This window comes from Lolium rigidum, chromosome 4 (genome assembly GCF_022539505.1).
Source record: "Lolium rigidum isolate FL_2022 chromosome 4, APGP_CSIRO_Lrig_0.1, whole genome shotgun sequence".
NCBI classification, from domain to species: Eukaryota; Viridiplantae; Streptophyta; class Magnoliopsida; order Poales; family Poaceae; genus Lolium; species Lolium rigidum.
The window spans coordinates 180,901,549-180,973,637 of record NC_061511.1 but is presented as its reverse complement, the minus strand read 5'-3'; positions in this window follow the sequence as shown (position 1 = coordinate 180,973,637).

Here is a 72,089-nt window from a genome sequence, read left to right as displayed (position 1 = left end):
TTCCTGTCGCAATATCACGCTTTGTTGGGACGACCAGCATATGCCAGGTTTATGGCGGTACCACATTACACGTATCTGCTATGGAGGTTACCTGGACCTAAGGGACTGATACGTCTCCGACGTATCGATAATTTCTTATGTTCCATGCCACATTATTGATGATATCTACATGTTTTATACACATTATATGTCGTATTTATGCATTTTCCGGCACTAACCTATTAATGAGATGCCGAAGAGCCGATTCTTGTTTTACTGCTGTTTTTGGTTTCGAAATCCTACAAAGGAAATATTCTCGGAATTGGACGAAATCAACGCCCGGGGTCCTATGTTTGCACGAAGCTTCCCGGAAGACCGAGGGGAAAGGAAGTGGGGCCACGAGGCGCCGCCACAACGGGCGGCGCGGCCCGAGTCTTGGCCGCGCGGCCACGGCGTGTGGGGCCCTCGTGTGGCCCCCGCGTTGCCCTTCCGCCTACTTAAAGCCTTCGTCGCGAAACCCCCGAGTACCGAGAGCCACGATACGGAAAACCTTGCGAGACGCCGCCGCCGCCAATCCCATCTCGGGGGATTACGGAGATCACCTCCGGCACCCTGCCGGAGAGGGAATCATCTCCCGGAGGACTCTTCACCGCCATGGTCGCCTCCGGAGTGATGAGTGAGTAGTTCACCCCTGGACTATGGGTCCATAGCAGTAGCTAGATGGTCGTCTTCTCCTTATGTGCTTCATTGTCGGATCTTGTGAGCTGCCTAACATGATCAAGATCATCTATCTGTAATGCTATATGTTGTGTTTGTCGGGATCCGATGGGTAGATAATACTATGTTATGTTGATTATCAATCTATTACCTATGTGTTGTTTATGATCTTGCATGCTCTCCGTTATTAGTAGAGGCTCTGGCCAAGTTTTTGCTCTTAACTCCAAGAGGGAGTATTTATGCTCGATAGTGGGTTCATGCCTCCATTAAATGCAGGACGAGTGACGAAAGTTCTAAGGTTGTGGATGTCTTGTTGCCACTAGGGATAAAACATTGATGCTATGTCCGAGGATGTAGTTATTGATTACATTACGCACCATACTTAATGCAATTGTACTGTTGTTTTGCAACTTAATACTTGGAAGGGGTTCGGATGATAACTCTGAAGGTGGACTTTTTAGGCATAGATGCATGCTTGGATAGCGGTCTATGTACTTTGTCGTAATGCCCAATTAAATCTCACAATATTCATCATATCATGTATGTGCATTGTCATGCTCTCTTTATTTGTCAATTGCCCGACTGTAATTTGTTCACCCAACATGCTATTTATCTTATGGGAGAGACACCTCTAGTGAACTGTGGATCCCGGTCCATTCTTTACATCTGAAATACAAATCTACTGCAATACTTGTTCTTTACTGTTCTTTGCAAACAATCATCATCCACACTATACATCTAATCCTTTGTTACAGCAAGCCGGTGATATTGACAACCTCGCTGTTTCGTTGGGGCAAAGTACTTTGGTTGTGTTGTGCAGGTTCCACGTTGGCGCCGGAATCCCTGGTGTTGCGCCGCACTACATCCCGCCGCCATCAACCTTCAACGTGCTTCTTGGCTCCTCCTGGTTCGATAAACCTTGGTTTCTTTCTGAGGGAAAACTTGCCGTTGTACGCATCACACCTTCCTCTTGGGGTTCCCAACGGACGCGTGCTGTACGCGTATCAAGCTCTTTTTCTGGCGCCGTTGCCGGGGAGATCAAGACACGCTGCAAGGGGAGTCTCACCAATCCAATCTCTCTACTTTGTTTTTGTCTTGCTTTATTTTATTTACATACTTTGTTTGCTGCATTATATCAAAATACAAAAAAAATTAGTTGCTAGTTTTACTTTATTTACTGTCTTGCACTCTATATCAAAAACACAAAAAAATTAGTTACTTGCATTTATTTTATCTAGTTTCCTTTTTTACTACTGCTAAAATGGCCACTCCTGAAAATAATAAGTTGTGTGACTTCACAACCACAAATAATAATGATTTCTTATGCACACCTATTGCTCCACCTGCTATTACAGCAGAATTCTTTGAAATTAAACCTGCTTTACTGAATCTTGTTATGCGAGAGCAATTTTACAGTGTTGTTCGATGCTTGCTGCTGCCCATCTCAATAATTTTGTTGAACTGTGTGAAATGCAAAAGTATAAAGATGTAGATGGTGACATTATAAAATTAAAATTGTTTCCTTTCTCATTAAGGGGAAGAGCTAAAGATTGGTTGCTATCTCTGCCTAAGAATAGTATTGATTCATGGACTAAATGCAAGGATGCTTTCATTGGTAGATATTATCCCCCTGCTAAAATTATATCTTTGAGGAGTAGAATAATGAATTTTAAACAATTGGATAATGAGCATGTTGCACAAGCTTGGTAAAGAATGAAATCTTTGGTTAAAAATTGCCCAACCCATGGACTGACTACTTGGATGATCATCCAAACCTTTTATGCGGAGCTGAACTTTTCTTCACGGAACCTATTGGATTCAGCTGCTGGAGGTACCTTTATGTCCATCACTCTTGGTGAAGCAACAAAGCTCCTTGATAATATGATTATTAATTACTCTGAATGGCACACGGAAAGAGCTCCACAAGGTAAGAAGGTAAATTATGTCGAAGAAACCTCTTCCTTGAGTAATAAGATTGATGCTATTATGTCTATGCTTGTGAATGATAGGACTAATGTTGATCCTAATAATGTTCCGTTAGCTTCATTGGTTGCCCAAGAAGAACATGTTGATGTGAACTTCATTAAAAATAATAATTTCAACAACAATGCTTATCGGAACAATTCTAGTAATAACTATAGGCCATATCCTTATAATAATGGTAACGGTTATGCTAATTCTTATGGGAATTCTTACAACAATAATAGGAACACACCCCCTGGACTTGAAGCTATGCTTAAAGAATTTATTAGTACACAAAGCTGCTTTTAACAAATCTGTTGAGGAAAAGCTCAATAAAATTGATATTCTCGCTTCTAAGGTTGATAGTCTTGCCTCGATGTTGATCTTTTGAAATCAAAAGTTATGCCTAATAAGGATATTGAAAATAAAATTGTTACTACAGCAAATGCCATCCAAGTTAGAATTAATGAGAATATAAGATTGATGGCCGAATTGCATGCTAGGTGGGAAAGAGAAGAAAATGAAAAACTAGCTAAAGAGAATAATGTAGCTAAAGTTTGGACTATTACCACCACTAGTAATGTTAATGATTCACATGTTGCTGCACCTCCTATCAATGGTAAAATAATTAGTGTTGGCAATGCTTCCACTTCTAATGCAAAGCCTGCAAAACTGCCGGAAACTGCTAAAGCTACTTGAAAGCGCTTGTGATAAAACTGCTGAAATTTTTTCCAACATTGGGGATGATGATCCCATTGCTTTAGATTGTAACGGTTTGGATTTTGATGATTGCCACATCTCTGAAGTTATAAAGTTCTTACAAAAACTTTCTAAGAGTCCCAATGCTAGTGCTATAAACTTGGCTTTCACAAAACATATTACAAATGCTCTCATAAAAGCTAGAGAAGAGAAACTAAAACTTGAAACTTCTATTCCTAGAAAGCTAGAGGATGGTTGGGAGCCCATCATTAAGATGAAGGTCAATAACTTTGATTGTAATGCTTTATGTGATCTTGGTGCAAGTATTTCCGTTATGCCTAAGAAAATCTATAATATGCTTGACTTGCCACCATTGAAGAATTGTTATTTGGATGTTAATCTTGTTGATAATGCTATAAAGAAACCTTTGGGGAGAGTTGATAATGTTCGCATTACTGTTAACAATAACCTTGTCCCCGTTGATTTTGTTGTCTTGGATATTGAATGCAATGCATCTTGTCCCATTATATTGGGAAGACCTTTTCTTCGAACTGTTGGAGCCATCATTGATATGAAGGAAGGTAATATTAAATATCAATTTCCTCTCAAGAAAGGTATGGAACACTTCCCTAGAAAGAGAATGAAGTTAACTTTTGATTCTATTATTAGAACAAGTTATGATGTTGATGCTTCATCTCTCGATAATACTTGATATACACTTTCTGCGCCTAGCTGAAAGGCGTTAAAGAAAAGCGCTTATGGGAGACAACCCATGTTTTACTACAGTATTTTGTTTTATATTTGAGTCTTGGAAGTTGTTTACTACTGTAGCAACCTCTCCTTATCTTAGTTTTGTGCTTTGTTGTGCCAAGTAAAGTCTTTGATAGTAAGGTTCATACTAGATTTGGATTACTGCGCAGAAACAGATTTCTTTGCTGGTCACGAATTTCGACCTGCCTCTCTGTAGGTAGCTCAGAAAAATATGCCAATTTACGTGCGTGATCCTCAGATATGTACGCAACTTTCATTCAATTTGGGCATTTTCATTTGAGCAAGTCTGGTGCCTCAATAAAATCCATCTTTACGGAATGTTCTGTTTTGACAGATTCTGCCTTTTTATTTCGCATTGCCTCTTTTGCTATGGTGGATGAATTTCTTTGTTCCATTAATGTCCAGTAGCTTTATGCAATGTCCATAAGTGTTAAGAATGATTGTGTCACCTCTGAACATATTAATTTTTATTATGCACTAACCCTCTAATGAGTTGTTTCGAGTTTGGTGTGGAGGAAGTTTTCAAGGATCAAGAGAGGAGGATGATACAATATGATCAAGGAGAGTGAAAGCTCTAAGATTGGGGATTCCCCGGTGGTTCACCCCTGCATATTCTAAGAAGACTCAAGCGTCTAAGCTTGGGGATGCCCAAGGCATCCCCTTCTTTATCGACAACATTATCAGGTTCCTCCCCTGAAACTATATTTTTATTCCGTCACATCTTATGTGCTTTGCTTGGAGCGTCGGTTTGTTTTTGTTTTTGTTTTGTTTGAATAAAATGGTTCCTAGCATTCATTGTGTGGGAGAGAGACACGCTCCGTCTGTTGCATATGGACAAATATGTCCTTAGGCTTTACTCATAGTATTCATGGCGAAGGTTGAATCTTCTTCGTTAAATTGTTATATGGTTGGAATTGGGAAATGCTACATGTAGTAATTCTAAAATGTCTTGAATAATTTTATACTTGGCAATTGTTTTGCTCATGTTTAAGCTCTTGTATCATATACTTTGCGCCTATTAATGAAGAAATACATAGAGCTTGTTAAAATTTGGTTTGCATATTTGGTCTCTCTAAAGTCTAGATAATTTCTAGTATTGAGTTTTGAACAACAAGGAAGACGGTGTAGAGTCTTATAATGTTTACAATATGTCTTTTATGTGAGTTTTTCTGCACCGGTTCATCCTTGTGTTTGTTTCAAATAACCTTGCTAGCCTAAACCTTGTATCGAGAGGGAATACTTCTCATGCATCCAAAATCCTTGAGCCAACCACTATGCCATTTGTGTCCACCATACCTACCTACTACATGGTATTTCTCCGCCATTCCAAAGTAAATTGCTTAAAAACTATTGTGGTATTGAATATGTACTTATGCACTTTATCTCTTATTAAGTTGCTTGTTGTGCGATAACCATGATTTCTGGGGACGCCATCAACTACTCTTTGTTGAATATCATGTGAGTTGCTATGCATGTCCGTCTTGTACGAAGTAAGGGAGATCTACCACTTTAATGGTTAGAGCATGCATATTGTTAGAGAAGAACATTGGGCCGCTAACTAAAGCCATGAATCATGGTGGAAGTTTCAGTTTTGGACATATATCCTCAATCTCATATGAGAACACTAATTGTTGCTACATGCTTATGCATTAAGGAGGAGTCCATTATCTGTTGTCTATGTTGTCCCGGTATGGATGTCTAAGTTGAGAATTATCAAAAGCGAGAAATCCAAAATGCGAGCTTTCTCCTTAGACCTTTGTACAGGTGGCATAGAGGTACCCCTTTGTGACACTTGGTTAAAACATGTGTATTGCGATGATCCCGGTAGTCCAAGCTAATTAGGACAAGGTGCGGGCACTATTAGTATACTATGCATGAGGCTTGCAACTTGTAAGATATAATTTACATGATACATGTGCTTTATTACTACCGTTGACAAAATTGTTTCTTGTTTTCAAAACCAAAGCTCTAGCACAAATATAGCAATCGATGCTTTCCTCTTTGAAGGACCTTTCTTTTACTTTTAATGTTGAGTCGGTTCACCTATTTCTCTCCACCTCAAGAAGCAAACACTTGTGTGAACTGTGCATTGATTCCTACATACTTGCATATTGCACTTGTTATATTACTCTATGTTGACAATATCCATGAGATATACATGTTACAAGTTGAAAGCAACCGCTGAAACTTAATCTTCTTTTGTGTTGCTTCAATACCTTTACTTTGATTTATTGCTTTATGAGTTAACTCTTATGCAAGACTTATTGATGCTTGTCTTGAAAGTACTATTCATGAAAAGTCTTTGCTTTATGATTCAGTTGTTTACTCATGTCATTACCATTGTTTTGATCGCTGCATTCATTACATATGTTTACAATAGTATGATCAAGGTTATGATGGCATGTCACTCCGAGAAATTATCTTTGTTATCGTTTACTGCTCGGGACGAGCAGGAACTAAGCTTGGGGATGCTGATACGTCTCCGACGTATCGATAATTTCTTATGTTCCATTCCACATTATTGATGATATCTACATGTTTTATACACATTATATGTCGTATTTACGCATTTTCCGACACTAACCTATTAAAGAGATGCCGAAGAGCCAGTTGTTGTTTTCTGCTGTTTTTGGTTTCAGAAATCCTACAAAGGAAATATTCTCGGAATTGGACGAAATCAACGCCCAGGGTCCTATTTTTGCACGAAGCTTCCAGAAGACCGAGGGGAAAGGAAGTGGGGCCACGAGGCGCCGCCACAACAGGGCGGCGCGGCCCAGGTCTTGGCCGCGCGGCCTCGGCGTGTGGGGCCCTCGTGTGGCCCCCGCGTTGCCCTTCCGCCTACTTAAAGCCTTCGTCGCGAAACCCCCGATGCACGGGAGCCACGATACGGAAAACCTTACCGAGATGCCGCCGCCGCCAATCCCATCTCGGGGATTCTGAGATCACCTCCGGCACCCTGCCGGAGAGGGGAATCATCTCCCGGAGGACTCTTCACCGCCATGGTCGCCTCCGGAGTGATGAGTGAGTAGTTCACCCCTGGACTATGGGTCCATAGCAGTAGCTAGATGGTCGTCTTCTCCTTATGTGCTTCATTGTCGGATCTTGTGAGCTGCCTAACATGATCAAGATCATCTATCCGTAATGCTATATGTTGTGTTTGTCGGGATCCGATGGATAGAGAATACTATGTTATGTTGATTATCAATCTATTACCTATGTGTTGTTTATGATCTTGCATGCTCTCCGTTATTAGTAGAGGCTCGGCCAAGTTTTTGCTCTTAACTCCAAGAGGGAGTATTTATGCTCGATAGTGGGTTCATGCCTCCATTAAATCTGGGACAGTGACGAGAAGTTCTAAGGTTGTGGATGTGCTCGTTGCCACTAGGGATAAAACATTGATGCTATGTCCGAGGATGTAGTTATTGATTACATTACGCACCATACTTAATGCAATTGTCTCGTTGTTTTGCAACTTAATACTCGGAAGGGGTTCGGATGATAACCTCGAAGGTGGACTTTTTAGGCATAGATGCATGCTGGATAGCGGTCTATGTACTTTGTCGTAATGCCCAATTAAATCTCACAATATTCATCATATCATGTATGTGCATTGTCATGCTCTCTTTATTTGTCAATTGCCCGACTGTAATTTGTTCACCCAACATGCTATTTATCTTATGGGAGAGACACCTCTAGTGAACTGTGGACCCCGGTCCATTCTTTACATCTGAAATACAAATCTACTGCAATACTTGTTCTTTACTGTTCTTTGCAAACAATCATCATCCACACTATACATCTAATCCTTTGTTACAGCAAGCCGGTGAGATTGACAACCTCGATGTTTCGTTGGGGCAAAGTACTTTGGTTGTGTTGTGCAGGTTCCACGTTGGCGCCGGAATCCCTGGTGTTGCGCCGCACTACATCCCGCCGCCATCAACCTTCAACGTGCTTCTTGGCTCCTCCTGGTTCGATAAACCTTGGTTTCTTTCTGAGGGAAAACTTGCCGCTGTACGCATCACACCTTCCACCTGGGGTTCCCAACGGACGCGTGCTGTACGCGTATCAGGGACCAATCACAGTCAAAGGCAGTTTCGCGTTAGCCGATAAATGCGACAAGGATTTTGATCGACTGTCAGAAACTTTCGGGATGCAAGCGGAGTATATGGCGTCAAGGCGTACAACTGATTATGATGTGTTGCCAGATGTAGGAAGGCCTCTCAGAGAACCAACCTTCAACACGACAAAAGATTCTAAGGAGGTGCAGATTCACCCGACAGATCCGAAGAAAACGACGTCCATTGCGACAGACATGGACCTCGCATAGGAAAGCGCGCTCGTCGAGTTCCTCCGTGAGCACCTGGAAAATCTTCGCATGGTGTCCAGCTGACATGCCAGGAGTACCCAGGGAACTTGCCGAGCACCACCTAAACTTGGATCCAATCGCGAGACCAATCAAGCAACCTCTGAGGCGTTTTTCGGAGCCAAACCGCAAGACTATGCTGTCAGAAATTGATCGACTAAGAGAAGCTGGTTTCATTAAGGAGCTACATACAGAGGCCACATGGGTAGCAAACCCAGTGCTGGTCCCGAAGAAAAACACTAAAGTCCTTCGTATGTGTGTCGACTTTACGTGTCTCAACAAACACTGTCCAAAGGATCACTTTCCCCTCCCAAGGATCGATCAAATTATCGACTCCACGGCAGGATGTGAACGTCTTTCCTTCCTGGATGCATACTCTGGTTATAACCAGATCAGATTGAAAGAAGAGGACGAGGTCAAAACAGCGTTCATTACACCTTACAGCGTGTTTTGTTATAGAACAATGCCCTTTGGTTTAAAAAACGTGGGAGCAACATATCAGCGGATGATGCAGAAGTGCTTAGCAACACAGATCGGGAAAAACGTACAAGTGTACATTGACGACGTCGTCATAACATCAAAAAAGGGGGACACGCTAATCGAGGACTTGAAGGAAACTTTTGACAATCTCGACAAGTTTTGTCTCAAGCTGAACCCGACGAAGTGTTCTTTCGGCGTTCCTGCAGGAGAACTTCTCGGGTTCTTACGTTCAGCAAGAGGGATTGAAGCTAATCCCGAAAAAATCCAAGCTATCGTAACAATGAGGAAGCCAACGAAGTTGAAAGAAATACAGCAGCTAACTGGGCGAGTCGCAGCTTTAAGCAGATTCGTCGCCAGGTTGGGAGAAAAGGCGTTACCATTTTACGCCTTAATCAAACAAGGAGAGAAGTTCCAGTGGAATGAAGAGGCAGATAGAGCCTTCGAGGATCTTAAACGCACAATCTCGACAACACCAATCTTGGTGGCACCAAAAGAGAAGGAACCCCCTCTACATTGCGGCTACACCCCAGGTGGTCAGCACGGCGCTAGTTGTCGAAAGAGAAGAAGAAGGAAAACTCCATGGAGTGCAGAGACCGGTATACTTCATCAGTGAAGTTTTATCGCCTTCAAAACAGCGGTACCCGCAGTACCAGAAACTAGCATACGGAGTGTTTACAACCGCAAGAAAATTGCGGCACTATTTTTCGGCGCATCCGATAATAGTGGTCAACGAGGTGCCTTTATCCAATATACTAAACAATCCTGAAGCTACAGGACGTGTCTCCCTTTGGGGAATATAACTTTCTCCTCGGGACATCATGTATGAAAAAAGAAAAGCAATAAAATCACAAATTCTGCCAGATTTTATCGCAGAGTGGATGGAGCTGCAAAATACAGGACCCCCGGATCTATCGAGAACCTGGACTATGAACTTTGACGGGTCCAAGAGGTTAGAGGGAGCTGGAGCATGCGTGATACTCATATCACCTGAAGGCGACAAATTAAAGTATGTCTTACGGATGACATTCCCAAACGCGTCTAACAATGAGGCGGAATATGAAGCTCTTATACACGGGATGAAGATGGCGAAAGCTTGTGGCGCAACTCGACTAAAAATCTTTGGAGACTCACAATTGGTGGCTCAGCAAGTCATGAACCAATGTGATGCAGTCAATGATAGCATGGTGGCATACAAAGAAGTGTACAACGAGCTCGAGAAATTATTTGATGGATGCGAGGTAAATCATATCAGCAGACTGAGCAACGATGAAGCCGATGTTCTTGCAAATATCGGGTCGCAGTGCCTCGCAATTCCACCAGGTGTGTTCTGGGAGGAAATAACAGAGAGATCTACAAAGCCGAAGAAATCAAAGAAGAAGGAGAAAGAGGAGAAATCCTCGGGGCCTGCGAAAGAAACACTAGAAGAAGAAGAGGAACAGGATCTAGTATTGATGGTGCAAATCCCATGGATGCAGACATACATATCATACATCCTAAGGAAAACAATACCCGGCGACCCAGTTGAAGCAAGGCGAGTTATTAGACGATCCAAAGCTTTCACGGTGGTCAAAGGGGAGTTGTACAAGCGAAGTATTTCGGGCGTGTTACAAAGGTGCGTTACACCCGAAGAAGGAAGGATAATCCTGAAGGACGTGCACGAAGGAATATGTGGTCATCACGCGAGCAGTCGAGCTATTGCAGCCAAGGTTTTCCGAGCTGGATTTTATTGGTTGACAGCAATTGAGGACGCGAAGGAGATAGTACGAACTTGTGACGCGTGCCAGAGATTTGCCGCAAAGCCTCACTCTCCGGCAGCGGAGTTGATACCAATACCTTTATCTTGGCCCTTTGCTCGGTGGGGTCTCGATATGGTGGGAAAGTTGCACAAAGCTTCGCCAGGAGGATACGAGTACATGCTCGTCGCTGTCGACAAATTCACCAAGTGGATAGAAGCAAAGCCGATAAATTCACCAGACGCAGCATCAGCAATAAAGTTCGTGAAAAGCATTGTTTTTCGATTTGGAGTACCTCACAGCATCGTCACGGACAATGGCAGTAACTTTACATCCAAGGAATTCAAGGCATACTGTGCAGAGGTAGGCATCAAATTGCACTTTGCGTCAGTTGCACACCCGCAGACCAACGACCAAGTCGAGAAAGCCAATGGCATCATCTGCAATGGTATCAAGAAGCGCTTGTTAGGACCATTGGAAAAAGCTCGACATACCTGGCCAGAGGAGCTGCCAAGTGTGTTGTGGAGTATTCGAACAACACCAAATACGGCGACACAAGAAACACAGTTTTTTCTGGTCCATGGAGCTGAGGCAGTATTGCCAATAGAGATAGAGCATAATTCTCCAAGAGTCACGGAGTATGATGAAGAAGCTTCTAGAAAGGCATTGGAAGACGATGTCGATGCACTGGACGAAGCCAGAGACGAAGTATTGTCGCGGGTCACTAAGTACCAGCAAGACTTGAAAAATTATCATAGTCGACGCTTGCGACCAAGGTCCTTTCAAGTTGGAGATCTAGTTCTACGACTCAATCAACAGAGTACTGAAAAACTCGAGTCACCATGGCTTGGCCCTTACATCGTCACGGAAGTCATCGAAGGAGGAGCATACAGGATCAAGGATAAGAAGACAGGGGTTCCCGAGAAAACCCCTGGAACGTGGCACAACTAAGGCGTTTCTACGCTTAGTGTCGAAATATAGTCCTCCTTGTAAAAATACAATGTACTGAAACGCCCGCGAGTTTTCAGACGCACTCTTTTCCTTTTTCGGGGCACCGAGTGGGGCCGGAAGAGGTTTTTAATGAGGCGGGCTCGCGGTGCTACAATATAATAAAGATAGTCGCGATATATATCTTTTTCTTCGACAGGATCGAGGGCTTATGCCCAAGAGTTGCAATATATATTACCGACAAATATTTCGCTTTGGTGCACAACACCTCGCAAAATAAACAAAGATACAAAATAGCGATCAGCAAAAACACTCGGGGGCTCGTACCCGCAAATATAGTATATTCAATATAATTTAGTTGCCTTGGTTTAAAACCTCACATACACAATAAAGAAATTCACCACCGAAACACTCTGGGGCTTGATGAGGAAAAATCGAAATACTTACTGACTTTACAATATAGAATATGTTTACAACAAACAAGATGCAATTCCTGAGAAAACTCAACGAGCTAAAAGAAAAAGAAAGTGAATTGCTGCCCAGTATATTATCTATGGTCATCCGTTCAGTATTTACAGTACGAGTACTGTGTTCAACATAGCTGCCCTTCACGAAGAACTCAGCGTCCATCCGAAGAAGTTCATCCATCATATCTTCTGCTATAGGGGTCACATGATCATCAATTTTGCCAACATCCCTTTTCCTTTTTGCCATCTTGGCCAAGCACTTGGTAACAATTTGACTCATGTCAAACTTGGGATAGCAGATTTTGATCATCATCATGGCAAACCTGGCGACATGAGGCATTAAAGTATTGAGCCTACAACCAAGCACTAGTCCTTGGCTGTAGCCTCGGGGGCTACTCCCATCGGGAACGCTGTTCGCGTGCCCGATGAAATTATAAAAAAAAGAGAAGAAGAGAGAGAGGAAAAAGAAAGAAAGAAGAAATGAGTATATTTCGAGTTATACAAACAACTCTACATATACTCCCATCGGGAAAGCAAAATAAGTTATTCGTTGACTCAAGAAAATATGCTATTCCAGCAGCCGAAAAAGCACTCGGCAATATATTCTCAGAGCGCCAAAAGTTGCGAATAATCTCTGAATGCCGCATAATTTGCGAAGGTAAGACCCCAGATCCGTTCTGAGCGGTGTAGCGCCGTCTCTGACGTCGGTTTGCTACTTTTTTCCGTATCAACAGATGCGAAGAAAAATCCTAACGGACGCGTTAGGTACCCGATAAAATATGACCGGGACTCGACTGTAATGGTAAGACCTTAAGCGGCACTCGTCGAAGTTTACACCAGTATCCCGAGATCATGTCCAGGGACGTGATCTTGAAGTAGGTTTTTGCGGATTGCCACTAGAGCAGTTAACTAGTACCTGATCCGTCAGATGAACTAGCAACAACTACCATCATCCTTGTACAATGTATAATTGCATGTCAAAGGATATGTGATAAATTCAACAGAATTATTGAATGATTAAAGCTGGAGAATTGCCTTGATTCTTCGATTCAAGTAAAATCTCGGGGGCTACTGACATAGGCATCCCCAATGGGCCTGCCGAAGATGGTACCCGGGGTTTATTGAAGGCCCATAACCCGAAGAGCAAGATGATTCGGAAGCCCAAGATACTATTAAGGAAAGCTAGAGTTGTAATAGGAAGCATTATTTGTAATCTTGCGGGACGGGTTAGAAACCCTCCCGGACTCTGTAAACTTGTGTATCACGAATCCCTCGGCTATGCCTCCTATATAAGGGGGAGTCGAGGGACAAAGAAAGAATCGAATCATTGTCTAACAAACCCTAGTTTTCATACCGTCGAGTACTTTTCGGCTGAAACCTTCGAGATCTACTTGCCCTCTACATCCAACGAAACCCTAGTCTACAACTCGTAGGCATTGACAAGTTAATACCTTGTCACCCGGACAGATCTCTTGAGACCTGGCCTTCTATATAAAGGCCAGGAGAGGGGCTGCCGAGGGACACAATCAATCATAGCAACTTTAGCCACCAGAAGTCTAGAGCTAGGTCGCCGCAGCACTTAGCCTCTCGATGAGATCACAACCGAACCCTTCGGCACCCCATTGTAACCCAATATTTTCATAATCAAGATCAGACAGGCAGGACGTAAGGGTTCTAGCTCATCGAGGGCCCCGAACCTGGGTAAATTGCTCTCCCGCTTGTATGTGAACCGATGTCTCGTGTCAGCCTACAGGATTCCGTCAACCCTAAGCCCCAACCGGAGGGCATTGTCGAGGAGCACCCTCGTCAATTGGCGCCATCTGTGGGAAGTCTGTCGGCACAAGGCAGGTCATCGGCAGTACCAGTCACATCTGCGGCGTTCGTACTAGAGTCACCGACGCCGTCGGATCCAGAAGATTCAGTTCGTTCCGGGTCCTTCGAGTTCGTGCCGCATACTGAAGTGTCGCGTCCGATCTCCGCAGAATCACGCGGCAACATGGATACTATTTTCGGTGGTGTTCACTTCATCATCGATTCCAGAGGGTTTCTTCGCCTCCCTAGTTCAAACGCATCAAGCCTAAGAACTTCGGTTCCGGAAGACATCACGCCAGCAGCAGCTTTGGCAGTCCTAATCAAAAGGTCAGGAGAAGGAAGCCGAGGTAGCCTCGACACCATAGAGGAGCAAAGGAAACGACGGAGGGACTCACGTCGTGAAGAGGAAGAACGAATCGCAACTCACCCCCGGCAGTACGAACGAGGATGCCACAACGCGCAGTCAACTAGGAATCGTTTTCGCACACCTTGCCTGTCGGCCACGGAGCAACTTGAAGCACCATGTTACCTGCACTCGTACATCGATCCAAAAGATGGCCGTGAAAAATCCAGTCACTTGCTTAGAAATTGTCAGCATTTCCTTGAGATTCGGCAGTTCTGCGACGATCTTAGGGCAGAGGCCACGGCAAGAGTTCACACAATGGAGAGAAGGGTGGCATCGTACAACTACCCTCCAGAACCATATATACCGGAGCCATACGCACCGGCAGGAGCAGAAAAATACGCGCCAGCCGAGGTGTTTCCGGAATCTCGCGGACAGGTCAGCATGATCCATAAAACCAGCTTTTCGAAGAGATAAGTTAAGAAGTTTTCGCGGGAAGTAAAGTACGCAGAAGTGGCCATGGTCGACATGCCCGAGTATATTGATTGGTCAGATCAAAATATAAATTTTGGCAAGCAAGATCACCCGAAGGCCGTCCCAAGGCCCGGCCATGCAGCCCTAGTCCTTGAAGCACAGATTGGGGGATACAACATGAGCAAAGTGTTCATGGACGGAGGAAGCGGCCTGAACCTGCTGTTCGCCAGCACGATGAAAGCAATGGGCCTAACAGTCGACATGCTACGGGAGTCCGATACAGGATTCCACGGCATCATACCGACTCAACCCGCTTATTCCCTGGGCAAGATATCACTGGACGTAGTTTTCGGCACACCCAGCAACTTCAGGAAGGAGAAAATCGAGTTTGAAGTAGTCGACTGGGAATCCCAGTACCACGCCATCCTCGGCAGACCTGCATTCGCAAAATTCATGGCGGTCCCCCACTGCGCGTACCTAAAGCTGAAGATGCCAGGCAACAACGGGACAGCAATAACCATACATGGAAGCTTCTCCCGCTCGGACAGCTGTGACAGAGATTTCCAGAAGATCGCCTCAAAGTTTGGGGCTAAGGAAGAACTTAACGCGATCGATGCTTTGACAGACCACACGAAGCCACTGGCTGACAACCGAAACGTGAGGTCCGATGAGTTTGACGTCGCAAAGGAAGCAAAGAAGCTGCAGGTGCATCCCTCTGACCCGAAGAAGATGGTCAATGTCTCGTCAGACCTCACTGTCGCATAGGAAGGCGCGCTCATCGAGTTCCTCCGTGAGCACTGGGAAATATTTGCATGGGAACCATCCCAGGGAACTCGCTGAGCACGCCCTCAATGTTGACCCGAAGGCTAAACCAATACAGCAGTCCATGCGCCGGTTTTCAGAACCAAAGAGAAAAGCAATCGGAGGGGTGTGATCGCCTCTCCTTCCTCGATGCATACTCCGGCTACAACCAGATCAAGCTCAAGGAGGAAGATCAAGAGCTGACCGCGTTCATTACTCCACATGGCGTTTTTTTGCTACAACGTCATGACCTTCGGACTGAAAAATGCGGGAGCAACATATCAGCGATGTATGCAAGCTTGCCTTGGAGAACAGATTGGAAGGAGCATTGAGGTTTACATTGATGATATCGTGGTAAAAAAAAGCACGCCGCCACCCTCATCGACGATTTGCGGGAAACCTTCAACAACCTCGACAGGTATAAAATCAAGCTGAATCCGAAGAAATGCTTCTTCGGGGTGCCAGGAGGACAAGTACTCGGGTACTTCATTTCAGCCAGGGGGATAGAGGCTAACCCCATAAAAATCAAAGCGATTCTCGACATGGAGCCGCCAAAGAATCTGCACCAAGTGCAGCAATTGGCCGGACGTTTGGCAGCACTCAGCAGGTTCATTGCCAAGTTGGGAGAAAAAGCTTTACCATTTTACAGTCTAATGAAGAAGTCAGAAAAGTTCGAGTGGACGGATGAGGTGCAGGAATCTTTTGACAATCTGAAGAAGATCTTATCAACGTCCCCAGTACTCGTAACCCCACATGAAAAGGAAACACTTCTCATGTACATAGCAGCAACAGTACAAGTCTTCAGCAGCGTCCTAGTCGTTGACCGTGCGGAGGCAGGAAAAGTCCACGGTGTGCAAAGGCCCGTCTATTACCTCAGCGAAGTACTTACACCAGCGAAGCAAAGGTATCCCCACCACCAGAAGCTAGCATACGCAGTATGGAGAACGGCTCGCAAGTTGCGCCACTACTTCACTGAGCATCCGATCATCGTCGTAAGCGAGGCACCACTGAAGAATATACTCACTAACCCTGTTATCACCAGATTTTAGACAAATCCAGAGGTGGGCCGGGCTTGGAAGATTACATGTGGAAGATTTCTAAAGCGGCCTGGCACGAATGGTTTTGGGCTGAATTGCCCGTGTATCTTTATTTAGTAGTTTATTATTTTAGATAAGAGATAGAATCTTACTCGTGCACGGTTTAGTGCACGCCCTCATTAGAAAGTCCCCTGGACTATAAATATGTACCTAGGGTTTATGGAATAAACAACAACTCACGTTCAACCCCAAAACAAACCAATCTCGGCGCATCGCCAACTCCTTCGTCTCGAGGGTTTCTATCGGGTAAGCGACATGCTGCCTAGATCGCATCTTGCGATCTAGGCAGCACAAGCCCACGTTGTTCCATGCGTTGCTCGTCTTGAAGCGCTTTTGATGGCGAGCAACGTAGTTATCATTAGATATGTTAGGGTTAGCATTGTTCTTCGTTTAAGCATGCTTACGTAGTGCAACCCTTGCATATCTAGCCGTCCTCACGCCTGTCTCGGGTGTGGGGGCGGCACCCGCTTGATCATTATTTAGTAGATCTGATCCGTTACGATTGCTCCTTGTTCTACAAGGATTAGTTTAATATCTGCAATAGTTAGGCCTTACAAAGGGGGAGGATCCGGTGGCACGTAGGGTGGCGTTCGCAAGTCCTAAACGGGATGTTCCTAGGATCAACTTCATGTTGGTTTTTTGGCCTTGTTTAGGATCGGCTTACGAGCACCGTGCGTGGCCGCAAGGCCCAACCTGGAGTAGGATGATCCGATTATGCGGTGAAAACCCTAAATCGTCGTAGATCTCATTAGCTTCATCTTGATCAAGCAGGACCACCAAGTATTCGTGCACCCCGTACGGATCATGGGTGGATCGGCTCTTTGAGCCGATTCACAAGATAACCTGAGAGCCGATCGAGGCTCGTATTTAACGTTTACATGTATGCCCTGCAGGAAACTAAGCGAGGCATCCTCATCACCTTCCCGACCGGGTATAGGTCAGGTGGCACGCCCTTGCACTTCGCAGCGCCGCGTGTGACCAGAAGAGCATTGCGGGCCGTCGCTCGGAGGGGTCTCAGCCAGCCGCAGCTCTAGGCTCTTCCCGGCTCTACGGTGTTGACAAGGCCGCTGCCCGCCGGTGGGTTTTGGCAGTCAACACATTCTGGCACGCCCGGTGGGACCATCGTCTACATCAACCACATCGCCATCTACATCTGAGATGGCGGACGGCACGCCAGTCACCTACGGGGATCTGCCTGACGACCTCAAGAAGCAATACAACGAGATCAAGGCTACCCTCGAAGCCGACCTCATCGGCTCTTTTCAGAGAACCCGTTCCGGTGGCATCAGATGGAAGGGGTTCTCACCGCAAGGTGCGCTTGATGGGATAGACCTCTCTACCCCGTCGGAGGAACGCACCGAGGGTCGCGGCGAGGAGATCAACTACCTGGTGGCTCACTCACTACACCGCCACTCTGAGAACTTGGTCAACGTGTTGGAGCGTGTCGCTCGCGCGTGATCCAGGAGATCATGAGCCACCGTACTCGCCGTCGGGACCAGCTCTCGGGACTCATCAAGGAGAGTTGCCATTCCGAGCCTCCGTCCACCGCTGCCATATGCGTTGGCAGCACCTGGCTGAAGTGCCGACTACACCGGCATTCCTCGTCTACGGGATTGGTGGCGACCCTAGTGACTACCAGTTCTTAGTGGAGGCGCCTAAGGAGATCCCTCATGGATACGCGTGCATGTACGTGCCGGATTGTGGTGGCCGGGCACTCACAAACCAGGCCACAACATCGGGGACTCCGGCGAAGACAAGAGGAACGTCGGCGACAGAGCAGACGTGGCTAACTAAATACGCCACGCCGACGAAACTCCCGAGCCCAGCTCCTGCAGATGGCTCAGAGCTGGAAAAGCAAACATGGCAGGCCAAGTACCCCACCCCGACGAATCTTCAGAGTGCAACTCCTACGGCCAGCACAGCGGATCGGATCGGTACCATGCCGAGAGACCAGTTCGGCATGATGCCGAAAAGAAGAGCGATCGGCTATTCCAAGCCGTACCCCGACGATTACGAGATGATCCCGCTGCCACCTAAATATCGGCTCACGACTTCTCCAAATTCGGTGGATCGGATGGCGCCGGCTCCATCGAGCACGTCGGCCGATATTTGGCTCAACTAGGACCGGCTTCGGTGTCGGACCAGCTACGCGTGAGGCTCTTTTCACGAGTCCCTCACGGGATCGGCTTTTGGATGGTACACCTCTTTGCCAGCAAACTCCATCCGAGTCTTGGAAGCAATTGGAAGAACGAGTTCCATATGCAATACCATTCGAAGGCTTCCGAGTCCGGCATTGCCGATCTAGCACAACTACGTCGAAGCGCGGGGAAACGGTGACGAGAATACATCCAGCGCTTCGGGAATCTTAGGAACCGATGTTATTCGGTTCGTATAACCGAAAAGAAGCGATCGAGTTGGCGGTAGCGGGCCTCGCAACACAGCTCAAGGACATGGCCTCCCAAGCAGATTATCCCTCGCCGGCGCACATGGTTCAGAAACTATCGGCATATGAACAGCGCCACCCCGACCCGTACCAAGACAAGTTCAAGCGTGCGTAGTTATGGTCGATACGGAGGAAGATGAAGTGCCTGCGGGAGGCCAAGAGATAGCGAGTGGCTGAGTGGACTCGAGGGGAACCCCGTGGCCCGCAAATGGGTAAAGCCACCGGGGCCGCCCGAGGGATTTGATTTTGACGTAACCAAGACTCGAACAGATCTTCGACCTCCTGCTCAAGGAGAAACAGTTGACGGTTCTCGAAGGTCTCAAGTTCCCCACGGCGAAAGAGCTAAACGGAAAGCCGTACTTGCAAATTCCACAACTCGCTTTCCCATGCCACCAACGACTGCCGGGTGTGGCGTCAGCACATCCAAGCGGCGATAGAGAAGGGGCGGCTAATTTTCAACCAGTACGCCATGAAGGTCGACACCCAACCCTTCCCCGCCGTTAACATGGTAGAAATCATCTACCCTGAAGGTTGCCAGCCGGGTCCCTCGTTCAGCATCAACATGGTAGGACCTGGAAACCACTCTGGCAAAGATGGAGATGAGGGCAGCTGCTCTCATAGCAAGGATACAGAGGAGGCCGCTCCACGCGATCGGCTCCGTCATGATGGCAAGCGCTATGTCACAGAGGGAGAGGTGAAGAATATAGGATATCAGCGACCCCTCTCTGATCACCTCCTCAACAAATATGTGAGTCAGTATGACCAACGCCGGCGGTCCAATTATGATGACAGAGGAGATCGTCTGGCTAGAGAAGCCAGAAGATATCGTCGGCAGAATCGCGATGAGGAGGAGCACGAGCGCTGTGCCACGGAAGCATCAAGGGAGCAAGATGACAACGCCAGACATTGGGACTGTCCCTTCTTCGATCACTCGCTGGGATTCAGGAATGAGCCGATTACCCACAATCGGCAATTGCCCATAATGCAATCGAAAAAGAAGGAGGCAGCCAATGTGTCCGTGTTCGAGCGCCTAGGGCCTCTCCCGCCACAAAGCAAACGCGGCTGAGTCACCTCGTTGGGCAGATCTTGAGGATTCAGAAGACGAGGGAGAAGTGGAAGAAGATAGGTACCACCGGCCAAGGTGGTGCCTCGACGGACTCAGCCGTTCCCAAAAGCGCGAGGGTTCAGCGATTGCGCGGCCCGGAGGAAGCCGAAAGGTTGTACCTGCATACGCTAAGGAAGGCACGGCCTGATCCGGCTGCAAAAGTTCAGCGAACCCTGGATGAAGAGGGTCGTCCACGGAAAATGGAGTGGCGCCCCAAACGAGAGGAAAGCCGATGATGAGACATCGGCCGGCACAAACATGGTACTCGTCTTGCCGACAGCAGGCTTAGCGCTCCACGACTCTACGGAGCACTCAAGGTGGACGACGAGCAAGCGCATCAAGTCAGAGGTTGGGTTGGTTTTATCCAGCCTGACCAAGTAGCAAGATCAAACCAATGAGCAAACCAGGAGAGGCTGATCCTTGTGATCGGCCCCAAAAAATTTAAGAAGGGAACTTACGAAACCTTCAACGAGCAAGCAACGTGGAGGCCGATTCCAGCAATCGGCCAAAATTATCCTCACCCACCATTCTGCCTGGATTCAACATGTTGTCCAACGGAGCCGATACCATCAATTCTCTTGACAGAATCGGCTCGGGGGGCACCCAGGTAGATAAGAAGCATCTCATCTTCTGGTGATGGGTATTGGAATATGGGGGCCGATGCACAGGTTGGCCGTAATAAAAAGTGAAAATTCGAAAATTTTCGAGCACAGCCGATGCAGCAGGCATCGACTTAAGGACATGAAAGCCGATGCATGGCCATCGACTCAAGAGGAGTAACTGTTGCGATCAGAGGGTCAATGGAGCACAAAGGGAGATTGTTTATGAAGGAACTCCTCAATAGGGCAGTTTGGAAGCTCAGATCCTCTCTTCAAGAACAATGTCAGGGAGCCTATCTGGCCGGCAGGAACTGAAAAGACTCGGGGGGCAACAAGCCTGGAAGATGCCCTGTTTTTAAGAGCCGATTAGGGTCACCTCGGCTGCGGCTGCATCATGGTCGTCTCAGGGAGGAACTGAGAAGGAAAAGCCGTCGTCTAGTACAGGGCTTGGACCGTGCTCGTTGCTGCAAGAAAAGGAAAGAAGTCCGACGCGTTGCTATCGGTCTTAGCATGACAAACGGAGGGAATGAAATTGGAGCGATTAAAGGATGAATGGAAAGAACAATTTCATTAATTCCAAGGAGCGGCTTTACAAGAAAGAGCCGATGGCTCTCAAAAGAGGGATCCGGTGCCTAGTGCACTGCTACTACTAGTCCTATACTACTAGTCGTCGCTGTCCTCGTCATCGCCGCCGTCGACGTCGTCGGCGCTGCTCCCGGGGAGCTCCTCGTCGCCGCTGCCCCAGCCCTTGGCCGGAGCCTCTTCCTCCTCGTCATCATCATCATCCTCGCCTGTCCGCCCGGGAGCGGAAGCGCTTGGTCGGCGGATACCCGATGGAGGAGGAGGAGTCATCCTCCTCCTCTTCCTCTTCGTCATCATCTTCGTCCTCGCTGTCCGCCCACATGCGGGGGCGCTTCTTCGGCGGGAGCTTGGCGGAGGGGAGGCCTTGGCCTTCGCTGCTTCTCCTTCTTTCTCCTCCTTGTCGGAGGAGAAGGGATTCACCTGCGGGGTGGAGGCTGTCCTCGTTCTTCTTCTTCGGCGAAGATTGGGGGAAGAGTTTTGAGAAGGAAGAGGAAGAGGAAGACATCGCTACGGGAGGAGAGGGTTTTTTGGTGCCGATAGCTGGGATGGAATAGAGGATAAAGAGAGCTAACCGGATCGGCACGGTTAAATAATGAGAAATCTGGTGAAGGTTTAATGCCATTACAGCTTCCAAGGGATCGATGCTAAAGCTGTCGAGAATTTTTAGAGAAGCTGAGAAGACAGGGCATAATGATGACGGATGCTGTAACGGCTCGCTCTGCCACGACATGACCCTTCGAAGGGAAAGCATAATGATTTTGGAAATGTTATTTCCAAAACCAGGGGGCATGTGTTATCACCGGATTTTAGACAAATCCGAGAGGTGGGCCGGGCTTGGAAGATTACATGTGGAAGATTTCTAAAGCGGCCTGGCACGAAGGGTTTTGGGCTGAATTGCCCGTGTATCTTTATTTAGTAGTTTATTATTTTAGATAAGAGATAGAATCTTACTCGTGCACGGTTTAGTGCACGCCCTCATTAGAAAGTCCCCTGGACTATAAATATGTACCTAGGGTTTATGGAATAAACAACAACTCACGTTCAACCCCAAAACAAACCAATCTCGGCGCATCGCCAACTCCTTCGTCTCGAGGGTTTCTATCGGGTAGCGACATGCTGCCTAGATCGCATCTTGCGATCTAGGCAGCACTAAGCCCCACGTTGTTCCATGCGTTGCTCGTACTGAAGCGCTTTTGATGGCGAGCAACGTAGTTATCATTAGATATGTTAGGGTTAGCATTGTTCTTCGTTTAAGCATGCTTACGTAGTGCAACCCTTGCATATCTAGCCGTCCTCACGCCTGTCTCAGGTGTGGGGCGGCACCCCGCTTGATCATTATTTAGTAGATCTGATCCGTTACGATTGCTCCTTGTTCTACAAGGATTAGTTTAATATCCGCAATAGTTAGGCCTTACAAAGGGGGAGGATCCAGGTGGCACGTAGGGTGGCGTTCGCAAGTCCTAAACGGGATGTTCCTAGGATCAACTTCATGTTGGTTTTTTGGCCTTGTTTAGGATCGGCTTACGAGCACCGTGCGTGGCCGCAAGGCCCAACCTGGAGTAGGATGATCCGATTATGCGGTGAAAACCCTAAATCGTCGTAGATCTCATTAGCTTCATCTTGATCAAGCAGGACCACCAAGTATTCGTGCACCCCGTACGGATCATGGGTGGATCGGCTCTTTGAGCCGATTCACGGGATAACCCGAGAGCCGATCGAGGCTCGTATTTAACGTTTACATGTATGCCCTGCGAGAAACTAAGCGAGGCATCCTCATCACCTTCCCGACCAGGTATAGGTCAGGTGGCACGCCCTTGCACTTCGCAACGCCGCGTGTGACCAGAAGAGCATTGCGGGCCGTCGCTCGGAGGGGTCTCAGCCAGCCGCAGCTCTAGGCTCTTCCCGGCTCTACGGTGTTGACAAGGCCGCTGCCCGCCGGTGGGTTTTGGCAGTCAACAAACCCAGAGGCCACAGGTCGAGTGTCCCAATGGGCTATCGAGATAGCGCCACATGACATAACTTACGTCAAAAGAATTGCAATAAAGTCCCAAGTCCTCCCAGATTTCACGGCAGACTGGATCCAGTCGCAAACACCGGCAGCACCCGACATGTCGGGTTCGTGGACAATGTACTTCGACGGATCTAAGCGGAGCACAGGTGCAGGAGCAGGGGTGATACTAATATTGCCACAAGGAGACAATATGAAGTACATACTACGTATGAATTTCTCCCTGCCCACAAATAATGAAGCAGAGTACGAAGCACTGTTGCATGGAATGAAGATGGCAAAAGCATGTGGAGCAACTCGTCTGGAAATTTATGGAGACTCGAACCTGGTGGTACAGCAGTCGATGAATCTATGCGACGCGGTCAGTGACAACATGATCGCCTACCGACAGTTATACCAAAATATGGAAGCCAAATTTGAAGGGTGCGAACTTAAGCATATCGGCAGAGCCAGTAATGAGGAAGCCGACACTCTGGCAAATATCGGATCCATGTGCTCCCCCATTCCAGAAGGAGTATTTTATGAAGTTATCACTCAACGATCAATAAAAGAGAAAGCATCGGCACCTCCGAAGCCATCGACTGACGAAGTGAAGGCAAACCCACAGGAAGCTGTCGAAGAATCTCCACCTCGATCTACGGAACAGGTCCTCCTCCTTGAACCACTATGGACTAAGCCATTCCTAACATACCTGACGAAGCAGGAGTTACCAGAAGATCCCGTAGAAGCAAGGCGAATCGTCAAACGGTCAAAGGCCTTTACTGTGGTAAATGGAGAACTCTACAAGCGCAACATCTCCGGTATCTTTCAAAGGTGTATTGCCATTGACGATGGAAAAGTACTGTTGTGTGAGATACACGAGGGAACTTGCGGACACCACGCAGGAAGCAGGGCCCTCGTGGCAAAAGCTTTCAGGGCAGGGTTTTACTGGCCAACGGCGGCTTCGGATGCTCGAGATCTGGTTATGAAGTGCGACCCCTGCCAGCGTTTTTCACCAAAACCACACGCTCCCACGACAGATCTGATGACAATACCTCTGGCATGGCCCTTCGCTCAATGGGGAATCGACCAAGTCGGACCGCTGCCGAGATCGTCGCCTGGAGGACACACGTATCTACTGGTCGCGGTCGACAAGTTCACCAAGTGGATCGAAGCAGTACCTGTTCGAAATCAGAAAGCCGAAACTGCCGTTCAGTTCTTCAGGGGAATAACTTGTCGATTTGGTATGCCCCACAGCATCGTCATAGACAACAGAACTAACTTTGACTCCAAAAAGTTTCGCAAGTTTTGTGAAGATAGTGGAATTAAGTTAAAATTTGCATCGGTGGCTCACCCACAGACCAACGGCCAGGTGGAAAGGATCAATGGTCTAACTGGGGACGGCCTCAAGAAACGCCTTACAGGTGCGGCTGGAGCCTGGGTCGAGGAATTACCATCTGTGCTTTGGAGTTTGCGCACTACACCCAATAGGTCGACTCAGTACACCCCGTTCTTCCTGGTACATGGAGCCGAAGCAGTTTTGCCAGCTGACGTTCGATTCGAAGCTCCTCGGGTGACAGCGTACACAGAATCCACCTCCAACATCGCGCTGCAGGATGTCGTGGATCTCCTTGACGAAGCTCGGGATATTGCTTTGGCAAGAACAACGGTGTACCAGCAGGCGTTAAGGAATTATCAGAGCCGTCGAATACGCAATCGAAGCTTTAGCGTTGGAGATATGGTATTAAGGCTGAAGCAAGAGAGACCATCGAAGCTCGAATCTCCATGGGAAGGGCCATTCATCATCACTAAAGTGATACCAGGAGGAGCTTATCGGCTCAAAAACCCAACCTCGGGAAAAGACGTTGAAAATCCATGGAACATCGCACATTTGCGACGGTTCTACGCATAGGATACAATTGTTTTCTGTTATTCGGCAGCTTTTAAGTTTGCTCTTACATTATGAATAAAATTCTGATCAGGTTTTCTACCTTTTTATTGATTCAGGCCTCATCATCCGAACAAATTGTTCGGGGCCCCTTCCACTGGCTCTTACTCCCATCGGGAGCGCTGGCCAAAAACGTGCTCGCATGGTGTCATTAATTAAATACTCCCATCAGGAGCTAAGGTTAATGACACAAAAATAACCCATCCAAGCCTCGAGAAAACGCGCGAGCGCTGCAGTCGATGGACGTACTATCACAAAATAAGGCTCAAACCGGTGCACCGCGTGATGAAGCCAAACGTCTAAATCCCTCGATTATTCGACGGGTGTCGCTCCTACAAAACTTACATATCGACTCCGCAATAAACTTGCAATTACAACGGAGTCGTCGGAGAGCAGGCTGAATTGATCACTCGGCCGCCCCCGGCAATAAATCATTAATCGAATTAACAAATTCTCCAGAACTACATGACGTGTAAAACACACGTCGAATTTACATAAGATTAACCTCTGCAGGTACAAGGACATTACAAGGTTCCCTGGCCCTCTCGGGCCTTCAGATCCCTCTCAATGCCTGTCTCCATCCGTGAGATGATGGTATACGCAGGACGCCTAGCAATATCATAGTACTGATCTAAACTCCTTCTGGTGTTTGCTATGGCCTCCAAATCTAAGGTCGGATGACATGCTAACACTGAAGCAAAAGCAAGTTCAGCACCAGCCAGGAGTTCCTTTCGCACCAACAGTCGAATCCTCTCAGGGGACTTAAATCGGGTGAACAGAGTAGACAGGGTTTCGGGTGCTTGATCCAGAGGAAACATTGTCTTCCAGACCATCGTAAGATGAGCATGAAACTTGTCGAAATAGTAGTGCACCTTCTCTGCTCAATGCTCGAATTTCGCCACGATAACAGCTTTCGATTGATTTGACCACAACTCATGCTTCGGGTGAGCAACGTCAGTCATTGCTTCGATCTTTTCGTGGATCCTCTTGTTTTCCTCTGATTCATCGGAAGCTACGACTGTCGAAGAAACAAATGACAGTTAAAGAATATTCAAGTTTCATCAGAAATCAACGGATGGGCAGACTCTTACAGCTCAAGCTTTCGGTGGCAACACGGAGACGATCGAGAGCATGTTGTTCTACAACAGTTGCAATTTCGCTCTTTCTTTTCACCAACGCTGCCATTGCGTGAAGGCTGGTAATATCTTTGTTCAATCGGGGTATTCGGTCGCGCAAGCCACGGACAAGACCGGATTCGTCATTAGCCGAAGGATTCAAAGAAGGGTCGACACGAGAAGAAGAAGACGAAGGCATCTGCAGTACGAGTCTCAGTTCAGAACAGTATTAATAAAAAAAACTCCCATCGGGAGGGCAGCAGTGTATATATTACATTCAAAACGATGTTGGTACTGGCAACAGAGCCAAAAGAAAAAGGCGAAAATAATAAACTGAGTCGGGTCTTAATTACAAATTGATAAAGCAAGTGATCATTCAAGGAGCAGCTGATGATGAGCCAGGAGCAGTCTTGGTCTTCGCCTCGTCAACCAGCTTGAGGAGTTGGTTGGCACATACTACTGCTGACTGTTTGAAGGGCTCGAGATTGATTAAGCAATCATTGTCATCTACAGGCAGTGCCTTAGACAACCTTTCTAGTTCAGAGCCCAGCCCATGACCCATCAGCAGCTGGAAAGTAAGTACCGCCCCAAATAAACGGGAGCGACGCTTAAGTACCTCTACAGGTTTAGTAGGATCGATGAGGAAAGCATCTGCCATCTCGCTGAGGGTCTTGTCCTGCTTCATCTTTGGGAATATCATCGTGAATAACCTTGACAGTGCTCCCTTGGTCCATTGCAAAACTTCAAGAACTTGGATGTTGGATTCAGCAGAAAGTGATAAAGCGTCGACCACGGAATCCTCTCGAAGCCTGCGGGCTCGATTGATGCTCAAATCGGCAGCACCTGAATGAAGACAGATAAGCAGCTTGAAGGAAAACATTGATAAAAAAGATACGCGCGGAAAAAACTCACCCATTAAGTTTGCAATGGATTCACGGAGGACGCCCTCCCTTTCATCAATCAGAATGTATCAATAAGAAGGGTTCATCACTTCGAAGGCCAATGCTAGGATATGTAGACCTTGTATGCTTCCCAAACGCATATGGTCGGTCCCCTTCGAAAGGCAATGGAAAGCAAGGGTCCCGCTAGCATTGAGGAAGGAAGCGGTGAGACCAGTTCAGCCATAACCTTGCTGAAAAAATTTCTTTTGTAATTCCTCACATCGCCCCCCTGGTTGCCTGCTTTTTTGTCTTACCTCCTCCTAAACATCCTGACTTAGTAGATTAGTTTATTTGAAGATAAGTGGCATCCTGTATTTGCATTTTGCTACCCCTTCTGTTCTGGACCGTAAAATATCAGATCTTATTTATTAATCTTAGCTATTAACTAGTTCGAAATTTAAAGTTCGACTTATACTTAATAATACTTATAAAAAAATACTATTCCAACGGTAAAAACTTGTACTGGAACGGCAGCCCAGGGTTCGATCTTTGTTACCCCACTGATTGTGCGATCTAGTTCTTTTAGTCTCTCGACGACGGGAATGGGAGATGACCGGTAAGCCAGATGCTTCGCGAACCACCGGTACATTTCGTTGCACTTAAATCACCCTCGTTAAGAGGCGCACTCCGATACCATTGATGTCCAATAGCGCCGAAGTAAAAGCTAGACCAGCATCTTCTCCTATTGAAATTCTTGGAGAGAAAGGAAAACGGAAAAGCTTCTCAAACCAGAGTAGGAATTCGATCAATCGCTGGCAACAATCGCAGCCTTGCGCTTAGCATCTTGATCATCCTTCATTTTTTGCTTCAGCTTCTTCAGCTCCTCCTTTAGCAGGGTAGTTTCTTTCTGAGCGTCAGTGGCAAGCTTGTTGGCTTCCAACACCTGGTCAGCCGAAGTTTTGATGGTCTTTCGAAGTTGAGTGTTTTCAGACTCCAGGCGGGTGAATTGCTCAGCAAATTCTGCTACAGCGTCAACCGTGGCATAAATTGGCTGCAAAGCAAAAGGGTCAAGAAACCTCAGTCGAACACGAAAGTGCATCAGAAGGCAAAACAGATACATCACTCACATGGTCACGAGCAGCCGATAGAGCAGGTGCGTTGCTAGAAGGGATAACCTTTGACACCGGAATCTTCTCTACGGTCATCCGTGAGGGCGGCGTCGATTTGGCGGGAGAAGGATTCGGCTCTTTGGCTGACGCAGTTTTCTCAAAAGATAACTTAGCCCTCTTTGCAAGAGGAACATCGTCATCATCATCAGAGCTGCTCGAGAAGAGTAGATGGTTAGCATACAGAACAACAAAGGATAAGTTACAAAGGGAAAATAGATGCTCACAGGTCCAGGTCGTCTTCGGCAGCGAAAAAACCTGTCGAACTTTTCACAACAGGGGAAGGCGGTGCAGTATCATCGGCATCATTATCTTGTCCGCTGGGACTTGATTCAGCCGTTGTAATAAGGTCCTCGTTTATCTGCTTACGCCGCCTGCTCCTGGTGAGGGCATCATCTTCGGCAACTTCGTCCTCTTGGACGTCACTGTCCTCAAGGACATGCTAGACGTCTTCGGTCTCCTCGGAGTCATCATCATCATCCTCTGGTTCCACACCGCTTTCGGGTGTAGGAGGATAGCATTGAGCCACGACGGAGGCCTATCGACAGGAGAAAAATCAGGGAACACAGTGAAAAACAGCATAGCGATAGCAGTAAAAGCGAGAAACGACGAGAATTACCTCAGCCGGAAGATGGTGGAAATCGTATGGGGGACGAGCCGAAGTCAGGACAATATTGTCCTTCATGCTGAGGCACGTCAGACGACGCACCTCGTCGCGGAGTTCATCGGCCGACAGGTCGGCTGAGCTGACCCTCGACTTGTTGTTCTTGCCAGAATACAACCACAACTGGTGGGGCCGGGACATCAGCGGTTGCACCCGACGCTGTAAGAACACTAAGACTATCTCAGTGCCGCACATCGTCAAGCCTCCCGTGTTCTTCAGATCTACAACATGGTCGAACAGCTTGTCGGCAGTCACCTTCTCTTCAGGAGAAAGGGCGTTCCGCCAGGACTTCTTTGGCTGGGCTACCAGAACGTCCTCGAACGGAGGGAGGTTGGAGCGCCGCCCGGACAACGGAGTATCCCGCAGATAAAACCATTTGTTGCGCCAACCCTGGACGGACTCCTTCATCGGGTAGTCGAAGTAATCAACCTCTTTCCTAACAACGAAGCCAACGCCACCAACGACGGGGGGGGTGTTATCACCAGATTTTGGCTAAATCAGGAGGTGGGCCGCGATCAAGGTGGACTTAAAGAATATACATGGAAGAAATACGTGAATCGGCCTTTTATACCAAGTTGGGCTTAATTGCCCGTGTATCTGTAACATATTAGATCGCATCTTAGTTTAGAAGTTAGAATCTTACTCGTGCACGGTTTGGTGCACGCCCACATTAGAAAGTCCCCTGGACTATAAATATGTACCTAGGGTTCATGGAATAAACAACAACCAACGTTCAACCACAAACAAATCTCGGCGCATCGCCAACCCCTTCGTCTCGAGGGTTTCTACCGGTAAGCATCATGCTGCCTAGATCGCATCTTGCGATCTAGGCAGCACAAGCCTGCCCACGTTGTTCATGCGTTGCTCGTATCGAAGCCTTTTTGATGGCGAGCAACGTAGTTATCTTAGACATGTTAGGGTTAGCATTGTTCTTCATATTACATGCTTTCGTAGTGCAACCCTTGCATGTCTAGCCGCCCTTACACCTATCTTAGGTGTAGGGGCGGCACCCCGCTTGATCATAGTTTAGTAGATCTGATCCGTTACGATTGCTCCTTGTTCTACAAGGATTAGTTTAATATCTGCAATAGTTAGGCCTTACAAAGGGTTGGAGGATCCAGCGGCGTGTAGGGTGGCGTTTGCTAGCCCTAGAAAGGATGTTCCGGGGATCAACCTCGTGTTGGTTTTTAGGCCCTGTTTAGGATCGGCTTACGGTCACCGTGCGCGAGCGCGAGGCCCAATCGTGAGTAGGATGATCCGATTATGCGGTGAAAACCCCAGATCATCGTAGATCTCATTAGCTTTACATTGATCAAGCAGGACCACCATATATTCGGACACCTCGTCTGAATCATGGGTGGATCGGCTCTTTGAGCCGATTCACAGGATAACCTGAGAGCCGATCGAGGCTCGTATTTAATGTTTACGTGTGTGCCCTGCAGAAACTAAGCGAGGCATCATCCACACCTTCCCGACCGGGTATAGGTCAGGTGGCACGCCCTTGCGGTTGGCATCGGCGCGTGCGACCAGGGAGGCTTTGCGGGCCGTCGCTCCGAGGGACCGGGGCCAGCCGCAGCCCTAGTTGTTCCCGGCTCTACGGTGTTGCCCGTCTCTCGCCCGCCGGGGGTTTCGACGTCAACACATTCTGGCACGCCCAGTGGGACCGTCAACGACATCCACAACATCGCCATCTACATCCGAGATGGCGGAAGACACTCCGGTCACGTACGAGGATCTGCCTGATGAGCTCAAGAAGAAGCATGACGAAATCAAGGCGGTCCTCGAAGCCGAACTCATCGGCTCTTTCCACCGAACCCGCGCCCATGGCGTCGGTGGAAGGGTTTCACACCCGAAGGCGCACTCGATGGAGTGGACCTGTCCGCCCCGTCAGAAGAACGCACCAGGTCACTGAAGTACGAGGATCTGCCCGAGGAGCTCAAAAGGAAACATGACGAGATCAAGGCAACCCTCGAAGCCGAACTCATCGGCTCCTCTGAGGAGACCCGGCCGCACGATGTCAAGCTCGGTAGAGACTCAAGTCCGTCGCCCGGCGTCAACATGGTGGATCTCAGCCACTCCATAGGCCAGCCAAAGTTCTCCTTTGGTGTCAACATGGCAGGGCTTGCAAGCCGCCATGGCAAAGATGAAGCAGAAAGCAGCCACGCTCGTGGCAAGGATGAAGAGGAGACCGATCCACGCGACCGGCCCCAAGATGATGACAAGGCGGTACCTGGCAGGGGAGGGAATAAGAAGCGTGCGGTATCAACGTCCACTCTCCGAGCACCTCCTCAACAAATATGAGCAGCAGCACGACCGACGTCGGCACTACGACGTAAATGATGAAAGGAATTGTCGGTCCGATGCGGAGGTCGGAGGTACCGTCAACATGATAGAAGCAACGACGGGTACAATCGTCGCGCTGAAGGAAGGTCAAGGGGGCAGGATGACATGGATAGGCACTGGGACTGTCCGTTCTTCAAGCATTGCTGGGACTCAGGAATGAGCCGATTGCCAACAATCGAGAACTGCCCAGAATGCAAGCAAAGGAAGAAGGATGCCGCTAACGTGTCTGTGTTCAAGCACCTAGGGCCTCTCCCGCCTCGGAACAAACACGCTGGGTCCGCTCGGGTGGAAGATCTCGAGGAACTAGAGGACGATGATGAAGAAGGTAAATATCATCGCCCCAGGAGGTGCCCTGATGGGCTCAACCATTCCCAAAAGCGAAGGGTTCAGCGTCTGCGTGGGTTGGAAGAAGTTGAAAGATTGTACCTGCACACGCTAAGGAAGGCACGGCCTGATCTGGCCGCCAAAATTCGGCGAACCCTGGACGAAGAAGGTCGGCCACAAAGAAAAGAGTGGCGCCCTAAGCAGAGGAAAGCCGATGATGATACATCGGCTGGCACAAATATGGTCTTCATTCTTCCAACGGAGTTTAGCGCTCCAAGATTATATGAAGCACCCGTGGCGCAATTAGATCTGCGGCCCACGGCCGGTCATCTTTGAGAAGCCGAAAGAAAGAAGTTACGGGCATCCGAAGGCCCCGTACTTGCGAGGATACATCAATGGGCAGCCTCGTCAACAAGATGTTGGTAGACACCGGAGCGGCAGTCAACATTATGCCATACTCCATGCTACGTCGGTTGGGACGCTCCAGCTCGGATCCGATCAAGACCAACGTAACACCGAGCGATTTCAACGGCCAAGCATCCGACGCACAAGGTGTTCCGAATGTGGATCCGACCGTAGGAAGGAAAACTGTCCCTACGACATTCTTTATCGTCGACAGCAAGAGTACCTACGCTGTCCTACTAGGGAGAGATTGGATCCACGCCAACTGTTGCATTCCATCCACGATGCACCAATGCCTGATACAGTGGGATGGAGATGAAGTAGAAGTCGTCCGTGCAGATGATTCAGTCGAGGTTTCAACAGCCGGCATGGACATTTGGGAGACATCAGGCCAAGAGCCGCTCTCAGGTATCAATTTGGACGACTGTGAGCGCATCGACGTGACAAAGAACGGGGTTTGGCTGGTTTTATCCACCGGCCTGACCGTGTAACAAAAGCAAATGTCGATGGATAAACGTGGCGAGACCGATCCTTGTGATCGGCCCCAAAAGATTTGTGAAGGGACATCACAAAACCTTCACCAAGAAAGCAACGGGAGGCCGATTCCAGCGATCGGCCAAAATTATCCTCACCATCCATTCTGCCTGGGTTCAACATGTTATCCAACAGAGCCGATACCATCAATTCTCTTGACAGAATCGGCTCCGGGGGCACCTGGTGGATAAAACACGAGGATATGCAGTAGAAACGTCTCATCCTTTGATGATGGGTATTGGAGTATGGGGGCCGATACACAAATCGGCCGAAAATTCAAAAATTTTCAAGCATAGCCGATGTGCAGACATCGACTTAAGAATCAATGGAGCAGGGAGTGGGTCTTCCCATCAAGGAGTGGGTCTTCCCTTCAAGGACCCCTAACTCCCATTGACCAGGAGAACCGCCGATGACGAAGCCATCGGCTGCCACGTTTTGACTCAGTAACTGTCACTTCCAGGAGACGTTGCGCCCAGAGTCCGGAGGGCGTCAGAAATGCGAGGACGTTCTCACCAGAAGTTGCTGCAGCCTGCCACAGATGATGAGCTGATCTGATCAGCAAGGCGCAAGGATTGGACTGAAGAAGCTCGGGGGAGGGCGGCTCGCCCTGAAATTTCCTCACTCTAAAGAACCGATTTTGTTGAATCGGCTGATACTGCGTTACGAGTTGGAAACCGAGGATGATCGACGTGATCAGCTCACGGCTATTCTCGCCCGACTGAGGCTCGGGGGGCAGCTCACCTTGAAGGTTCTTCGCTCCGGGAGCCGATTTCGTTGGAATCGGCTAAACTCGCATCACAACTTACCTGAAGAATGGTGCTAATGTTGCAAAATTATCATAGCCTGCTGGATCGGCTGTATAGACTCTCAACGGAAGAAAGGTGATCGGCTGGTGGCCCTGCAGGATAGCTCTCTTGGACGTGGTTGAGCCCGCCCCGAAATATCAATGATCTGGGGGACCGATTTGTTGGAATCGGTAGATGCGGCACCACAGCTTGGAAGCCGGTGATGGTCCATTCTTTATCCTCGCCTTGGCCGAGGCTCGGGGGGCAGCTCGCCCTCGAGGTTTAGCCGATTTTGTCGAAATCGGCTCACTCTTCATAACAGCTCGTTCGAAAGACAGTGGATTATTGCAGAAGGAAGCTGCCGGAGCTGAGCGAGCGGAATTCGGAGAGGCTAATGCGGCAGAAGAATGTCTGAAATTTAAAGTTAATAAGGAGACCGGACATTATTTCAGGAGTTTTTCCGCTAAGTTTAACATGCCATCTTGAGAGATCTGCATTTACAACTCCTAGGATTTGCGCGATTATGGCCTGGCCTTGTTTGACAAGGAGTTTGGGTCCGGGTGGATCTATCTCGAAATTTATCGTGAGAGACCGATGCGATGCCATCGGCTTGTTGGGCATTGACCAGATTGGCAATCGGCAGAATCAGAACGAAGGACAATCGGCTAAATTATCATAAAGGGAATCGGCAAAATCAAATTGGGGAATTTCTTCATTGATAAGCCAGATTTCTTACATAGAAGAGCTGATTGCTCTCAAAAGGAAGTACTAGGGGGATACATTGCCCCGTCTGCTACTGCTGGCCCTATGCTAAGATCCTATCTAGGGGCCGTTGCTGCCCTCGTCGTCGTCGTCGCCGTCATCGCCACTGTCGGCGCTACTCCCTACCGGCTCGTCATCGCTGCTCCGGCCGGCCGCCGACAGGGCCCTCGTTGTCTTCGTCCTCTTCGTCGGCGTCGTCGTCGCCGTCGACGTCGCCGAGGTTCCCGGGCCAGAGGTGGCGGCGTTTGGCCGGCGGCTCGTCGGAGGAGCTGTCTTCGTCCTCCTCCTCCTCTTCCTCCTCCTTCACCTCCTCGGAGGTGGTGAAGTCGGCCCAGGAAAAGCGATCGTCATCGCTCTCTTCCTCCGGTTCCCCGTCGGCAAGGAAGCGGAGGTCGCTCTCCCCGTCGGTCAGGGATTTGTCATCTTCGGACCTGACGGAGGAGTCGTGGTCCTCTTTGTCCCACGCCGTTGGGGCGAGGATGTCGTACGCCGCCTGCGTACCCCACGAGGGCGTCGACTCTCGGATGGGAGAGGACACGTGGGAAAGATCCGATGAAGAAGAAGAGGAAGAGGAAGAAGACATGGTTGCGGGGAGGGTTTTTGGAGTGCTAATGCGGAAGGGGTGAAGAGGAGAACTGTTCGATGCGGTTAAATAAAAGGAGATGGGGGTTTTAATTTTCGAGCAGCTTGTCGAGGGCATGGTGCCAAAACTGTCAAATCGTGCAGAGAAGTTGGGAAGGCAAGTCGTCATGATGAAGCATGCTGCGACAGCTTCGCTCTGCCATGACGTGACCCCTCGGAGGAAAAAACAGAGTGGTTTTGAAATTATCATTACCAAAACCAGGGGGGCATGTGTTATCACCAGATTTTGGCTAAATCAGGAGGTGGGCCGCGATCAAGGTGGACTTAAAGAATATACATGGAAGAAATACGTGAATCGGCCTTTTATACCAAGTTGGGCTTAATTGCCCGTGTATCTGTAACATATTAGATCGCATCTTAGTTTAGAAGTTAGAATCTTACTCGTGCACGGTTTGGTGCACGCCCACATTAGAAAGTCCCCTGGACTATAAATATGTACCTAGGGTTTATGGAATAAACAACAACCAACGTTCAACCACAAACAAATCTCGGCGCATCGCCAACCCCTTCGTCTCGAGGGTTTCTACCGGTAAGCATCATGCTGCCTAGATCGCATCTTGCGATCTAGGCAGCACAAGCCTACCCACGTTGTTCATGCGATGCTCGTACTGAAGCCTTTTTGATGGCGAGCAACGTAGTTATCTTAGACATGTTAGGGTTAGCATTGTTCTTCATATTACATGCTTTCGTAGTGCAACCCTTGCATGTCTAGCCGCCCTTACATCTATCTTAGGTGTAGGGGCGGCACCCCGCTTGATCATAGTTTAGTAGATCTGATCCGTTACGATTGCTCCTTGTTCTACAAGGATTAGTTTAATATCTGCAATAGTTAGGCCTTACAAAGGGTTGGAGGATCCAGCGGCGTGTAGGGTGGCGTTTGCTAGCCCTAGAAAGGATGTTCCGGGGATCAACCTCGTGTTGGTTTTTAGGCCCTGTTTAGGATCGGCTTACGGTCACCGTGCGCGAGCGCGAGGCCCAATCGTGAGTAGGATGATCCGATTATGCGGTGAAAACCCCAGATCGTCGTAGATCTCATTAGCTTTACATTGATCAAGCAGGACCACCATATATTCGGACACCTCGTCCGAATCATGGGTGGATCGGCTCTTTGAGCCGATTCACGGGATAACCCGAGAGCCGATCGAGGCTCGTATTTAATGTTTACGTGTGTGCCCCGCAGAAACTAAGCGAGGCATCATCCACACCTTCCCGACCGGGTATAGGTCGGGTGGCACGCCCTTGCAGTTGGCATCGGCGCGTGCGACCAGGAGGCTTTGCGGGCCGTCGCTCTGAGGGACTGGGGCCAGCCGCAGCCCTAGTTGTTCCCGGCTCTACGGTGTTGCCCGTCTCTGCCCGCCAGGGGGTTTCTGATGTCAACAGGGGGGGCATTGCTGTCATTGTGGCGCTTGACATAGAAGATTTTCCTCCAAAGACCCCAGTGGGGATCAATGCCGACGAAGGCCTCACAGACGGCGATGAAGATGGAAAGATGGAGAATGGAATTTGGGGTCAGCTGCCAGAGCTGAATCCCGTAGAAGAAAAGAAGGGAGCGAAGGAACTCGTGGGCAGGAAGCGAAAGCCCGCGAAACAGAAAAGCGGCGAACATGACGGTAAAGCCCTTTGGAGGATTTGGGCGAGAGGAAGGACCTGGAAGACGAATATCATCATCGGAAGAGGAGATGAAGCCGAAGGAGCGGAGCTTGCTCACCTCACGATTGGTGATGGTAGAAGCGCCCCAATCACGACTAACCTTGGTCGTGCCCGAGGCGCTAGCACTTTTCTTCTTGCCCATGGCGTCCGGAGCTTTCGAGGAGAGGAACAGAGGTGGAAGGCTAGGAAGAAGATGAGCTGTACAGAGGCGTAAAAAGTAAAAATTACAAAGGCCTTCTATTTGTATCGTAAGACCGCTGGAAGATCGTGGCCGTAACCCTAAAAGCCATCATGGAAGGAGGATGAGATCTAGTCGTACACGTGTCACTATGCGGAGAGCGGAACCGGCGGCCCATTATTCCCACGATGTGCGGAAATCGAGGAGGCACCTTGGTCAATGTGCATGCATTAGTCATTTCCTAAAAACTGCCCGCGCAGAACTAGGGTGGGCCCATCAGGTCACATCTTTTCAGTCAGATCATGGCAGTGATTATGTCACCTATGACGTCGTAAAAGCTTGGTTGAGGAGTCGAAGAGTGAAATTGTCGAGTGGTCAACCTGAGTCTACGCACGGATTGCAAGCATCCGCACCTAGACTCGGGGGCTACTCCAATCGGGAGCGCTGGACGCGCACCCGATAAAAAGAAGAATCGAAGATTTTTCCAGGAAGAAGGGCGTGAAGAAGTGTTTGAACAAAAGAGCGGTGTCCTCAGTTCGAGTCTGCACCCGATTGCAAGCACCCGCGCCCAGACTCGGGGACTACTTCCATCGGGAGCGCTGAGTGCGCACCCGATAAAACTTTTTTGCACTCCAGGATCATGCCCGGGGACTTGATTCTGTGTAGGGTAACATTGTTTTGCCATCGGCAGTTAACCAGCAAAAGCTGGGCACGTTACTCAATATCCTTTACGCATTGAGACTTTACCGAAGAATACGGGCCCCGGTGCAAATGTATTGGGTGACCCACGAAGACTTGCAGAAAGCTTTGGCAGAAGGAGACATCGAGTGGCACAACTTGAGTCTACGCACGGATTGCAAGCATCCGCACCTAGACTCGGGGGCTACTCCCATCGGGAGCGCTGGACGCGCACCCGATAGAAGGAGATGATGCTGTTACAAGATGAACAAGAACAATCAAGGAGAAGGTCATTAGGTGGAGGCATGCTTTAGTCTCTACCCGAAATATCTTTGGCTAGACACTCGGGGACTACTGACGTGGGCATTACCCTTCGGGTAACTGACATTGCCCTATCCTGTATGGTCCAATAGGAGGCCCACGAAGAAACCCGATGGCAAGATGGGCCACTAGGGCGGTGCCGAAGAGGATTCCTTGAAGAACAAGACGAAGAGGAGCCGAACAAGGGAAGTTTAGAGCTAGGTCTTTTGTAAACCTAGACGTACCCGGACAGATCTCTTGAGACCTGGCCTCCTATATAAAGGCCAGGAGAGGGGCTGCCGAGGGACACAGTCAATCATAGCAACTTTAGCCACCAGAAGTCTAGAGCTAGGTCGCCGCAGCACTTAGCCTCTCGACGAGATCACAGCCGAACCCTTCGGCACCCCATTGTAACCCAATATTTTCATAATCAAGATCAGACAGGCAGGATGTAAGGGTTTTACCTCATCGAGGGCCCCGAACCTGGGTAAATTGCTCTCCCCGCTTGTCTGTGAATCGATGTCTCGTGTCAGCCTACAGGATTCCGTCAACCCTAAGCCCCAATCGGAGGGCATTGTCGAGGAGCACCCTCGTCAAAGGGGGTCTTCTTCCCTAATCTACCTTAATATTTTCCCTTATTCTCCTCCATTGTTGTTGAGCATCAAAGTTGTTGATCTCCCTCTATACCCAATCAATCACTCCAAAACTTGGGAAATCGAAGGAAGAGGTCCTGATCTACCTATCCACCAAAGTAATTAGAATTCCCCTTGATACCCTTGAGGAACTTGTAACCCTAGATCACTTTTTGTGGGGATCCTTATGTGTGAGACCATCAATAAGCTTGTTTCGAGGTTTCCAAGCTCAAAGATGGTGTCGGGAGCCTCCAATTGAGTTGTGGAGTGATGCCCAACATTGTGTACAGGTTTGCTAGCCGCCTTGACTAGCACTTACCCTAGTGGAAAAGTGGATTCACCTTTGTGGTGGGTTCACCGGAGAGGAAGGTGATCGAAGCCTTTGTGGTTGTTGATTGGCCTTTGTGGCACCACACCTCTGCAACGGAGACGTACGTACTTCCATTTGGAAGGAACTACGGGAAACAATTCCTCAAGTCTCGTGTCTCCATAACGGTTAACTCATTCCCATTACCTTGCTTAATTACCTTGTTACTTGTTTCACTTTTGTTTCTTTATCTTTTGCATCATATAGGTTGCTAATTTCATCTTGCTCACCTAGTCACGTTTACCTTGTTCCATATAGCCCTAAAATTGAAAAAGACTAAAACTTTGAGTAGCTCCTATTCAGCCCCTATAGCCACTCCTACCTATCTTTCACAATTAAATAATGATTTGGAGGAAAGCAAGCGGCTTCTGTTTGGAGGAAATTCCATCAGGATTCTAGGAAGGTTGATAGAGCAAAGGTATGTCCGGGGCCTCGCCATACGAGGTGCAGCCATGCCATTCATCACAAAATTGAGATAGAGGATATCCGGAGAAGAAGAGCTCATCCTTTCATCCACTCCCATAACCTACGCATCAAGATCCTTCATTCCATCATCATCACCCTTGCATAGAGAGAGATAGAGATTTATTCATGCAATATTAGGGTTGTAAACTTTATTCATACTTGGACCTAAGGATTGAATTTGGTTTGATCTTTCTTCTTATTGTGGTTGCTACGATATTATTGGGATGAATCCTTTTTGTATAATCAGTAATTATGTCTTTGTGTTATTCTTCTTTCATGTGCGAGAAAATCCCCCTACGAGTGGGAGATCTAGGGGATTGGTGAGATATGTTATGCCTATTTACACTACAAAAATGACCCCTATGCCCGGCGGATTTTTTGGATGGCACAATCCGTAGTCTCCTGCACAAGTTTTTTTTTTGGCATGCAGAATATCATTCTCGGGCTATCAAGGATGTCACACATATATTTTCCGTGGTTGCACCCATAATGACAAACGTATACGTTGTGGTATGTGCCAGTATGGACCAGCGTACATTAATGCCGCAGTAGTTGAAGTTGGGGATATCTTATGTCATCGGGGATTGGACTTGACGTTTACCGTGGAGAGGCTTGTCAACCTTGTCTCGCTGACAAATGTGGCCTACCACTGCCTAGGATGGAGCAACACTGCGTACGGAATCAGTGAACAAAGAGTGAAATTTCATCCTCGGTGAACAAATATACATCCACCACTTTGCCATGCAATTTCACCCTTTGCTCACAATTTAGTACGCAGTGTTGTGCTAGCCTGGATGGTGATAGGCCACAGTTATCAGTGCGAGAAGATTTACAAATCTCTCTGCGGTAAACTTCAAGTTCAATCCATGGCGACATAACATATGCCCGAGCTATTGTGGTATTAATAAATGTCGGTCCATCTTGGCACCTACCACAACATCCGTAGGAAACTCCATTAAATTTCCGTTTTTTGTATTTATGTTATTTATTTTTAAGTAGTGTTCAACCCTATTTCAACAAACAATTAATATTCACCAGTTTCCACCTCAATACTTGTCAATTCAATCCAGACAATTTACACTTCGGGTACTATAAAAACACCCATAAAAGACACTTGCAGAAGATGTTCGGTAGGAATGATATACAAAACAAGTATACTTCAATGTATTTATGCTTTAACGGACATATGCTCTTGGAGGCATAAGGGCATCTCCAACGGGGCGACCCATCCCGCGCCCGCGCGTCCGGATGGGTCGATCCGGACAAAATCCCGGCCCAACGCGGCGATGCACCGCAAAAGCGGACGGCCACGGCGTCCGGAACGACGCAAACCCGGCCCAAATATTGGCTAGGTTTGCGTGGCCGCGGATGGCACGCGCCGTCCGCTCGCGTCCGGGCGTCCGTCGCCTCGTCTCCTTTGGGCCCACCTGGCGGTGACCCGGGAGGGTATTAAATGGGGACCGGAGGGGATCGCGGAACTCCACTCCGGTCCCCACGCCACTCCCGCAGAAACCGCCGCCATGGCCCCGAAGCGCGGTTTCGCTCCCGGAGCCCACGACGACGAGGCGAGCAGCAGCCGCCGGCCTCCGCCGGCGCTGCGGCCATCGGCGAGCAAACCGAGGCGGCCTCCACATCGGAGAGGCCGCCCGCGGCGGCGCGGCATTGCCGCAACCGCCGCCGCTGCTGCTCGAGCCGAAGCCCGAGTCCTCGGAGGAGGACCCGGACATCCGCGCCGCCAAGCTCATCTCGGCGGCGGAGGAGGAGGCCAACCGGCCGGACCTTCGAGATGCCATCCGTACCTCCGAGCCGGAGGAAGCGGCGCGGGCTGGCGGAGGAGGAAGCGGAGCTCCGGGTGCTCTACGCCCGAGCCCGTCGAGGCGCGACGGGACGAGGAGGAAGCGGCGCGGCGGGAGGAGGCCGGCGCCGCGCCGACGAGGGAGCGCCGCGAGGAGCAGCGGCGGCAGGAGGCCGGGCGTCGCGCGGAGGAGCGGCGCCGCCGGAGGCCGGCGCCGCGCCCGGGCAGAGAGGCAGCAGCGCCTCAGGGAGGAGGCGCTGCTATCCGCGCCGCCGCTACCTCGGGTCGCTGCGGACCCCCACTCGGCCTGGGAGGAGGCCCTGTGGTCTCCGTGGCCGGAGTCCCCGGCGCGGTCGAGCCACAACGCGTGCCTCGCCGCCGGGGACGTCGTCGACGACGACGACGACGCCGACTTTGCCCACGGGGGCTAGGCGGCGCACCGGCGGCCACCGCGCCGCCGACCAAACCCTACTAGAGGGTTTTTAGTTTAAATTTAAAAGCCATATAGGGCTTCTTTTGTCAGTTATTTGCCCAAAATAGGGCTATGTATAAATTTTGCCCAAAATAGGGCATATGTTTATGAAATATCGTTTAAAATTTCCATGTTTCGTTTCTTTTCGTATTTGTCCGATTATGCGGTGCGTCGCGCGTTGGCGCATGCGCGCGACCCAAACGGACACGCGGACGCGGGCCGCTGTCCGCGCGTCCGCTCGGCCACGCAAACGGCCCAAAACGGACGCGCTGGGCCATCCGTTTGGGTCGCCCGGTTGGAGATGCCCTAAGGAGGTCTTCATCCATCTTGGGGATTAATCATTTCTTGATATACTTGTAAATCGATTAATCACCTTATTTATTTATTTATCATTAACACCAAAATCCACCTGGGGTTGAAATATAAAATTGTGTAGATATAGCAAGGACCCACAACCACCCATAAATTTGTGTATCATTAAAAAATTGCATTAAAATATAACATGGACGAATATTGTAGAGATCCGCCTCTATCTAGTGGTCGGTGGACTGCAAGGAGTGTAGGAAATTAAACATGCAAAGCAACATTTGTACAAGGTCTGTGTGGACATGGCAAGACTGTATACAATGGAAAGCACGTTGCACAAGATTTTTTTTTTTTTTGATAAAGGGAATATATTAATATCAAAAGATACCAATTACACCCAGCCTCTGCAACAACGCACCACCCTAATGGCACTACGGATGCACACGACCAAAAAAAGAAAAGAAAACTAAGAAACAAAAGTCCCGCTACAGTATCTCGGGCCTAACAACAGCAATACATCCACCGCCAAGACAACACCTGAAATACAGACTCTCTAAAAACGACGCCTTCAAGAAGGGAACAGTGCTCTAACACCGTCGTCGCCCGATCAAAGATCTTAGGTTTTCACCCTGAAGATAGTCCTCGCTCTCAAAACAATGCCTCCAACAAGGTCATTGCCAGGCACAACCAGTTAAGGCCAGACCTTGGGTTTTCACCCCGAAAGGTAGGACTGCGAACTTCACCGTGTTGTCGCCTCCACTTTCATACCGCTCGTTGTGAAGCCCGAACACCAAGCCAGTTCCATCTCACCACCAAGATCCGACCACCATTGCTCTTCCACCAATCTTGACTTTCATGACCTTCTCCGCCAGCACCATGGAAAGAAAACAAGCTCCATGATATCAGCCAGCAGAGTCGAAGTGCTCCCTCTGAAACCAAACGGTCAGATAAAAAACATGGGTGCGCTCGACCGAAAACACCCAATCCAGCAATCTTCAGGCATTGATCGCACAATGAATTTCGTCGGCAGGACCTTCCGGAACACGACAATCCAGCAAGCTCGGTGGGAAGAAGCTTCCGAACGATCTTCACTTGGCGCGAGAGAAACCCTAGGACTGCCACCTTTATTAGGCAGAACGGCAGGCCCCCTCGCCGCCGCCCGCCGGTCGACCTCATCGGCGGAAGAGGAGGCTGCCACCGACCACAGACCCGTCGCCGAGTCCGTCCGCCGCCACCCCCAAAACCGAACGTGAGCCGCCGGAAGAAGGGGGCGCAGAGGACTCACCGGCCACCACCAGGCACAGCCACGTCAACGAAGAAGCCGGATCCGCAGCCATCGGAGTCACCCCCGCCGCCGGCCGCATCGCCGAAGCCTCACCCGGCCACCGTAGCCCTTGCCAGGGCAGCCGGCGCGACGCGCCGCAGAAACAGCCGCCCGAGGCCGCCGCCCCGGATCCCACCCTGGATCCTACCACGCTGGCCACCGACCAGCCCCGCCGCCGGCCGATCTCACCGCCGCGGATCCGGCCGCCGCCTCCGCGCGCGCGACGCGAGAGGGAGACCTGCCGCCGCCGAGAGCTTCACGAGCTTTGCCCGCGCGCGCGCGCCGGCGGCGGCAGGGAGGAGGGAGATCGGAGGAGGGGGAGGTAGTGGCGGCGGCGCTAGGGTTCCGCCCGAGTCGCCCGGTGCGGGGGGCGACGCGGGGGTTCGTCTCCTTGAGAATATGTCATGAAATTGAAGCGTATCAAGATATGTCATGAAATTGAAGCGTATCAAGAACAACCATAAGCTTAGTCACTTAATACGCATACATATAACATTGAAATTAAACATAGCCATGACCAACATATTCTTACATATCACGCAAAATATTTGGAGTTTAAAGTAGCACACAACACCATAAATAGACAAGGTCTGCAATCCAACATAATCATACTAAGAACGATGGTTGTAACTCACATAACGCCATAAATAAGAAAATGGAGGAAAGGATGCTGACGCAAAAGCCTAAGTCTCCATTCTCAAACATGTTGAACATCTTCGGCTATTACGGCAAGCATAATCCTACGAATCTTTTGGAATTTAAAAAATAATGACATATTCCATCCCAAAAGCTTAATTAAGATAAAACGGTTGCTCGTTGCAAAGCACATATAAGACATGATTTGATTAGGCACTTAGATGTACCTATGGATAGGGACCTTAGTGCTAGATCGATTCCCGTCATTCATCTCTTTGCTTCTTGTGGTTCTTTAAAATGTTTCATTAGCCCTATCATAGAGAACACAAAAATATGCATCAGATAGTTGTAGTTGAGTAGGGCGGGGGGGGGGGGCTTATGCTATGAGGACCTATACAAAATAACAAGTGATAACAAATATATGTGAACATAAAATTTGTTGAATTTGTGTACCTCTCAAATAGCACAACATATTTACCTCAAACTTTAAATGTCATTACAATTTTTGTACTACATGTGTAGATATATTTCTTCCAAATTTTTGGTACACCGAAAATCTCAAAAAGAATAAAGTGTATAGGTGTACCCCGGCATAGAAAAAACTACTCATAGGGAAGCATAAATAGAGAGACAATTTTTCAAGAAGACTGCTGGCAGCTAGGATTGATGTGATCATGTGCCTACAAAGTATATATGTCAGCACGTACAATGTGGACTGTAGCAAGTCAAGTGAAGCCCGTGACCTCCAATAACTCACACATCATGCATCAAAGATTTATAATACTAGCTAGCTAGTATGCTCTTGTACTCATGTGCGTACTCATGAACAGGGAACTGAGGGGCTATTTGTTTATTTCAGGCCCAATTCACGATCGTGAAAATAAGTTAAATTTAGTTTACTGCGTGCCACGAAAATAAGAACACATCTAATCCTGGATTAAGTAAAAAATATTGCTTAAAAGGATAAGACAAGTAGTACGTATTTAGACAAATAGGATAAATCATAACCTACAAGAACTGGTCGACGAAGTTAAGCAAAACTGAGTGAAGCTCATATATGATCACAAATAGTGGTATGAACAAGCTCGTTGTCATGACTCACGACTACACTGTCAAAAACAAAACAGACTACAATAAACTAACTTGCCGCTAACATTTATGTAAAAAAAGAATGATGAAAGTTTCCTTTTTTCTTTTCCACGAAATGAAGTCTCGGAGCATCACGATGTAGTATGAGTGTAGCTTCTTTTCTATGGAAATTTCGCTGGTCTATTAATAACCATCAACAATAGTACAAACAACCTAGTGCTGACCACAAACACTAGCGCGAGACGAAGACTTGTCACCGTTCTCACTCTTCATCACTGGAGTCGGGCAGAACTTGTCGTAGGAGAACATGTTGTACTAGACAGACGAAAAATCATCATGGTAAAGTTAAAAAGGACCAACACATTAGAGCAGCAACAATCATCAATAATGAAAACTATGGATATATAGAGAGACTAGCCTAAAACTACACAAAGGAACACGAAAACCGATCGCGCCCAAGGTCTGTTGGGCAAATGACTATGCACGCTCTGCGCCGATGCTAGACGCAACACAAAGCGAGGATGGAATGGAAAGAACCTTACTCGTAGCTGCTATTTTATCATAAAAAACAGTAAAAACAGTCTAAACAAAAAAAAACGAATATTCTTTCACCGATGAGTAGCCATGGTCCGCCATGCCTCCAAAACCAAACATGACGGGAGACGGAGGACAGCGACAACTGACGAGGAGCAGATGGTTTTACTCGCCGCCTCCCGATGGCCTCATTGTGCTGGAGAGTCCCGTAGGTGCCGATTCGTTTTTGTTGCTCATCAGTCTGCTTGTGTGATTGTCTGACAGCGTCTGCCACTCTGTTTGGATTATATTACTAATCCAGAAGGTACATTACGTTCATGCATTCTTAGCTAGGTCCACTTCCACGTGAAAAGGAGGAAACCCTGCTAGCTACATGGAGTAGCTAGGACTAGGAGTCGAGTAACCAGTTAGCAGACAACCAAAAGAACTGTCCCACCGATGATTCTGATTTGAAGCCAAGTACTATCACTATGGAGCTACTTGACCAACTATGCATATATGACAACCACGTAAAGAATATGTGGACAAGCAAGTGAATTAAGAACGTGTCGGCGAGCGACAGACTATACTGACACACTGACAGTAGCATTCCGCGTACAAGGTGCGGCGCTCGATCCCGGCTGTGAGCACGCATGTCACGTAGATAGTCAGATAGAGACTTGATCACACGTGCAACGAACCAACGACCGGGCTCATTGTATGGACTATGGAGTCCAACGGTACAACTGTAGGAGGGTTGGCACGCTGCCGGTGAGATAGTATCCCGTCGGCCACTTAATTTTTTCGGCAATCCAACAGATGAAAAAAGAGAGAAATAATGCGTCGGTCCGAAAATGCATTTTTGGCAGAGCAGGTGTCTACTGCTGTTCGAACTTCCTCTAACATCTTGGAACAAGAGATAGTAACATTTTTTTTTTTTGAAATGGAGTAAATATCGCCCTAGGTTATGCACATTGCTTTTTTTATTAGATTATTCACAACATCTTACAAGAGCAATACAAAAGATCAAACTCGAAGCCACGTCGCTAAACCTACAGAGGGATGAAGGGGGTGACAATTCACCAACTCACATTAACCAAAAACCAAATGCCTTCCCAGGCCACCCAATAGCAGATGAGAAGCACATCCAGTCAAGCAGACTCTCAGCATACGCCAACGCACACGCCATAGAAGTTGCTACCGCCGTCTTCCTCGACTCCATCTTCAAGAGAGATCATCGCATTGACCGTGCCAGGCCTGCCATCGATGCCGCCACGGCGCCAGACGACTCCACCATCATGTGCGAGTCCATCACACTGCATCCGTCCCGAGACACCACTGAACCATGCCGCGACGACTCGACGACGCCGACACAGCAAGAGCACACTGCTCCACCTCAGCACCACCGCCATCCGTTGTCTGCTCCAAAAAACGATGCCCCCAACAGGGAGAACGGTGTTGCGCGCCTCCATCGTCCGATCCGGGAGACCCGGATCTAGGGTTTCCCCTGGAGCAGCCCGGGCGAAGAACGCAGGCTGCAGAGACAATGCCTTCAACAAGGTAACAATGAAGCACGTCGCCATCATCTGCCATGACCGAAGTCCGGGCCGGCTTTCACCGGCAGCTGTGGCTAGCCACACAACTAGCCGATCTCCTCCGGCGAGAGAGAAGACCACCACCACGGTGCCACGGTCAGTGGCACCAGACGCCCGCCACCTGCCACCAGGTCGACGCCGTCCCCGCCATCCAGGGTCGCCGCCCTTGGTGCCGTGGTCCCAGACCTTGAGAAGGAGCTGTACGAGATCCGTCTCCGTCACCGTTGGCCCGACGATGCTGAGGCTAGGACGGAAGGAGAGAACCGTGCCGCTAGGTTTCGGGACTGCGCCGCCGCCCTATCACCGCCTGCCCGATGAGGCCGCGACGAGGAAGAGGAGAGGCCGCGCCACCAGATCATGGCCACGCCGCCGCCGCCATCACCGCCCGCCCGGCGAGAGGCCGCGCCGCCAACATCCTCCACGGGCCGGGGCCATCCCCCGCCCCCTCCCAGGCGGAGGCTAGCCTCCATCCGCCGCACCGGGGGATCACGGGAGGATCCCCGCCGCCCCCATCACCGGCCGCGCGAGGCTTCGCCGACGACGGCCTCCGGGGACGACGGGGAGGGAGGGAGGGCGAGGGGAAGACGGCGGCGCTGCTAGGGTTTCCGCCCCAAGTCGTCCTGGAGGGGACGACCCTGGAGGCGGTTTGTGCTCAGCTCAGAGATAGTAACATGTAAATATTTCGTAGCAATATAAGTTAGTAACATGTACATGTACTTCCTATGACTAGCCTTACTTATTTCATATATGTCGTACTATTTGTTGTTTTTGGCATACGTACACAAGAGTTTCTTTAGAGGAAAAGATTCATCATGCATGTGTTATGCGTAATTCATCCGCTCTAGAATAAAAATATTACCTCTTTTTTAAATATCTGTTTGCTATGTTATGCTGGCAGTACTTGTTCCTCTTGGACTCCTGTGATGCTGGCTCAGAATCTTATTCAGATGAAGGAAATGATGGTCAGCCTTAAGCATGCCATTGGCCAGCCTTTCTCTTTGGACTTTGGAGATCATCATTCTTTTCTTATTTTCTTGCGAAATGAAGATCATCATTTTGGTATGTTGGGCAATCTGGACTAGTCGAAATGACTACATTTTCAAGGAGAACTAACACCTAGCATTCATCATTAGCGGAAGAAAATCAAAGAGGAGATGTCTCTCTTGTTGTACAAGCCTTCTGGAAATTCTTATGTTGGCCCGAAATAGTGGGTGCAATCCTCTGTAAACCAACTTTTTGCAGCACTCTGTTTTATTTGAAAATCTATAAAATATGCAGTGGGGAAACCTACTTTTTGCAGCTTATAAAAAAAGAGGAAAGTCAATTTCGTCGGACACCCAAGTGATCTTGTTTGACTCTTGGAAAATCATTATTAATTTCCTTGTACTCTTTGCTGCGCGGGTCAACGCATCATGTGCACCCATGCATGCATGCCCTTTCTTCAGTCCAAGAATGCTCGTGCAATCGTTCGCCCCTGCGTGTATGTATATGGGATTTGGGCGATTTGATGACTACAAAATAAATTTGTGGTGTAGCTTTGCTTGGAGCTGGCTAGACTGGGATTCTACATCGAATAGCATGCGTGGTCGGTTGACTTCTGCTCACGGCCCATCAATATGTCTCATTGTCTGTGGGAGACCCCTCGCGAGTGGTCCACGGTTCACAGATGCGATCCAACAATGCTGACAAGTAGAGGTTGACCTTCTTTGGGTTTTCTAGGTGAATGTTTTGGCAATTCCTCACGGTTAAGGAGTACTCAGTGTTTTTGGGTATGTGAAAGTCAAAGTTTGTAAGAGCAACTCTAACAGAGTCCCTATTTGTCGGAACCGAAAAAAGCGAGTTCAGTCTCCCGAAAAACAATTTGGTTGCGGATTTAGCGATGACGCAGAACAGAAACCGAAAACGTGAACCGAACTCGATGAAATCAAACGTCGCGGGAAACCAAATTTTGCGATCGCACTCGATTTCATCGAATGAAGCTAAATTCGTTCATAATTTGTACAATACTAGGCAAAATACATGCATATTGCACGTACATTACGAACTAGGGACCTAAATTAAACTAGAATTAGTACCGGAGTGACTATACTGTCACCGGGGCGCTAATATCGCCGGTGGAGGGTTTTTGCCCGCTGGGTCTTCCTAGGCGACGACGACCGCCGCCACTTCGACGACCGCCGCCTCCGAGGTGCTCCTGCACGCTAGAGGCGTCCCGGCGGCGGCGGCGGCGCCGTGCGGGGGCAGCGCCGGCAGAGGAGGGCTGCACGCGGCGGCAGCGGGGGGCGCCTCCGCTTCTTCGGCCGGCGCCTCCTCCGCGCGCGCTTGGAGGTAAGCCATCATCTCCAGCCACTTCCGGCCGGCCCTCTTCCACGCGTCGTTGGAGCGCCTACGCCTGGCGAGCTCTGGCGATGCCCGGGCACCCGGCGGACGCCGCGTTGACCTTCCGGCGCCGGATCGGCCACCTCCCCTACCCACGCGTCTTGCACGCGTCATTCCGGACGGAGGAGAGCTGGCCGAAGCGGCGCCGCGGCGTCCGAGCGTCCGGAATCGCTCGTCGGAGCGGGGGACTGGCGGCGGCGGAGGAAGAGGAGACGGCGGAGGGGAGTAGGTTTTGCGAACCGAACTCCCCTCCGCGAACCCTTTTAATAGGGGTCGAGCGGTGAGTTTCTCGGGCCCCCGAACTTTCGATTCGGGCCGGCCCATGTATTCGGGCGCTGATCTGCGCGCGTTTCGGCCCGAACCCGTAAATCCGCCGGAAAAGTTCAGTTCCGGCGGGATTTACAGGCTCTGTTAGAGATGCTCTAAAATGGGTTTGCCTCTCACCCGCCTGAGCTGTTAACTCTCATATGGCCTTGTTTGGTGCCATTGTTTTTGTGAGTTTTAAGGGAGGTTTTGAGAGGTGTTTTGGGTGAAAATAACAACCACCCAAAACACTACCTAAAACACTACAAAACCCCTATCATCAAAAACACTTGTCAAAACACTTGTTTGGCACACTTGTTTTACAAACCAGTGTATTCAAGTGTATTCAACACAAATGGATAAAAATTCGATGTTTTTTTACGGTTTAAACAATATTTGTATCACAAATAAAAATCTGATATGTTTAGCATACTATGATAGATAGAAATTCAATAAACCATGACTGTATTGAACAAGAAAAAAAAAAGAGCTTGTCAACAGCAGGATATAACTGATCTGTAGGCACACTAGAAAAAGACCAAACTCAAGAAATATCACACTTTGACATGATGTTAAACTCAGTCTACCAAACGCACATGCCATGTCCTGAAGCTAGAGATTTGCTAAACAATAAATTATCTTTCTTGTTTCAGCTGAGTTTTAACAACAAATATCTTATCAGCAAATGGCATGAATCCACACTTCAAGAACAGCAAAAGGCCAGCTAGCATGAACAGAAGTCTTCTCTAAGCTGCTCATCGATCCGTAGCCTGCAGCAATGAACAAGTAAAATTAATTTGGATATTACAGGCCATAATAAGAAAATGAGAATACTTAATCACAAGACCAGAGTTCGCACAAATCGTTGAGCATCTGCCATCCACACACAGATTCAAAACAAGCATCGAGGAAAATAATATGATCTGCTAGCTGGCACGAATTCTGGAAACTGCGGCTTTGTATGGAACTGGAATAAGACAAATCGCTCATCAACACAGTATTACTTTGGCATGCTGTCATGCCTATTATGATAATATGCTTGTTGTATTACCAGGGGGCCAAAGGCCACAATATATAGTACATGTACAGGTGCACATATGCAGAAAACCTCCTAACATATGGGGAAACTACAATATACAGATATATATATCTAACATCCCCCCTCAAACTCATGGTGGATCCACAACACTGAGTTTGGAGAGTAAGAAATCATGCTGCGCTCGAGTCTGTGCCTTGTAAAGAAATCCGCCAACTGCAAATCTGAAGGCACATAATGAACCGCAACAACATCATCCTGTACCTGAGCACGTGTGTAAAAAGCATCAACACCAATATGCTTGGTCAGCTCATGCTTGACCGGATCACGTGCAATACTGATAGCACCTGTACTGTCAGATAAAAGTGGAGTGGGTGTCGTAACAGAGACCCCAAAATCTGCAAGCAACCACCGTAACCAAGTCACCTCAGCAATCAACAAATCCATAGCCCGCAACTCAGCCTCAACACTCGAACGGGAAGCTGCAACTTGTTTCTTCGTCTTCCAAGCAACAAGCGAACCACCAAGAAACACACAAGTAGCGTAAAGTGAACGACGATCCGTAGGATCACTCGCCCACGTAGCATCCGAATAGCACTGGAGCTGGAGAGAGCTGGAACAGGGAAAGAAAAGACGACGAGTGATCGTGCCACGAAGATAACGAAGAACACGGAGGAGATGACTATAGTGAATAGTGGTAGGAGCTGAGACAAACTGACTCAGAATATGAACAGGATAAGAAATATCAGGACGAGTGACAGCAAGATAAACAAGACTCCCAACAAGATGGCGATAACGGGTGGGATCAGGAAGAGGATCACCATCAGTAGGACGAAGCTTAACATTAATCTCCATAGGAGTATCGACTGTGCGCTCATCCCCAAGAGCAGCACGAGTAAGAAGATCTTGAATGTACTTTTCCTGAGAGATAGAAAAGCCATTAGAAGTGGAGGAAACCTCAATGCCAAGAAAATAGCGAACAGGACCAAGATCAGTCATAAGAAACTGATCACGAAGACGAGCCTTGACGAAGGCAATATACTCAGGATCATCACCAGTAATGATCATATCATCAACATAGAGAAGAAGAAGAGTACGTCCACGAGGAGAAGTATGAACGAAAAGTGCTGGATCATGAAGACTAGGAGAGAAACCAGCAGCAGTCACGACAGATGCGAAGCGCTCAAACCATGCACGAGGGGCCTGTTTGAGACCATAGAGAGAACGTCGAAGATGACAAACCATCCCATCGGGAACAGAATACCCAGGAGGAGGCTGCATGTAAACCTCCTCACTCAACTCGCCATTAAGAAAAGCATTCTGAACATCAAGCTGGGAGACGGACCAGCGGCGAACGAAGCAACAGCAAGAAGGGTACGCACGGTAGTCATATGAGCCACGGGGGCAAAAGTCTCATCATAGTCACGGCCGTGCTCCTGCTGAAAACCACGAGCCACAAGACGCGCTTTATAGCGCTCAAGAGATCCATCGGAGCGAGTCTTAATTTTATAGACCCACTTACACGTGATGGGACGAACACCGAAGGGAGAGAAACAAGATCCCAAGTGCCGGTGCGCTCAAGCGCAGCCGATCTCCTCAGCCATGGCAAGCTGCCATTCGGGATGACGCTCGGCATCCCGATAAGAAGTCGGCTCGGAAACGACAGAGAGACCATACTGACTAGGAGAGTAACGAACCGGAGCACGACGCTGACGAACAGGCCGGGAAGGGGGAAGCTCATCTGCAGAAGACAAATCATCAGAAGAAGAGGAAGAAGGGACAGCATCGGAAGGAGCCGAAGCCGGAGAACGAGGAGTACTAGGTGGACTAGAGGAACGAGAGGATGGCGCCGAAGGGGGCGCATCAGAAGTAGGAGGGAGGGGAGAAGGGACAGCAGGGGGTGCATCTGGAAAAAGAAGAAAAGAGATATCATCCACCAGGTAAGTACCCGAGGTGGGGCGAGGATAGAAGGGACGCGTCTCGTCAAATGTGACGTCACGAAAGATGCGCATCCGACGACCAACGGGGTCCCAACAGCGATAGCCCTTATGCTCATCACTGTATCCGAGAAAAACACACTCAACAGACTGAGCGGTCAGTTTGGTACGTTCGCGAGGAGGCAGAAGGACATAGCAGACGCAACCAAAAGAACGGAGAGTCGAGTAGTTTGGAGAAACACCAGAGAGACGCTCGAGAGGAATGCCACCCTGTAGAGCAGCGGAAGGCTGAATGTTAATGAGGTGGGCCGACGTAGCGACAGCCTCAGCCCAGAAATGTGGCGGAAGAGAAGAGGCAATCATCATAGCGCGGCGGCCTCTCCCCGATTCGCCCCCAACCTCCAGGCGCCCGAACCTCCAACCGCCCGAGGCGCCCGAACCTCCAATTCGATCTCCTCCGATTTTCCCAGGCTACCAATCTCCAACCGCAGCAGGAGAGAGCAGCCAGCCGATGGCGGGAGGGAGCAGGACGCGGCGAGAGCAGGAAGCAGCGGAGGCGGCCTCGCACGGGCGGGCCAGGAATCGGCCTCCGCCTGGAGATCGAATCGGGCGGTTGGAGATCGGCAGCCTGGGAAAATCGGAGGAGATCGAATTGGAGGTTCGGGCGCCTCGGGCGGTTGGAGGTTCGGGCGCATGGAGGTTGGGGGAGAATCGGGGAGAGGCCGCCGCGCGGCCGGAGAGCAGGGACGGCCGGAGCGATGAAGTTGGTGCCGGCGCGGCACTGTGCCTGTCCTCGGTACTCGCCCCTGGTGCTGGACCTGGCGGCCGCCCCACGGGAGTTGAGGCAGAGCTGGGCGAGGACGAGGCCTGGCGCAGTGGAGATCGAGGATCGAGCGGGATCGCGAGCGGGATCGAGGGAAGATCGGATCCTGGCGATGAAGAACTGGAGATCAACGAGTAACTTCGGCCGGGAACAAGCAACGTCGGCCGGGAACTAGAATCGATTTTTGCTCTGATACCATGTTATGATAATATGCTTGTTGTATTACCAGGGGGCCAAAGACCACAATATATAGTACATGTACAGGTGCACATATGCGGAAAGCCCCCTAACATATGGGGAAACTACAATATACAGATATATATGTCTAACAATGCCTAGTACATACTAGTTTATAAGTTGTTTAGTATATATGAAGGGTTGAAGCAGAGAATCAAGGGGGCGAAGCAACAGACAATTCAGTATGACAGATCGGAGTGTGCAATTTACTGATATGAACATTTGAGTCATCAGGTTGAGTGCAAGAGAGCTCAATAATCTGGGTAAGCGGATGGTTGAACTTCAAATGGATTGCAAAGTTTATTTCCACCCAGGTTATTTTCACCAAAGAATCTACTAGTTGCCAGTTTGCCACATATGTATGCAATTTCCAACTAAAAATTTCGCTTGTCTTGATGATGGGTCGCCTGTTTCTATTTTCTCGCTGTCAGGGAGCAACCCTCAAGACAGGCACTTGGTCGCTGGTCGAAATGGTGTCAAGAGATTACGGACAGTAAGTTACCCATTTTGATTTGAGATGGTCTAGGTGACTAAATTGCTATGACATCAATAGATTTTAGCAAAGTGAGTGGTGGTAAACAAAATCGTATAAAAAAACTGGCCAAAATTTAAATCGAAAAAAACTGTGGAAAGCAGATCTCTCATTATAATGGTGCTATATCTCCGCATTGCTCATAATGTTCGAATATACTTTGGTCAGTGTTCATCATTTTGTACTACTTTTTTGGATGACTTTCTTCACATGATCTTCCTACTTAACTACCATTTCGTTTTTTTACGGGACTTAAGTACCCGTTCTACTGCATTGGAGGATTTATTTGTTGGTTGGACCAGACTTCTTTTTCTCATTAAGACATCTGCTAAGTCAGTTCAGTACTGTTCCTATTGCAGGTGCGCCATCCAAATATATTATCCTTTCTTCACAGTACTGAAGCAGAAGTTCCCGATGGACCTGCTATATAGTTACAGAGCCTGTTACACCACTCGCGGAAAAAATCAAGGAACTGAACCTGGGAGGTACACAGAGGTTCCATGAGATTCAGTTGTCTTATGTTTTAACAAAACATAATCAGGACAAGGGGGACTGACAGCCTGAAACAGAAACACAATCAAAAGTGCCCTGATGATCTAAAGATGGCATTTTCTTTAGATTCTGGGTTCTGGGATCATACACTGCTAAGATCATCACAGTCCAGAGACAATGTAGAAGGTTGTGAATTGTCAAAGAAGCACACAAGTATAATAAAATGGTATTGACACAACTTTTATTTCCGTATAATAAGATCATCATTTGATACTGCACTGGGGCCAAAGATTCCATCCTTTGAAGACATGGTAGCTAAGTTACCAGCACACGAAAAGAATTTCGAAGCAAAGATAGCAAGCCCCTTTTTCACTTTGCTCCTGGTCCTGCTTCCTTGATAAATACAGATTGCAAGCACATGGAAGGAGCTTGGAAAATGATATCTTTGGTCACAACTTGGTGTCTTGGACCCGGATTGCAATAACTTGATTTTTTCATAGTTTTCTTCCTACGAATCCCATCACCCAAAATGCAAACCTTTTCTTTGTATAAGCAGGGTGAAGTTCAGGGCTAACACTTCACCCCTTTCCATTAGCTACTTTGCAGTCTATTTTGTTTCTTTTAAAAACTTGTGTAGAGTAGGAGTATAAGCTTTGGTGGAAGAAAACAAACTCAACGTCTCGCGCGGTCTCCTTTTGCTCCTGCATTGCCATCAGCAGTGTTGTTGTTTGCTAGACGATGGTGGACGATGCAGCCATAAACACTTCCGCAGTTTGGTGTGAAGTAAGTGTCAATACAGTCGCAGCACTCAAGTTTTACTTCCACATTTTCTCTAGATTGAGTAGTATATAACTCTGAAAACTAAAGGATTAGCTGTTCTACTCCAAGATCTGTCGCTCCTCATGTGCTCATGCAAAGTCTTGCATTACTTAAAGCCAAAGTCGACCCTCATGTGACCTTTCCCCTCAACATTGCTAGACATACACGATGTTTAACTTCGATTGCTTAGCCCAAGCAGTGACCAACTATAATCATATTGTACACTGTACAACCAATATTTTGTCTAGCAAATCAAGAACCCTAGAAATCAAGAAACCTAGAAATCAAGAACACTAGAAATCAAGAACCCTAGAAATCTCACTATGATGAACCCTAGAAATACATAGAGAGGAGGCGGGGTGGATGGTACTCACCAGTGAATCCAGCTTCGCAGGAGAGGAGGGGCGGCGGCAGGAGAGCCCGGTAGGCGGCGGCAGGAGAGCCCGGTAGGCGGCGGGAGCGTCGGCCTTGTTCTTGCGGCAGGACGACGTTGGAGGGAGCGGCGGCGGTGGCCTGGAACGGCGGCGGCGTCGGCTTCGGGCTTCCTCCCCCGTCGCCCTCGCGACTCGCCCGGACAGAAAATGCGGGGGGGGGGACGCTTCGGGTGTTTTCATTGAGCCCGAAAAAACACACAAACACTGGCACCGAATTGGGCTAAAGTGCAGCTTTTCAAGAAAATTGCAACTCAGTTTTAGTTGCATTTTTCTGCTACATATTGGACAACTCTATCTTTGAACACGAGTTTTCTCAGGAAACTAAGACTTAAGAGTGTGAAATTGCATGCTCTGGTGCAATAAAAAAAATTGATTTGATGAAAAACACTAGATAATTATATTCAACACCTCCCCTCACTTCTAGGCTAGTGGGTCTTTTTTTAGATCTTGCACAAGCCTTAGATGTGTATCGTTGGATTTTTGTTTAGGGAGGCCCCCATATTTATTTTACGGTTTTGCTATGTCTCAGTCAACTGATCAACTGAGACATAGACACACCCTTTATTTTAAATACTGTATTGGCTAGGATTTGAACCTAAGGTCTAGTACCATGTAAAATTGCATGCTCTAGCCAAAAATTGCATGCTCTAGCCACTACAACCAAAAGACCAATCTGAGGAAGATACTAGACAATTATTTAACAAAGAAAATCTCAAACGAAAGTGGCTGAGATTTCCTTAAGTCTCGGATGCACTTTTATGTTAGTCAATTACACTTCCTTGGGTTGCACTTGTTAAAAAAAGGTGCAACCACAGTTTACAAAAGTGGAACTTGTTTTGGTTGCACTTTTGTGCTTGTCAATTTTTTCTGGAAATCTGCAATTGAGACAAGGAAGTGTAAATGAAAAAAAATTAACAAGGAGTCAAGGATAGAGGGGGACTCCACCCCGGCTTATTAATTAAGGTAGAAGTGAGAACTCAAACCCAAGACGTGGTCCTTATGCACTTTTGTACAGCTACAACTAGCCAACTGAAAAAGTGTAACAGAAACGAGTTACACTTTTCTCAAATGACTGAGAGTTAAGAAAAATCTCAGATGATTGTATACTTGATCAATTATAAACTTTGGCTTTAACTAAATCTAATGGTAAATTAAAACATATAAGTAATATTTATTTAGGAATGTAACTTTATCCAGTCTTGTAACATTCACACCTACACCGAAGCAAATTTCGAGTTCTGATAGTCTAGCCCCGCAATCTTCTTCATCGATGTCAAGCTGTCTAATGGAACCCCGCCAAAATCCCGCTTCTAGTTCATTAGAATTTCTAGTGCAAATTGTGGTCTCAAATTTTACATCAGAAATAGCAAAGGAAAAAGTCTATTTCAAACCCTGAATTTGTAAAGGTTTGGCGGATTAAACCTTGAAGTCAAAATCCCTGTCGTTTGCACCCTAAACTTACGAATCCCGGTCTAAATCAAACCCAGGAGCTGTTTGGTAAACTGGGAAAGAAACAATCCCGACCGGGATTACAGACTACTATCGCTGACAGTGAGACCCACATGTCAGATCCATCTCTTTCCGCAATCCCCGCCCCCGAGCGTCGGTATAAGCATATGTACTGTACGTACTCTTCTCCCACACCGAGGCGAGCCGTCCGGCTTCTAGGTCGCCGGGAGGTCCTTGATCTTCGCGAGCGCCTGGGCAAGGTTGGACACGAAGCAGGACCCATGGTGCTGCTGATGTTGGAGCCAGCACAATCGAGCGTATTCCGCGGCGAACAGATCAGCCGTGCCAGGATCTCACCATCCTCGTCCCCGACCGCACCAGCGTGTGGTTCAGCGCCAGCACTACTACACCATGGTCTGGCTCTTTCACTGGCTTCCCACCTTGCTTCTTCGCTTGGTAGCTACCAGTGCATGCCGGCTGAGGCCAGCAAGTTTGTGTGCCACCGCTGCGTTCTGGCCGCGATCCAACCCTCATATTGCGGTAGCGCGGAGGCGCGTACGAAGCGCGAGGAGGGCTGTGCTGCTCGACCAAGGGTGCATCGCGGGAGCGGCAGTGCTCGCACAGCTCACACACGACGGCGTGCGGGTACGCCGGCACGGCGGCCGCCACACTCCGGTCACAGAGATTGGAGGTGTGTGTGTGCTAGATTCTGGCGACGGGAGAGAGACTAAAAATGGAAGTTGTATGACATGTGGGCCCGCTTTATCAGTGAGAGCACCAAATTATTCTGTATGGAAGTTTTTTATTTTTTATGTGAATTTTTTTTTAGGGTTTGATTTAGACCGGGATTTGCAAGTTTAGGGTGTAAACGACAGGGATTTCGACTTCAGGGTTTAATCTGCCGAACCTCTACAAGTTCAGGGTTTGAAATAGACTTTTTCCAATAGCAAATGAATAGAAACGTGATTTAGACGGGATCCCATTTGCATCTCTAGTCAGCGTAATTAAAAATGCATTCAGGAGTACTAATTATTACGCCATGAAAAACCGAAACATTTTCGCGAAAACAAAAAGGCCTTTGAACATGCATTCAATTTCTGCGGTGAGATGGATGGATTATATACACAGCTGTTCCCGTGTGCGGATCGACGCGATGTGGCAATGTACCAAAGTAGTACGTAAACGTTGATCCTCTGAACAGTTGGCTAAACGGTGGCGAGGCTGCTCTCGTTCGGCTCGTTTAATACCAGCACTGTACGGTGGTCGATCGCTCCATCTCGGCGTCCCATCATTTTTCTTTTTTGCTTTGCAGACGTAGTGCGTCTTGATTTGGAGTGTGATCAGAAGCTCAGCATTTTCAGGTCGTCCTGGGTTTTAAACTTTTAATACGCGGAAGTCAAATGACGGAATAATCATGCACTGTAGGATTCATGCACTGGAAGATTCGGGCTCCCATGTTGCAAAATTTACGAGTGTTTTGATCTTCTTCTTTTCTGGTTTTTTAATCCTTAAGATGGAACACCCTATGCTAGAGCATCTTTAGCTGATCTCGTAAACCAGTCCAAAATTGTAAAAGTCTGATGTACTACACTTTCGGCTCGGTCATTTCGGAGGGGGGGGGGGGGGGAGCAATGAACTTCACAGCTAGAACGGTATATATACCGGCCGACGCAGCGGAAACGAGCTGAAACCCTATTCCTGCTCTACCGGATCTACCACTCCTGCATGACTGATGACTCGGGAGCACTTCCCCCTCCTCTACTCTCCCCCTGCTACAATACCCAAGAACTCCTTTGCCAAGCTCGAGCCAGACCGAAGCCTTCCTCAGCGGTTTCACTATAGGGGAGCGGTGGAGGTGAGGAGCCAATGCCAGTAGTTTCGATATTGGGATTAGGTTTCGTCGAGAGTTTTCCTATATGTCGTCTAGGAGTAGAGGGCTAGATATTTCCAGCCAGATCTAGAGCGTGCTACTGCAGCTCTTCGCCACCAACGTGTACCTCAGTGTGCACATGTTCGTGCAGAAGCTACAAGCATAGACCTTCGTCAATAAAGTCGTCGAGTCGAGCTATATCGTCATGCTGCCATGGCGCAACACAAGGCAGATGTTGCAGATATCTTTTGCCATGCTTCTGAGGTGGACGGTGGAAGGACCTGAAGATCCAACTCTTGCAAGTTGTGTCGCTATCCCCTTGCTTGTGGTTCTAAAAACCACGTTGTCCTTCCTCTTTGCCGGCTGTAGTGGCAACAGAGAGGAGGAGGACGGTGACGTGGGTATACTTTATCGGTACCCACTATTAACATACCAGAGTGTGGTCCAACCGAAGGCCCATGACGCAACAAGCAATTGAAACCCGGGAACCTCACGTGTAATACAAGTACAATCCCTTACATGGATAGTCGAACATGTAACTGAACCGGAGTCTCGAGATCTAACCTACTATGTAAGGACTAGGAGGGATCGATGGGGAGGACGATTCCACAATATATGATCTAGAGCACACCATAGCCATCACAGGAACCTTTTAACCCTAATCATTACCAATCAAGAGAAGACAAGCAGCATGTACGGTTTTCCCTCTAGGGGCCTAAAGTTGGGTAAATCTTGTCATGTGTGTTGTGTTGTTTGCATGCCGATGAATCCACCAGCGCATCCTCTTTTCTAAAGCCCGAATCCATAACTTATGGGCATTGCTATTGTACCCCACGTCACATGGTGTTGGTGCGGTGGATGAAGGGCGATGGCGCTGGGAGCTTCTAGAGTCTGCACTCCCCGTGGAAGATCCCAAGCGGCAGCGTCTAGCCACGACTATCTTGGATCAGACGATTGACCCCACACTCTTGGCAGACGGAGCTATCCGAGTTTCCTCTTCCTCCATCTGAGGATGTTCCTCTGCCTCAAAGTAGCCTCACAATTTCAAGCTCTCCCAAGCGGTATAGTCCCCGATTGGAGCAGGAGTGGTTGCGTCTAGAGGGAATCCATCGTTGGTGACGAGCTTGGATCCGATCACGTCTTCATGATTGCTTTTAGGGTGTTCTGTGTAAATACCCAAGAACATGTTGTAATTTTCTTTTCCTTCTGGTCTTTCATGTAATTGTACACCAATTTCCGCATTAATACAGACTCTAGGTCCTTCGAGACTTTTGCAGTTAAGAAAAAAAAAATCCTGCATGGCTGATGGTCTGCACTCTGCAACCATGTTCTGAAGCTGCCCAACTAGGAGAAATGATGTTTCAGCGGACACCGCTCCACACGCAGTGTGCTGAAGATTTCGGCCCGTTGGGCTTGCCGCCGAAAGCCCAAGTGAAATGTGGGCATTCCAGTCTTCTAGATAAACATGGATTTTCCCCTAAAAAAAGATAAACATGGATTTGGCAAACTCTCGTCGGCGTTAAATAAGGGGCTCTCCTAAACACCGCTCTGAGCGGCGCGAGTCGGGCACGTCGCCTGAAGTGTTCGCCGTTATGGGCTGGCACAAGACTCGTTATCGTCTCGTTCTGATTCTCGCGCGTCGATTTCTCCTCTACTTTTTCCTACCACGCATGAGCCATACAGAAGTGTGAGGTCCAACCAACCCGATCGCGTACGGTACGTGCGAATGCGATTTCATGGAAAGTCAAACCGACGTGCCTAGCTTTCTTACATTCCGTCCCTCCTGTAGAGTACGTACACGTTTTTTGAAAAGTAACAAAGCAGGAGAGCAATGAGGGAGATGCACGTACAACAACGAGACAAAATCATGCGACTAGAGTATACTTAAATGGGACTCAAAATGGTCTCCTTTTCGAAAAAATGGTGAACATTTTGTATAACTGGGTGAACATTTGTTGAACCCTGCGTACATTGTTTGAAAATGTGGATGTAACATGAACACTTTATTTTCAAAAGGCACAAATATTTTTGAAACCCATACCATTTTATAAAATTTGTGAACCTTTATTAACCATAAAGAATTTTTTGAACTGCATGAATATTTTTATGAATATGTGAACCAATTTATTTAATACTCCCTCCGTTCCGATTTAATTGACGCGAGGAACTACCTGCCTACTCGTCCGCGCGGAACAACACTGACGTCGATTAAAACGGAACCGAGGTAGTACATGAAACATTTTATAGATCTCATGAAAAAAATTCCACTGTGTGAACACATTTTAAATATGGAAGAAACGTTTTTCAAACTCGTGAACATCTATTGAATATGTGAACATGATTTTTTGAATTTAAGATTATTTTTGGAATATGTGAATGTACTTTTCTTATTTGGTATATGAATTGGGCTTGTCAATGATATCGGTGTATTTATCTTTCATCTATGCTTATACTAGTTTTACAGTCATACTATCAGTGAAAATCATAGTCAAAGATATGTAAAGTCAATGGTGCCTTACATTTTTGGGATGGAGGAACTAACATCTCTAACAAAAAATATAAAAGTTTAATATATTTCCTTTTGTGATGCAAGATGCTGTTGAACTAAATATGCAGGAGGTGGTTATGAAAATTTAGAGAAAACATGTGATTTATAGCTAACAATAAAAATGATGTTTTCACCTGCCAATTTATCCCGATAAGATAGGCTCCACTAGCCATAATTACTTCTTAATTTGTGAGAAATAATGATATTGTTGTGTGCAGATTTCAACAATGTACAGTCGATAGTGAGTCAGTATACTTTTCCTTTCCTATTGATTAAACAGTTTAATTCAATTATACTTAGTTCAGAATGAGTCTTTATGTGCTTATCATGTGTTGCACGACAACTCAGTCCTCTTTTTGTCTGCGGAGTGCGGACGATCTTCCGTGAAGCACGATTCATTTCCGAGGGAGGCCATCTAATTAATTTTATAATTTAATAAGGGTTTTGAAGAGTTTTCCCGTTAATTATATCCTAAAGCGTGTCTAAGATATGGTCAAATAGTTTAATATTACACTTCAGCTATATGAGATGTTTTTAAAAACGTGAATATGCTTCTCCTAGGAAATAATGGCTATTTTGCCAGTACTAGATAATTGACCCTACGATGAGCAACTCCTATGCATAATTGTAAAGTATAAGTTAGTGTTGGGGGGATGACCCCCGGTATGCCAAAGGCATGCCAAAACCGGATGGTTTAGGCCATCAAGATACCGGTTTAATGTTTATACCGGAGCACGAAGTTAAAGATTTGGCTAAGTGAAGCTAAGCCGGTATCCCCAGAAGGGGTATACCGGAACCGGATAGAGGAGACACCGGCCTACCGGTAAGAAGTGCACTGTAGCACGTCGGCAGGACTGGTCAAAGATTCTCTCCAGAGCTAGAGGACAAAGATGAGCTAAACAAAGTAGCTTTAAACGAAGGCCTGACGATAAAGAAGAGGATGACACTGAAAGAAGCCGGACGACGTCAGCCTCCCTGATTAAAGAAGACCCCGGTGTCATCTATGATTAAAGTAACTTTGTAAAGTAGTTTGTCTAGTCAAAGATGCCATAGAGTTTCTAGGGTTTCTTCCCATGTAAGCCACCCTCTCCCCTATATAAGGAGAGGGGGTAGCCCTCTTCACGGGCATGTACGTACGTGTGTGAACCCTTGTATTGAGAAACCTGTAACTTGTTGAGATCGATGAAGAAGAAGATCTAGAGCGAGTTCTTCCTTATGTCTTTCTTCTTCTACCTCTAGCCTTGGCTAAGTGCTTGAGGAAAGCATCCGGAAGTTCATCCCATCTAATCACAAACCCTCCCCCCAATCCTCTAGCGTCCATTCGGCCCCATCTTAAGCCATCTATGGCATCTGTCTGTTCCCCACGACGACAGTTGGCGCCCACCGTGGGGCATGAAGTGGCGCTTGCTGGAGTTCATATTCGGGCGGGCATCCTCGAGGTCGCCGGTGAGCGGACGGTGTCTGCGCTCGTCCAGCGCCTCTACTCCATAGACTTCATCAACGACAACGCGGGCTGCTTCGCCAACGGCGGCATCTTCCCCAAGAACGGCCGCATCATCGAGTTCGGCAGCCACCGCGTCTACTTCGGCACCGTCCCTGTGCGCCAGCGCCTCTCGCCGGTGCTGGTGGCACCGGACCCGCCAAGGTGGCTCTGTGCTGGCCGCGCCGCCGGCAGCGTCGAGGTAATGATGGCCGGCGCGGTCGGCGCGGGCAAGGAGGCCGTGGATGAAGGTGCTGGTCGTGCGGCTTCGACCCGTGCGGCCAAGCCACCGCTGGAGCGCGATGCTGGCGCTGCGGGAGCATCTTCCGCGCCACCGGAAACACCACTCCAAGCGGCGATGAACGTGCTGGCAACGCCCATCGCGCAGAACATCGACCCGGCAGCGGCTCAGGCGGAGCTGGAGGCACAACGCCAGAAGCTGCTCGCGAACGGCGCCGACATCGTCCGGGCGCAGCACGAGCTGAACCTAACCCTACGTGAGTACAACGCTGCCCATGGCTTTTCTTCTGTTAGCGCTCATGCTGCTAGGATACCGGAGAACCGGCTTAAAGCTCGCAATCTAGATCAGGATTTGCGTAAGGAAGTTCTTGCCGGCTGATGGCGTGTAACTCACACGTTCGTTGGGAACCCCAAGAGGAAGGTATGATGCGCACAACAGCAAGTTTTCCCTCAGAAAGAAACCAAGGTTTATCGAACCAGGAGGAGCCAAGAAGCACGTTGAAGGTTGATGGCGGCGGGATGTAGTGCGGCGCAACACCGTAGATTCCGGCGCCAACGTGGAACCTCGCACAACACAACCAAAGTACTTTGCCCCAACGAAACAGCTGAGGTTGTCAATCTCACCGGCTTGCTGTAACAAAGGATTAGATGTATAGTGTGGATGATGATTGTTTGCAGAAAACAAGAAAGAACAAGTATTGCGAGAGATTGTATTTCAGTATAAAAGAATGGACCGGGGTCCACAGCTCACTAGAGGTGTCTCTCCCATAAGATAGCATGTTGGGTGAACAAATTACAGTCGGGCAATTGACAAATAGAGAGGGCATAACAATGCACATACATGACATGATGAATATTGTGAGATTTAATTGGGCATTACGACAAAGTACATAGACCGCTATCCAAGCATGCATCTATGCCTAAAAAGTCCACCTTCAAGGTTATCATCCGAACCCCTTCCAAGTATTAAGTTGCAAAACAACAGACAATTGCATTAAGTATGGTGCGTAATGTAATCAATAACTACATCCTCGGACATAGCATCAATGTTTTATCCCTAGTGGCAACAAGACATCCACAACCTTAGAACTTTCTCGTCACCGTCCCGCATTTAATGGAGGCATGAACCCACTATCGAGCATAAATACTCCCTCTTGGAGTTAAGAGCAAAAACCTGGCCAGAGCCTCTACTAATAACGGAGAGCATGCAAGATCATAAACAACACATAGGTAATAGATTGATAATCAACATAACATAGTATTCTCTATCCATCGGATCCCGACAAACACAACATATAGAATTACAGATAGATGATCTTGATCATGTTAGGCAGCTCACAAGATCCGACAATGAAGCACATGAGGAGAAGACAACCATCTAGCTACCGCTATGGACCCATAGTCCAGGGGTGAACTACTCACTCATCACTCCGGAGGCGACCATGGCGGTGAAGAGTCCTCCGGGAGATGAATCCCCTCTCCGGCAGCGGTGCCGGAGGTGATCTCCGTAATCCCCCGAGATGGGTTTGGCGGCGGCGTCTCGCAAGGTTTTCCGTATCGTGGATCTCAGCATCGGGGGTTTCGCGACGAAGGCTTTAAGTAGGCGGAAGGGCAACGCGGGGGCCACACGAGGGCCCCACACGCCAGGGCCGCGCGGCCAAGGCCGGGCCGCGCCGCCCTGTTGTGGCGGCGCCTCGTGGCCCCACTTCCTTTCCCCTCGGTCTTCCGGAAGCTTCGTGCAAAAATAGGACCCCGGGCGTTGATTTCGTCCAATTCCGAGAATATTTCCTTTGTAGGATTTCTGAAACCAAAAACAGAAGAAAACAACAGAATCGGCTCTTCGGCATCTTGTTAATAGGTTAGTGCCGGAAAATGCATAAATACGACATATAATGTGTGTAAAACATGTAGATATCATCAATAATGTGGCATGGAACATAAGAAATTACCGATACGTCGGAGACGTATCAGCATCCCCAAGCTTAGTTCTCGCTCGTCCCGAAGCGTGTAAACGATAACAAAGATAATTTCTGGAGTGACATGCCATCATAACCTTGATCATACTATTGTAAACATATGTAATGAATACAGCGATCAAAACAATGGTAATGACATGAGTAAACAAATGAATCATAAAGCAAAGACTTTTCATGAATAGCACTTAAAGACAAGCATCAATAAGTTTTGCATAAGAGTTAACTCATAAAGCAATAAATCAAAGTAAAGGTATTGAAGCAACACAAAATAAGATTAAGTTTCAGCGGTTGCTTTCAACTTATAACATGTATATCTCATGGATAATTGTCAACATAGAGTAATATAACAAGTGCAATATGCAAGTATGTAGGAATCAATGCACAGGTTCACACAAGTGTTTGCTTCTTGAGGTGGAGAGAGATAGGTGAACTGACTCAACATAAAAGTAAAAGAAAGGTCCTTCAAAGAGGAAAAGCATCGATTGCTATATTTGTGCTAGAGCTTTTATTTTGAAAACAAGAAACAATTTTGTCAACGGTAGTAATAAAGCACATGTATTATGTAAATTATATCTTACAAGTTGCAAGCCTCATGCATAGTATACTAATAGTGCCCGCACCTTGTCCTAATTAGCTTGGACTACCGGATCATCGCAATACACATGTTTTAACCAAGTGTCACAATGGGGTACCTCCATCCCGCATGTACAAAGGTCTAAGGAGAAAGCTCGCATTTTGGATTTCTCGCTTTGATTATTCTCAACTTAGACATCCATACCGGGACAACATGGACAACAGATAATGGACTCCTCTTTAATGCATAAGCATGTGGCAACAATTAGTGTTCTCATATGAGATTGAGGATATATGTCCAAAACTGAAACTTCTACCATGATTCATGGCTTTAGTTAGCGGCCCAATGTTCTTCTCTAACAATATGCATGCTCCAACCATTAAGGTGGTAGATCTCTCTTACTTCAGACAAGACGGACATGCATAGCAACTCACATGATATTCAACAAAGAGTAGTTGATGGCGTCCCCAGAAACATGGTTATCTCACAACAAGCAACTTAATAAGAGGTAAAGTGCATAAGTACATATTCAATACCACAATAGTTTTAAGCTATTTGTCCCATGAGCTATATATTGTAAAGGTGAAGAATGGAAATTTTAAAGGTAGCACTCAAACAATTTACTTTGGAATGGCGGAGAAATACCATGTAGTAGGTAGGTATGGTGGACACAAATGGCATAGTGGTTGGCTCAAGGATTTTGGATGCATGAGAAGTATTCCCTCTCGATACAAGGTTTAGGCTAGCAAGGTTATTTGAAACAAACACAAGGATGAACCGGTGCAGCAAAACTCACATAAAAGACATATTGTAAACATTATAAGACTCTACACCGTCTTCCTTGTTGTTCAAAACTCAATACTAAAATTATCTAGACTTTAGAGAGACCAAATATGCAAACCAAATTTAGCAAGCTCTAGGTGTTTCTTCATTAATGGGTGCAAAGTATATGATGCAAGAGCTTAAACATGAGCACAACAATTGCCAAGTATCAAATTATTCAAGACATTTTAGAATTACTACATGTAGCATTTCCCGATTCCAACCATATAACAATTTAACGAAGAAGATTCAACCTTCGCCATGAATACTATGAGTAAAGCCTAAGGACATATTTGTCCATATGCAACAGCGGAGCGTGTCTCTCTCCCACACAATGAATGCTAGGATCCATTTATTCAAACAAAAACAAAAACAAAAACAAACCGACGCTCCAAGTAAAGCACATAAGATGTGACGGAATAAAAATATAGTTTAAGGGGAGGAACCTGATAATGTTGTCGATGAAGAAGGGGATGCCTTGGGCATCCCCAAGCTTAGACGCTTGAGTCTTCTTAGAATATGCAGGGGTGAACCACCGGGGCATCCCCAAGCTTAGAGCTTTCACTCTCCTTGATCATATTGCATCATTCTCCTCTCTTGATCCTTGAAAACTTCCTCCACACCAAACTCGAAACAACTCATTAGAGGGTTAGTGGACAATAAAAATTAACATGTTCAGAGGTGACACAATCATTCTTAACACTTCGGACATTGCATAAAGCTACTCGGACATTAATGGATCAAAGAAATTCATCCAACATAGCAAAAGAGGCAATGCGAAATAAAAGGCAGAATCTGTCAAAACAGAACAGTCCGTAAAGATGGATTTTATTGAGGCACCAGACTTGCTCAAATGAAAATGCCCAAATTTAATGAAAGTTCCGTACATATCTGAGGATCACGCACGTAAATTGGCTTAATTTTCTGAGCTACCTACAGGGAGGCAGGTAGAAATTCGTGACAGCAAAGAAATCTGTAACTGCGCAGTAATCCAAATCTAGTATTCACTTTACTATCAAAGACTTTACTTGGCACAACAAAGCACAAAACTAAGATAAGGAGAGGTTGCTACAGTAGTAAACAACTTCCAAGACTCAAATATAAAACAAAAAATACTGTAGAAAAAACATGGGTTGTCTCCCATAAGCGCTTTTCTTTAACGCCTTTCAGCTAGGCGCAGAAAGTGTATATCAAGTATTATCGAGAGATAGAGCATCGATATCATAACCAGAGGTGTTGGGAGTTTTCACAACTATGCATTGTATCTTATCTATGTAAGTTTCAGAGGCTCCCTTTTTATTACCCTTAGGCTTACTACTCTCATCAAACAAATCTTCAGGAACAATCCAATCAAAATTCTTTTCTAGTGCCTCGCACATTCCCAAGAGCTTGCAAGGTATCGATGTTTTAATATCCCCCTCATAATTAACTTTATTAGTGTACTTTTGTCTATCTTTTTCCATCTTCTCAAGGGTGCTAGCAAAGTTTGTATAAGATCCAAGCATATTATATTTAGTAAAGACTTTTCTAGCTTCTCTTGCTATTCCCCCAAATTCTTTAAGAAGGGTTTCTAATACAAAATCTTTCTTTTCTCCTTCTTCCATATCACTAAGTGTAAGAAACATATGTTGAATTACGGGATTGAGATTAACAAATCTAGCTTCTAGCGCGTGTACTAAAGAAGCAACAGCAATTTCATAAGTAGGAGCAAGTTCTACCAAGTGTCTATCTTCAAAATCTTCAGCAGTACTAATATGAGTGAAAAAAATTTCTATGTTATCTTTCCCTAGGATAGACCCTCGGCCTACCGGTACATCTTTAAGAATAAACTTAGGAGGAAACATGATAAAGCAAGTAAAGTAAATGCAAGTAACTAATTTTTTTTTGTGTTTTCGATATAGAGTGCAAGACAGTAAATAAAGTAAAGCTAGCAACTAATTTTTTTTGTCTTTTGATATAATGCAGCAAACAAAGTAGTAAATAAAATAAAGCAAGACAAAAACAAAGTAAAGAGATTGGATTGTGGAGACTCCCCTTGCAAGCGTGTCTTGATCTCCCGGCAACGGCGCCGTAAAATATGCTTGATGGCGTGTAACTCACACGTTCGTTGGGAACCCCAAGAGGAAGGTATGATGCGCACAGCAGCAAGTTTTCCCTCGGAAAGAAACCAAGGTTTATCGAACCAGGAGGAGCCAAGAAGCACGTTGAAGGTTGATGGCGGCGGGATGTAGTGCGGCGCAACACCGGAGATTCCGGCGCCAACGTGGAACCCGCACAACACAACCAAAGTACTTTGCCCCAACGAAACAGTGAGGTTGTCAATCTCACCGGCTTGCTGTAACAAAGGATTAGATGTATAGTGTGGATGATGATTGTTTGCAGAAAACAGTAAAGAACAAGTATTGCAGTAGATTTTATTTCAGTATAAAAGAATGGACCGGGGTCCACAGTTCACTAGAGGTGTCTCTCCCATAAGATAGCATGTTGGGTGAACAAATTACAGTCGGGCAATTGACAAATAGAGAGGGCATAACAATGCACATACATGACATGATGAATATTGTGAGATTTAATTGGGCATTACGACAAAGTACATAGACCGCTATCCAAGCATGCATCTATGCCTAAAAAGTCCACCTTCAGGTTATCATCCGAACCCCTTCCAAGTATTAAGTTGCAAAACAACGGACAATTGCATTAAGTATGGTGCGTAATGTAATCAATAACTACATCCTCGGACATAGCATCAATGTTTTATCCCTAGTGGCAACAAGCACATCCACAACCTTAGAACTTTCGTCACTCGTCCTGCATTTAATGGAGGCATGAACTCACTATCGAGCATAAATACTCCCTCTTGGAGTTAAGAGCAAAAACCTGGCCGAGCCTCTACTAATAACGGAGAGCATGCAAGATCATAAACAACACATAGGTAATAGATTGATAATCAACATAACATAGTATTCTCTATCCATCGGATCCCGACAAACACAACATATAGAATTACAGATAGATGATCTTGATCATGTTAGGCAGCTCACAAGATCCGACAATGAAGCACATGAGGAGAAGACAACCATCTAGCTACCGCTATGGACCCATAGTCTAGGGGTGAACTACTCACTCATCACTCCGGAGGCGACCATGGCGGTGGAGAGTCCATCGGGAGATGAATCCCCTCTCCGGCAGGTGCCTGGAGGTGATCTCCAGAATCCCCCGAGATGGGATTGGCGGCGGCGTCTCAGTAAGGTTTTCCGTATCGTGGCTCTCGGTACTGGGGGTTTCGCGACGAAGGCTTTAAGTAGGCGGAAGGGCAACGCGGGGGGGGGCCACATGAGGGCCCCACACGCCAGGGCCGCGCGGCCAAGGCCTGGGCCGCGCCGCCCTGTTGTGGCGGCGCCTCGTGGCCCCACTTCCTTTCCCCCTCGGTCTTCCGGAAGCTTCGTGCAAAAATAGGACCTTGGGCGTTGATTTCGTCCAATTCCGAGAATATTTCCTTTGTAGGATTTCTGAAACCAAAAACAACGAAAACAAAGAATCGACTCTTCGGCATCTTGTTAATAGGTTAGTGCCGGAAAATGCATAAGTACGACATATAATGTGTATAAAACATGTAGATATCATCAATAATGTGGCATGGAACATAAGAAATTATCGATACGTCGGAGACGTATCACCGGCAAAAGTACCTCTGTGTCTGTGAGCATCGTAGAGAAACCTAAGTACAGTAGCCCGGATAAAACTATAAAAGCTGCTAAGGCTGCAGTAGAGCTATGCGAATCGCTTTCCGGAGATGCTTTGGCAAAACAGCAAGAGCGTGTTAGAGAGCTGCTAGAAACTATCGAGCAGCAGAATGCTGAGCAGCTGGCTAAGCTGAACAAGGCTGCGGCCTCAAAATCTGCGCGTTCAACAAAGAATGCCGGAAGCAAGTCCCATGGGCAGGCCTCGTCCCCCCATCCGGACAGAAGGAGAGAAAAAGAGATGAACGCGCAGCAGATGACTGTGTACGATCCGGTCCTTGCCGGAAAACAACAAGCCGGGCAACACAATGCCGGTAGAAAAAGCCAAGGGGCAGACCGAGGCTAAGCCAAAGGAGGCTATGCCGGAAACAATCATGCCGGTAGATATGAAACCGGGCAAAACTATCAAGCTGCAAGGGCAGCGTATGATGAGGAGGAGATGCCTCCACCAAGGTACCGGCAGGCAAGGGCCGCGGTACCGGAACGTTACGATGAAGCTGACTCGACAAGACTCACCGCTTACCGGAACCCATTGGGAGAGCGCGTGGGAGAAAGACACCTGCCAGAACGGGATGCGAGACACCGTCTGGATAGAGTGCATCTGTCTGAAATGATAGAGGCGGAGGGTCCTCCGGGTCCAAAGTGCTTTGGCCCAAGGATCATGAAAGAGCAACCACCGGTTCGCAACTTCCAGTTGCCCCGTGACACCAAAACATATGATGGCACCACTAAGCCGGAAGATTGGCTCGCGGATTACGTGACCGCGGTATACGTCGCTGGCGGCGGAGGATGTGTAGCCGGAGGAGGAAACCGGCGTTGGGCCGTGAGGATTGTGCCAACGTTTTTAGTGGGACCGGCAAGAATCCGGCTGAACAACCTGCCGGCAGGAAGCATAAATGGTTGGTTGGACTTTGAGGAAGCTTTTGTGAGTAACTTCAGTAGCACCTACCGGAGGCCCAACAGGCCTCAGCAGCTCGCTTTGTGCGTGCAGCATCCGCAGGAAACAGACCGGGATTACTTGACCCGGTGGAACTCCATTAGAAACTCTTGTGAAGGGGTGATAGAAGCGCAAGCCATAGCTTGGTTTTGCAATGGATGCCGCAGAGGTTCGCCGTTGTGGCAAAATCTACAGCGGAACATGCCGGTAACTTTGGCGGAGATGATACGTGTGGCGGATAACTATGCGTTGGGAGACCCAATGCAACCGGCGGTACAGGCCGAGCCGGAACAATCGAACCCGCCTCAGCAGCGCCAAGAGCAATACCGGGACAACCGGAACAACAAGAGGAGGGAGAATTTCCCGGATCGAAGGTACGCTCCGCAACAAGTTGCTGCTGTACAAGAAAACTCTGATGCCAGCGGCAGCCAGAGGCAGAAAACCGGATCGCAGCCATGGGCGGGTCCTAAAAAACAATGGGTCGAAAAGAAACCCTGGGGCCAGAAAAAGAATTGGCAAGAACCCGTGAAATA